The sequence below is a fragment of the Nerophis ophidion genome, linkage group LG21, assembly GCF_033978795.1.
Source record: "Nerophis ophidion isolate RoL-2023_Sa linkage group LG21, RoL_Noph_v1.0, whole genome shotgun sequence".
NCBI classification, from domain to species: domain Eukaryota; kingdom Metazoa; phylum Chordata; class Actinopteri; order Syngnathiformes; family Syngnathidae; genus Nerophis; species Nerophis ophidion.
The window spans coordinates 25,972,372-26,044,460 of NC_084631.1; the positions used below are offsets into that span (position 1 = coordinate 25,972,372).

At 39.6% G+C, this 72,089-nt stretch overlaps 3 protein-coding genes and 1 long non-coding RNA gene across 7 annotated transcripts; 2 read left to right on the plus strand and 2 right to left on the minus strand.

Annotated features, from left to right (window-relative positions):
• Window positions 1-2,465: 2,465 nt before the first annotated feature.
• Window positions 2,466-8,265, plus strand: LOC133539958 (uncharacterized). 4 transcript variants are annotated; one of them, XM_061882361.1, is made up of 6 exons: window positions 2,466-2,911; window positions 2,997-3,062; window positions 3,216-3,287; window positions 3,346-3,396; window positions 3,475-3,645; window positions 3,888-8,265. In XM_061882361.1, the coding sequence occupies exons 1-6, from the start codon at window positions 2,905-2,907 to the stop codon at window positions 4,013-4,015; spliced, it is 495 nt and encodes a 164-aa protein (XP_061738345.1). In that variant the 5' UTR covers window positions 2,466-2,904; the 3' UTR covers window positions 4,016-8,265. The 4 variants fall into 4 exon arrangements, with proteins under 4 accessions (XP_061738345.1, XP_061738343.1, XP_061738346.1 ...); XM_061882359.1 differs by having other exon boundaries at window positions 2,468-2,911; XM_061882362.1 differs by having other exon boundaries at window positions 2,783-2,911; window positions 3,346-3,645.
• A 24,826-nt stretch (window positions 8,266-33,091) lies between these two features.
• LOC133539959 (uncharacterized) lies at window positions 33,092-35,548 on the plus strand. Its single transcript, XM_061882364.1, has 2 exons — window positions 33,092-34,442; window positions 34,553-35,548. The coding sequence occupies exons 1-2, from the start codon at window positions 33,566-33,568 to the stop codon at window positions 34,579-34,581; spliced, it is 906 nt and encodes a 301-aa protein (XP_061738348.1). The 5' UTR covers window positions 33,092-33,565; the 3' UTR covers window positions 34,582-35,548.
• A 3,716-nt stretch (window positions 35,549-39,264) lies between these two features.
• Window positions 39,265-44,425, minus strand: LOC133539960 (uncharacterized). The gene is made up of 2 exons (XM_061882365.1): window positions 41,405-44,425; window positions 39,265-39,924 (listed from the first exon to the last, which is right to left on the minus strand). Exons 1-2 carry the CDS (start codon window positions 42,202-42,204, stop codon window positions 39,891-39,893), a joined length of 834 nt encoding a protein of 277 aa, XP_061738349.1. The 5' UTR covers window positions 42,205-44,425; the 3' UTR covers window positions 39,265-39,890.
• An 11,676-nt stretch (window positions 44,426-56,101) lies between these two features.
• Window positions 56,102-57,676, minus strand: LOC133539468 (uncharacterized). The gene is made up of 2 exons (XR_009803392.1): window positions 57,567-57,676; window positions 56,102-57,194 (listed from the first exon to the last, which is right to left on the minus strand). It is a non-coding gene; the product is annotated as an uncharacterized LOC133539468 (long non-coding RNA).
• Window positions 57,677-72,089: the final 14,413 nt, after the last annotated feature.

Consider the following 72,089-nt stretch of genomic DNA (forward strand, 5'->3'; position numbering starts at 1 on the left):
TACAAACCTTACAAAATGTAGTTGTTCTAGTACAGGGGTCCTCAAGTACAAATCATGAAGGTCCACAAATGTTATTTTGAAACAGGCTGGGTCCGTTTATTATCGGTCAAGCTTATATGGTCGCAGGAGGTAGGTAGTAGTTTAACATTTTCTTAAAATGAAAAAAAATTAAATAAATATCCAATAATATACATGAAAGATTTTCTTTGAAACAAAAATAAATAGGAACTTAAATAAAACTTTCAGTTTTAACAAAAAATAAATACTTTTAAACACAACCCTCTTATCCCTAGTAAACAAATGACCTTAACAGATCTCATTCATGTGCAAATACAACTATGGTACAGTATATCCCCATTGTGTAAAACACAGCTGCTCAATGGGAGAATTGGGCCCTTGGGGTTGAAGCCAAAACTTTGAACTTTGGCACAAAAGGTGTGATGGCCAGGCGGAGACACTGATCCAGGTGTTCATTGGTCAGTCTGCTGCGGTACTTGTTCTTCACAATGTTCATTGTAGAGAAGGCAGACTCACAGCTGTATGTTGAGCCAAACATTGTGAGGATGTGACAGGCCATCTTATGCAGCAGAGGGAACTTGGAAGGAATGACCAGCTTTGACCAGAAGGTGATGGCGTCACACTGAGCCTCTTTCAGTGCGACACTTTCTTGGAGATCAATCAGCTCAGTCTGCAGTGAAGCAGCTCTGGCCCATGGGAAGACTTGTTTTGCTTCTGCAGAGAACGCACTCACATTTCTGATCAGGAATGGGTTTTCAATGAACAGCAGGACTTGTTTTCCCAAAATGAAGCCATCACAGCGAGTCTTGAAATTTGCAATGAGTTTTTCCAAGAATTCCAAATGGCACTGATGATCTCCCTCTCCTTTGGTCAGTTCCAGAAGTTTGGGGAAGTGGAGCAGTTCCTCCTGTAGATACACAGTTTAAATATATATTAGGAACAATGCTTAAAAATAGGTATGAATTATCAAGTGGAAGAAAATAGTGTGTGGTAGAAAATAATAATAACAAATTTGTTACCTGTATGTCACGTTTGAAAAGCTCGAGCTTCCTCTGGAAGGCACGGACTTCTGACATCAGCGCACACACTGTGTTCTTCTTCCCCTGTAGCTTGAGATTTAGGTCATTTAAATGGGAGGTTATATCAGCCAAAAATGCCACAGCTTCCATTTTCCCAGCATTTTGCAGAAATTCCAGGAACTGTTTTGCTTTTGCGCTATTTTGCTGGGACAGAAACACTTGCAGCTCTTCTCTAATGGCCCAAAACCGCTCCAGGACCCTGCCTTTGCTCAGCCATCTGACGTTGTTGTGCACGAGCAAATCATCAAAAGCAGCATCTACCTCTGTTAGGAATGTGAGAGAAGTTAAGTCCCTACCTTTAGTCAAAAGTGATTTATGACCCCCCATAAAACAATGATTTATGACCCTCAAGGTCAAAGGTCAATGATTTATGAGGGGTCAAGTTCAAAGGTTAATGATTTATGAGGGGGTCAAGGTTAAAGGTCAAGGTTAAAGGTCAGGTTCAAATGTCAGGTTCAAATATCAAGGTCAAGTGGGTGTGGCTTACCCGGAAGAGGGTGGAGTTAAGACCTGCGGTGGGAGTGGTTAAACCAGGAAGAGGGTGGAGTTTTAAACAGAAAGAGGGCAGAGTTAAGACCTGCGGTGGGAGTGGTTAAACCAGGAAGAGGGTGGAGTTAAGACCTGACAGGGAACAGAGGAGGGTTCAGTTTTTTTAAGAAAGCAATGTCATCTGAGCAGCATGTGACCATATATTTGATAGTTTAAATGTTTACGATCGTTTGAAACAACTTCCAGATTTCGATGTATTGATGGCTGGGAATGTTACGTGTGGAGATGTGGACACGCACGCACTTCACACACACACACACACACACACACACACACACACACACACACACACACACACACACACACACACACACACACGAGGGGTACAAAAGGGCAGTGTAAGGCTTAGTCATTATTTGGAGCTTTATACGTTGGCGTAAAGACTTTGTTCGATTCGGTCATGATTAGTGAAACGCCTGTTTCGATTTATAAAAATAATAAAACTTACATTGACGCTCCGCAAAAAAGTCGAGTGTTTCTAAATCGTATTCAGATGCCGCCGACCGAATCTTTGCGTGAGAAATGGGATTTGGAAGGGGAGGGATCTTTTGGATTTGTATTCAGATACGAAATGGGGGATATCTGCTTATTTCAGCTAAAAGAAAGAAGAGACGGAAGCCCTTTCTCGATATTTTCATCGTTATCTATCGTGGATTGGGAAGTTTTTGGTGGACACGCACACACACGCACACACACGCACACACACACACACACACACACACACACACACGCACGCACGCACGCACGCACGCACGCACGCACGCACGCACGCACGCACGCACACACGCACACACGCACACACGCACACACGCACACACACACACACACACACACACACACACACACACACACACACACACACACATTCGTACGCACTGAAACAACTTCCGTACCTCACGAAAACATATTTAAACAGATGGAAAAAACTATCGCAGAACACAGTGTCACGTAGCAACTGGTCTTTACGGTCGTTTGAAACAACAGGTCAGTTTGGGGGACAAAAGGAGGGTTCAGTTTTTACTGACTTCCCATCTGACAGTTTAAATGTTTATGACCGTTTGAATCAACAGGTCAGTTTGGGGTACAAAGGAGGGTTCAGTTTTTATGGGAGCTTGAGAATTTCGTATGAATAGAAACTGGCCACCCATTTGACCGTTTAAATGTTTACGACCGTCTGAAACAACTTCCATACCTCACGAAAACATATTTAAACAGATGGAGAACTAGAGCAGAACACAGTGTAACCGCGATTTGCAAAATGAAAGGTAATTTCTTTTTTTTTTTTTTTCATTCCTTGTAACACGTCTGTTTAATGTTACTATAATAAGTATTTATTCGAACTAAAAACAGTCGAACATCGAGTTGAAATTCACCCACCACCAAGGGATCTCCTAACAGAGTCTCCAATCCTTTTGTGTAAGTACCGATTTTTTTTTTTTTTTACTGTATTCATTTCATTACCTCCGTTTTTACCACATTATTAGACAATGGTTTAACTCCGTTTAAGCATTTAAACGTTAAAAGCATTGCACGTGTACGACGATGTAATACCTTTTTTTTTTTTAACAGCCGATGACGACGAAGTGAAAGACGAAGAACTTTGTTTGATCGATCTTACAAAGTTGGAAGATGATTATCGAGGTGTGTTTAAACCTTCGAATTATTTAATATTGTGTGTATTCATTATTTTGTTTTATAGAGGATTCGCCGGAAGAGACCAACGCGATCCCTTTAACCCAATCGCAGTCTGGTGAGTCAAATAATTCTCATTTTTACAAGAAAAAAAACATGCGGTATACGATACATATATACATATATTTACTTACAGATTTTCCGTTTACATCTCTTGCTCACTGGTCTCCCTTAACGCTGGAGGGTCCGTCAACGGCCATTCCAGGCAGAGGAGAAGGCTTGATTGCGCCAAAGACTCCAGACATCGAATCCTTGCTCCGTGGGGAAATCATCGAAAACGACGGTGAATGTCCAACAGGCACCCGCTGTAAGTTTTTCTCGTTTTCTGTAAGCTTTTTAAGATTCTCAGGAGCTTTAAAGAGCTCCTCTCATTCCAATGTCTTTCGCTCAAATGAATTTCGCGCCTAAGGGGAATGGGCGGGGACTGATTCCGGAGGTGGGCGGTTGTTTCCGGCTATGCTTGCATGAGTGGAGATGACAGCGCCACATGTGGTTAAAGCCGGTATATATTAATTTTTTTTTTTTTTTTTTTTTTTTTTTTTTCCACAGGCAACAAACGCAGGAGGAAGCGTAGATGCGCCCGCCAGCTCGACAAACATGATAGAAACAGAAGAAGGCTGAAACAGTACTATCGTATACTGGCTCGCACTCTCATGAAGATGGCAGACATGATTTGATACATACTGGTTTGTTATATCTGTTCCATTCGAATTATTTTTTCTTTTTTTTCTTTAGAGAAATATAATGGGTGTAGTTCCATCTGAATTAGATGTAGTTATTGAAGAAGATGAAGACGTTTGTAATCATCATTTAGATCCAAACAACCAGATAGAATGGGAACCAAACAATGATCCGTCTTTGCAAGATGATATTAATGTGTTAAATTCAAACACAAACACACAAGCCTCTACACAGCATCACGATGTGTTGGGAGGGGCGACACCCTCGGGGGAATGTTTGGATTTTTCGGAGGTGGTGGGGGTCATGCAGAACCAACCGTCAACGGCTGACCAATCAATTTCAAATGAGACCCAGAGGGGTGATGGGGTAAATGTCTTGAGGAGGGAAACATTCAACAATATACAACTATCCAGCGTTTTAACTTTTCCTCAAAACAACGATGTAACAGATTACGCCACATTTTACCGCGGAGTCTTGGGGAGCCTTAAAAAGCTGACACAGATGGTAACTAAGGAAGCTAGACCCGGCGATATCATTCAATTGGAGTTATCCGGTGAAAGTGCAAATCAACACACTTCATTTACATTTCGAAACGATGCCGGGGCTGTGATGAATGCTTTTCAAGATGTGTTAGATCTGTTGGTACAATCAAACGTTGAAATATTGAACGATGAAGAAATACAGGTGATGGTCCAGGTGATACATAACCCTCGAGGTGGTGTAAGAAGAAAAATCGAAACCCTTTTGGAACATGAAATCCGCAGAAAAAAAGCTCGTTATCTTTACAATCCATTAAACTCGAATAATCAACTATGTTTTGCCATTAGCCTAGCAAGTCTGTTACATCCTGAATTTACAGATAGCCAGGCTGTGGCGGAGGCTGAAAAAATACAGAGAAAAGCGGGCTTAGACGAACAGACTTCCGTCACTTTCAGTCATATTCGTGAATTTGAAAAAGTGGTACGTCGTAAAATTGTCATACTGTACAGAGAAGAGGGCCAACGACCCCTCTCACGGTTCGAGACGGATTACCCCAAATCAGAAAATCCGTTGTATCTGTATTTATCTCAGAATCATTACAGCGGTATCATTAACATTAAAGGTTTTTTGTCAAAACCGCACGTTTGTCACTACTGTTACCAAGGGTACGACAAACCCGACAGACACAAATGCGACGGCTATTGCTTGGTCTGTACACAAAACGGGTGTGTAAAAATAGAGGGGAAAACTGTGCTTTGCAGGGATTGCAACATGTGGTGTCGTTCTCCTGCATGTCTCCTCAGACACAGGGTAAAACACCGGGTTATGGAAAAACTCGTCAGCAACTGCGATCGGCGAAAGAAATGCCTTAAATGCAACCTATTTTACGATGTACCTGTGGCTACAGGTATCGCTAAACACACGTGCCCTAAGTTAAAATGTCAAATATGTAAAGAAGAGCTACCTCGCAGTGACTCAGAGACACCTGAAACACGACATCTTTGCTATATACAACCCCAACCACGTGAAGTAAACCACAATGATAATATCATATTCTATGATTTTGAGACGTTTGTCGATGACAATCACACTCACATTCCCTTTCTAGTCTGTACCAAGACGCTGCAAGGAGAAGAGTGGTGTGCTTTTGGACTGGATTGTGTTACAGTTTTCCTCAATCATTTCAGGAAACCTCGTTATCTTAAATCTACATTTATAGCCCACAATTCGAGAGGATTTGACGGTTACTTGATTCTGAGAGGCATGGTACGGCTGGGTATAGCACCCTTAATTATCATGCAGGGGAGTAAAGTTCTCTGTTTTAAAGACCCTGATTTTTTGCAAAAATACATTGACTCGCTTTCCTTCCTTACCATGCCGCTTAGCGCTATGCCAAAAGCGTTAGGACTCGGTGATTGCTGGTCCAAGGGGTATTTTCCTCACAAATTTAGTTCGGAGGAACATTTAAATTATGTCGGAAAATACCCCGCAATCAGCAATTACGGTGTAGAACGCATGACACCTGTTGAACGCACCAAGTTTGAGACGTGGTATCAAAATGAGAAAAGCGAGGTCTTTGATTTTCAAAAACAAGCGGTACACTACTGTAAAAACGACGTCAATGTTCTTCGTGAGGGTTGCATCAAATTTAGAGCCGAGTTTACGAGCGAGACGGGTGTTGACCCCTTCTCCCGTATCACCATAGCCTCGGCCTGCATGAAGGTGTTTGTGACTAATTTCCTCGAGCCGCGTTCTCTAGCCATACCTTCCCCGGATAACTACCGAGGGTTGTGTAAAAAATACTCACACACCAGCATCCAATGGTTAGAATGGGAGTCGCATCGTCGTGGTATTTTCATTCAGCATGCTTTAAACAAAGGCGAAAAACAGATGGGGGCATACTTTGTGGATGGGTTTGCTATAATCGGTGGCAAACCATTCGTCTGGGAATTTCAGGGGTGTTTTTATCACGGATGCCCGACGTGTTTCGAACCCGGTGCTGTATGCCCTTTGACAAACACACCGTTCGAGGAGTTGCACAAGGCTACCGAGAAAAAAATGAAAGCGTTAAAGCGTGACCACAAGGTCAACATCATCGTCATCAGAGAGCACGAGTGGAATGAAATGAAAAAATCAAACCCTAGGGTAATAGACTTTCTCAAAACACGCAATTACCCCGCACCTCTCATGCCTCGAGACGCTCTTTATGGAGGTAGGACAAGCGCCTTTTGCTTGAGGCACACGGCGGGTGAGAACCAGCGTGTATTGTATGAGGATGTCACCTCTCTCTACCCGTACGTCAACAGCGCATTTCCTTACCCCCTGGGTCATCCTGTCATCATCCACACGGATTTTGACGATGTTGGAAACTATTTCGGTCTGGTCAGAGCCGTTGTTCACCCTCCTCGAGGTCTCTATTTCCCTGTGCTACCCTACAGAACGGTCAAGGGTAAACTAGTGTTTACACTTTGCCGCACATGCGCAGAAAACAATAACCAGCAGGAACCCTGCGAACATGATGAGGAAGGAAGGGCATTGACGGGAGTCTGGGTCACGCTCGAATTCAACAAAGCTTTACAGTTGGGATACAGAGTCGGTAAGATTACGGAGGTGTGGCACTTTGAAGAACGGAGCGAAACCGTTTTTACGGGTTATGTTCAAACTTTCCTAAAGGGTAAGCAAGAAGCTTCAGGGTATCCCAAAGAAGCCGTCGATGCAGAAAGCAGGGAAAAGTACATTCGTGAATATCGTGAAAATCAGGGAATACAGCTGGATGCTGAAAAAATCGAACCCAACCCTGCCAAGAGACAAATGTCAAAACTCTGTTTAAACAGCCTTTGGGGAAAGTTTGCGGAGAGGTGCAATAGAACTCAGACCACCTTGGTGAGAAAAAGTGAAGTATTTTTCGACTTTGTATTTTCAGGAAAATATCAGGTTGAATATTTTTCCTTTCTCAACGAGCAAATTGCTATGGTGCAATGGCAATACAGTAAAAACAGCGTGGTGCTTCCCGGTAACACAAATAATGTATTTGTCGCTGCTTTTACCACCGCTTACGCACGTTTGAAAATGTACGGTTACCTAGAGGGGTTGCAAGAGAGAGTTCTTTACACAGACACCGATAGTTTAATCTACACGGTAAACGAGGGGGAAGTTTCTCTGGAGACGGGGTCCTATCTAGGCGATTTGACGGATGAGTTGGGAGGAGACAGCATTCACGAATTCGTCTCCGCCGGTCCAAAGAGTTATGCCTACCATACCCTGCAGGGTAAAAAAACTGTGCTGCGTGCCAAAGGAATCACTCAAACCCGCGAGTGTTGTGAGAGGGTCAACTTTGACAGCGTTAAAGATTTGGTGGAGGGCTATCTGGAGGAAGACAAAACAGGTGCGATCTACACCCCTCATCACCAAATTGTTCGTGATAAAAGGGGGTTCCTTTTAAATAACTCGTCTTTCGAAAAAAAGTTTCGAGTGGTGTATGACAAAAGACGTCTCTTTCCCGACGGGAAAACTTTACCTTTCGGGTATTAGAGAGGAAATGGAAAAAATGGAACGAGTAGACTTTGATCCCAGATTTCATACACCTTTTTCATGCCTGGTTGTAGGACCTAGTGGTTGCGGAAAGACTTTTTTTGTAAAATGTGTATTGGAAAATTGTGAACACGTCATGAATTCTATACCCGACAACATTGTGTGGATTTATACATCTTTCCAACCCATGTATGCTGAATTAAAAAAGATGAATAAAAAAATAAAATTTGTTGAAGGACTGCCTGATTCCTTTGAAGATGAAAACTTGTTTCCGGACGATCAGACCCATTTGGTGATTTTGGACGATGTTATTTTTCAAGCCTCAAATCACCCCGAAGTGGTTAAAATTTTCACGCAGTATAGACATCATAGAAATATGAGCGTTATGATGCTGACCCAGAATGTTTTTCATCAGGGAAAATTTTCACGCACCATTAGCTTAAACTGTAATTATATGATACTGTTTAAGAATCCGCGGGACAGATTGCAGATTAACGTGTTGGCACAGCAAATGTTCCCCGCACAAAAAAGTTTTTTCTTGGAAAGTTTTGCGGATGCTACTTTGGATGCTCATGGCTATTTATTGGTCGACCTGACACCTTTCTGTCCAGAACAATACAGAGTGAGGTCGGGCGTGCTTCCGCACCAGTGGCCCGTTGTCTACGTGCCAAAAACATAATGTCAAAGCGTGTAAAGAGGAACGGTCCCATGTTAAAAGCTCTGTACCATGCCACACCACAAAAACGTCGAGATATTCTGAGTCACGGCTCACCAGACTTTATCCAGACGCTGTGTGAAATTGCTTTAAACATTCTGAAGGGTAATGTGCCCTTATCACCGTCTCAATTTGCTCAGCTTAAAAAACAAAAGAAAATCATCCGACTGCTGGCTGATAAAAGGACTGGACTGAAACGCAAACGCCAGACTCTGATGAAACAGTCGGGCGGTTTTCTTCTACCCTTACTGGCCACCGTCGTACCGTTTATAGGGAATCTTATCGGTGGATTGAGCGGAAAAGGTTGAAGATGAAAAAGGCTCAAAAATTGTTTCTCCTATCCCCCCAACAATTAAATCGTCTGACTCGCCCGGAGCCGACCATCAGAGACTCGGCGGAGGATGATCTAGATGTTAAAATGAGAGCCGTCTTAAACGAACCCGGAATGAATCCTCATGAAAGAATAAAAATATACGATACCCTGCTGCAGAGATATCTCGGCCTGTTGAAGCAGGGGCAACGGGAGGAGAAAAGGATGACTCTGACTTTACACAAGGATTTGCGGGGTGAACCATGGAATGACTCTGAGGATAAACCGGAGGATAAACCAGAGGATAAACCGATGGATAAACCGGAGGATAAACCTCGGAATACTGGCGGGGGGTCAAAGGATGTCACGATGATCGAAGTTCTGAAAATCCTCCCCCGACGCGACCGTAACAACGCCGAGTACATTATGAAAAAATTATCCGAGAATGATAAGGGGTGGACCTCTAAAGGAGAGTTTGTTCAAAACGGTACACCGGTGCAGGGATCTCATATGATCGATTTACTGAAACACCTGATGCAACGGTCCAAAAATCCACAGACCCGCACCCCTGAGGGTTGGAGAAAATTTTTAACAGCGTTGACGGAGCTAAATGTCCCCACATCGACCATTCATAACCCCAGAGCACGAGATCAATACAGACGTCTGAAAGCGGATGGAGAGTTTGAATCAGAATGGGTGGAAAAAGAAACATTTCTATCCCCCGAGAGGAAAAGAAGAGGTAGAAAAGTGACATTGTCCCCACATTGGTTAAACCTTGAATGAATGATGACAAAACTCTTGTTTCAATAAAATGTTTTTTTATTCATCAAACGCAGTGTGTACAGCATTTTCATTTCAACGGTTCAAAAAAGTTTCTAAACAACAGACGTCTTGTACGCCACAACGACTACTATTATTCTTATTCGTGCTAGTACAACATTGAATTTTTTTAACCAGGGTATATGCTTCAAGATCATTTTTTACTACATCATCTGTGTATAAAGACAAAACTTGTTCAAAAGACAGTCCGCAAAATCGATGGTGCAGATAATAAACGCAGTGTTGACCGCACACTGTGGACAAAGGGTGTTGAAGCTGTAGGTTGTGGTACAATATACGGTCAGAACGATTTTCCAAAAAGTTCAAGATGCTCCGAGGGTAGTAATCAAAATCGGGAGAAAATCCATAAGAATCAAAAAAAGTGGCGGTCCCATCTTCCTCCAGAGTCATCGATAACCAGTGCTCCCCCGGTCGATGTCCTTCGTGGGTGTTGACGATAAAGTAGGAGGGTGGGGTAAAGGAGCGAGTCAGTGAGGGGAGTTGGTCGGAGGCCCATACACCACAGAAAACATTCCCCAACACTCGTCGCAGAAGCTTCTCCAGTTGATGGTTATTCATCTCCGTCGTCAATAATAATCCACCAGCACTTGTCGTTTGGAATCAATTTCCAAAATAGAATCGTAACATGCGTAAACCACAAGAGTGACCGTGTTGGGTAAGGGTACTCTGAATCTCATTTCCAACCTCAAAGTGCCATTAGAAACCCGAGACAATGCGTCGCTGTCCTCTCCCGGATTGAGATTGAACACAAACAGCGAATAACCCCGTTCAAAATCTTGTCTGTTGATGCACAGAGGTAAATCTTTCATATGCCTCCCTGTAGCGGTAAACATGTTGTAAAACTCTCTGACCGAAGCCCCCTGGTTAAATTGCGGTTGGAAAGCTTTGGAGGGAATTTGTTTTCCCGCGTGACAGAGGGTGATGTATTCAGCGTTAAAATGCTGGAAATTAAAGGGTGAGAGATCTCTTCTTCCTGTGAAAGCTTCATGATTTACCATACCCAAAACAATGTATTTAGGCATCGTGCCCAAAAACAAATTTTCTTGTGTGCATACTCTGGAATTTTCAGGGATAGAGTAGGTTTTCACGCTGACCCGTGACAAAGGGTAGAGTGCGTTTCCTTTGAGTAAGGCCGAGGCGTGCCCCAATCGTACGGCCGGCGAAACGGTGACCTTTTTTGTGAAGAGAGAGGCACCCAGCACTTTCAGACGGAAAGTACCGTCCGCAGCCCCTGTGAGACAAAAGGCGTCGCTGGCACGCGTGAGTTTGATCCTCAGATCCACCGAGTTGAGAAGGAGTCTCTCGCTGAAAAGAATGTCTGCGTGGAGGGGTCCTAGTAGCTGAACCTCTTTAGATTCAGCCGTGTAACCGGCTCTGATGTTGAGTCCTTTGTTTGGTCCGTTCGCTGTTTCTATAGAGTCTATTGAGCCGCCGGTGTCTTTGTGGAATAACCCGGCTGAGAATTGACTTCTGAGTGTGGCTTCAGAATAGTTTAGTAGCGTTTCAATTATCGCCCTGTATGGGTGTGTGGCGCTGGATTGAGAAATCAGTCTTTCCCCGAGCATAATGTCGCATTGGCTGAAGATGGTGTTTAGAGGATAATTGATGAGACCCACATTGGCGTCGTTTGGGATATTTGATCCATCGGCGCGGGTAATTTTAACCCGCAGGTAAAGTAATGTGTCATTCAGATCCAAGTACTTTTCACCTTCTCCCGGGATGAAAAATTCAATAGGACCCCCGTCAGTGATGGCGGATAGCGGTAGGACTTCTGTGTAGGATTTATCATCGATAGACATCTGAGTCATAGGAGCTGAAAATAAATCCAGCTCGGCCATCGTGCATTCGGCCGAATTTTGATGTAAAAGAGCCATCTTTTTTCTTTTTTTTTTAAAATATATCGTGTGAGGGAACGACGGTCCTTCTCTTTGAAAACCTTTTACCGACTGATTTTCTTCTCCCCAGATGACGGCGTTTTTTACCACTCGTTGAGAGACGTCGTCCCGGGGGTCTCTTTCGGGGTTGTCTAGCCAGGACCATTATTCCTCCTGATCCGTCTTGTACCCCACTACCCATTTTTCCAACGGCATGACTGAATACGTCGGAAGCGATATTTTTTGCCGCTGTTTTAAGATGAGGTTTGACCAGGGCAAAACCTCTTTTCACCAGAGGTGATACAAAACGAAACAACCTGGAAAACACGGAGCCTATCCCACGCCCGTACATCACAGGTGAACCTGTGAAACCGGGGAGGGAACCCCCCACCTGGCTTTCGTAATAACCCACTAAACGTAGAGGGTCGTGCATGGGTTGACTCATTCTCATTGTTGTTGGTTTTACTTTCTAACGGGTCTAAAGTGGAGCTTCGCGATGGTCTTTCCAAAGGTGAAGTCGACGTGTTTGTTCTGATCAGATTTAATCTCCACCCTGATGTTTTCAATGTGATTTTTCGAGACGGGTAAATAGTAGGCGGGGTTAAAACACTTGGTGACAATCTCACCGTAAGCTCCCTCTACACTCACGATTCTCAAAAGAGGAGCATAAGCGTCGCCTACTATCTGAGGTCGCACCACGTCACTGTAACAGTAGAGATGGTAGAAACCGGCGTTTATATCCGCGGGATAGGGGGCCGACCCCCGGTCAAAGTTGATCCACTTTCCAGGTTTCACTCCCATGATGTAAGCCAGGGAAGGGGAAAAACGAAAATGAGTTTGACCCCCTGATTGATAGGAGATTCGCTTTTTAACATCGTCAAAGGCTATCCTCACATCGTTGTCAATTTTTTGTAAAGATTCATTCAGTTCATTTATGAATCGTGTAATGTTCTCATAACATCCCCCTCTCAATTCTTGACGGTAAACTATCCCCATTCCAGGATTGCTTTCAGGTCCCACCGGTGGAGGTCTCTTTAGCCATTCATAAAATGCTCCGTTAGAAACATTATACCATGAGCGAGGGTATGAAATCTCTGTTAAGGCCACCTCCCATGAGCCTGCTAAATCTATATGTTGACTTAAATCTATCTGGTAATGGGAACTTTTGTTTTCTTTAAATACGTTGAGGCTGGCGTTGGAGGGTAAGGTGAGGTAAAAACCCTCGTTGCAGGAATGATCCATAATGCTCGATGATCTTTAGACTGTGAGGCTCATCAAAGGCATCAGATTGTTTTATACATTTGTAAGGAGGTCAGCGTCCACCCAACTGTTGAATTTTTCGGGCCAGTTTTTCCAGTGCACTAGAACTTGTTTTTTGCCACCGACCGTACGTCGTTTTAGAATTTCCTCCACATGATAGCGCTTGTCCTCGCTCTCTTTTACTTTCTGCAACTCGGCTTCGTAAAAAGAACCCTCTATTATTTCACCGTCAAAATCTTTCAGTCTGTATGCCGGGGGAGATCGATGGAGACGTCGTGTTATTGTAAACACCTCGTCTGTAAAACTCTGTTCATATTTTTTATCAAACACTCCTCTCACTTTGGATATTCTCACCATATCTCCCGTGGCAAATTTGTATTTGCGTTTGAATGCTGTGAATGAGCCGTAGAGATTCTCAAACACTTGAGGGGTATTTTCCAAAGTCACATCCACCGGTTTCATTTTAATACTGCTGTGATATCCGTGATTGTAGCTTTTTACCAAGTCTTGTAAGACGTCTAGGTAGCGCCTGGTGTTGTTGGCTGTAAAATATCTCCACATTCTCCCTTTCAGAGTACGATTAAATCTTTCAACCACCGAAGCTTTGAGATCGCTGGCCGTAGAAAAATGTACAATATTGTGTTTCTTCATCAGAGCTTGAAAACTCTTGTTAAAAAATTCTTTTCCCGCGTCGGTTTGGAGTTTGCGAGGAATCTGACTTTCCCCCAACACCGATTGAAACGATTCAACCACCTCCACGGACGTCTTTCTCCTCAAAACCCTCACATAGGCCTTCTTGGAAAATACATCTATGACCGTTAATAAATAATTATAACCGTCGTTATATTCAGCCAAGGCTTGCATGTCACAGAGGTCGGCTTGAAACTGGGTTAAAGGTCGCGGGACAAAGACTCTGTTTCTTGGAAAATGAATGCGAACCGGTTTATGGAGTGTATAGGCGTCCTGTCCCGTTAAATATTCTTGAACTTTTTCTTTTGTGACACGTTGCCCCGTTTCATCCTGCACAGCTCGACGGAGTCGATCTACCCCTCCAAAACTACCCGGGTGTGCGGGTGTATGGTATGCTTTTTCCATAGCTTTCTCCATTGTGGAAAGACAAAGAGAAATGAACTCGTGTTGCTTGGTACACATTTCTTTTATTCATTCATGGAAACAACACAATGAATCTAAAACAGTTTGTTTTTATTCATTCATGGACACCACACAGCGAATCTAAAACAATTTTTTTCTATAAACTATAAACTATAATCAAGGTTTGATGTAAAACAGGTATACCGTAGGTGAATTTAATCGCTTCGTGCAGTTTTTGTAGTTCAAACAAAACGTTGACGGGGATGTCGCATCGTAGACGATACATCGACATATCAACAAACAGAGCATATAAAATGAACACGTGATAAGGAGAAGGTTGAAAAGACTTTTCTTTAGACCATTCCTTCAAAATTGATTCAAAAATGTCAAAGTCAAAAGCATGAGAGACAACGGATTTCCAGGTAGCTTCCCAGGTAGGCTTAGAGCGGGCATAATCAAGAATAATTTGTAGTTTTTGAGGTTTGTCTCGTTTTAGAACATACGCTTCCATCGCGTCAATCAACGGGTAAATAACAGCGTGGTTCTCGATGGAGTTTACAAGTTTTCTCCAATAATTACCCATCTTTTTTGTAATTATTCCAACACTCTGTCACCATATCCAGATGTCTCAAAATCGTTTCATCACCCCGTACCAACTCGTTGTACACGTCATCTATGGCCCACCAGACATTTCTCTCTGATTTCAGCTGAGACAGCAGAGAGTCGGCGTAGGATTCGACCCTTGAATCCTCAGCCTCGATGCGACGAAGCATCAGCAAGCGTTGAATGGCTTGAATGAATTTAGACGTACGCAGAGTCTTGATGAGTCCGTCGTAGTTGTACAGGAGAAAGTCCTCTTCATAGGGTTCCAGGCACGGGTGGTTTCTCTGGCTCGGATGGTTCACCCGACAACCGTAACATTCGCTCTGCCTGAACTGGCGGATGGCCTCGTTGAGGAGATGAAACACGGCCGTTTTCACCGTGCTGGTGAAAAGCAACCACTTCCCCCCATCGGTTTCATCATCGATGTGCAACGGGGGGTCCAAGAGTGACAGGGATGGTGACGGGGGTGGTGGCGGGGACGGCGGAGGTGTTATGATGATCAGGTCATTCTCCTTTTCCTCCTCCTTCCTATCGTCATCTGGCAAAGACTGCGTAGCGTTGTCGGTTTTCACCCCCCATCTGCAGAAACATCTGCCGAAGCGACACGTCTCATCGTCGCTCACCACCTCCGATCCAGCCGTCGTTTCAGGAGGGTTAAAGATCTCGGCCATGTTTGCTTCATCAGTCGTGTTTACGGATGGTTTGAAATCGTCCTGTGGTATAAGACGGGTCTTTACGCGTCTGATGGTCTTGTTTGCCATTTTCTTGTTTGAGATCCGTGCGTTCAAAAAAGGGAGCCAATATGGTCTGGTCGAAAAAAAAATTGCAGGGTGGGGGTTGTTTTTATAGGGAGGGTCGAAAAAAAAGTCTCGACCAATCAAACTAACGCTATGATTTTCAAAGGGTATTGGACGAGTCGGTGGAGGGGGTGTTTCCTTGAAGGTTATTGGTTGAAACTGAAGCGGGGGAGGTCCTTTCGTCCTCCGTCGGGGGTGTGGTCTCAAAGGACAACTTTCTTCTCGTCGTCAGCATGCTTTTCCATTGTCGACTGCTTCGGAACAAGTCGTTTATTTTCTCCTTCATCGACGCCATTCGCTCTCGCCATGCCACGATGGGTACGACCACCAACGGTGTAAACACCCCGCATTCATCGTTGAAAGACTCCAGGGAAAAGACATCGGGCTCGGTCCACTGAGCCGTATAGGTACCGGTGATTTTTGGAGCACGGAGACTGGCACGTAAAAACCAACGACCCGAGGCTGAAGATTTCGTCTCCCAGGTAGCGCTGAACAGAATTCTTCTCTCATTCAACTCATCCATCGTCGGGTAAGTAAACAAGCTTCCTTTTACGCGTTTATCCACCGGTGAAGGATCACGCCACAGGAAATCGGGCATTGCCAGTCTTAAAACTTCCCAATCCACGGTAGATAACGATGAAAATATCGAGAAAGGGCTTCCGTCTCTTCTTTCTTTTAGCTGAAATAAGCAGATATCCCCCATTTCGTATCTGAATACAAATCCAAAAGATCCCTCCCCTTCCAAATCCCATTTCTCACGCAAAGATTCGGTCGGCGGCATCTGAATACGATTTAGAAACACTCGACTTTTTTGCGGAGCGTCAATGTAAGTTTTATTATTTTTATAAATCGAAACAGGCGTTTCACTAATCATGACCGAATCGAACAAAGTCTTTACGCCAACGTATAAAGCTCCAAATAATGACTAAGCCTTACACTGCCCTTTTGTACCCCTCGTGTGTGTGTGTGTGTGTGTGTGTGTGTGTGTGTGTGTGTGTGTGTGTGTGTGTGTGTGTGTGTGTGTGTGTGTGTGTGAAGTGCGTGCGTGTCCACATCTCCACACGTAACATTCCCAGCCATCAATACATCGAAATCTGGAAGTTGTTTCAAACGATCGTAAACATTTAAACTATCAAATATATGGTCACATGCTGCTCAGATGACATTGCTTTCTTAAAAAAACTGAACCCTCCTCTGTTCCCTGTCAGGTCTTAACTCCACCCTCTTCCTGGTTTAACCACTCCCACCGCAGGTCTTAACTCTGCCCTCTTTCTGTTTAAAACTCCACCCTCTTCCTGGTTTAACCACTCCCACCGCAGGTCTTAACTCCACCCTCTTCCGGGTAAGCCACACCCACTTGACCTTGATATTTGAACCTGACATTTGAACCTGACCTTTAACCTTGACCTTTAACCTTGACCCCCTCATAAATCATTAACCTTTGAACTTGACCCCTCATAAATCATTGACCTTTGACCTTGAGGGTCATAAATCATTGTTTTATGGGGGGTCATAAATCACTTTTGACTAAAGGTAGGGACTTAACTTCTCTAATGTGCGCAGCAAGCGCTGCTGCAGTGCAGATGATGCTCTCAAGAAGTTTATGAGTTTCATCATTGTTGTCATGATTTCAGAGTACACTTCTCCAAGACTTGCACAAAGAACAGACTGGTGGATTATGCAGTGATAAGATATCAGGCCAGGGTGGTGTTCTCTCAGACGCGGAACCAGTCCCTTCTCTCTCCCCAACATGGCTGGCGCTCCATCAGTAGCAATGGACACAACTTTCTTCAGATCTATCCCTTTTTCATTCAGCATTTCTGATATTGCTTTATAGATGTCTTCTTCCCTTGTTTGTCCACTGAGGTTTGCCAGGCCCAAAACATCTTCAATAATCTCCCCCTTTTCCTCATCATAATACCTCACAAAACCAACAACTGGGCATTTTCAGTGGTGTCAGTGGACTCATCCACTGCTAGGGATATGCACTCCACGTTTTTTATTCCATCACAAAGCTGCTTGGACAAATCACCAGCCAGTATTTCAGTACGTCTGGTAGCTGTGGCATCAGAGAGTGGGATTTGATTTATTTTAGCTTTCATTTCCTCCTTTTCTTTGCCTTCAAACATGGCACCCAACACTTCAGTCAAGCATTCTTTAATAATTTCTGCATCAGAGAATGGCTTCTTGTGTTTACCCAAAATCCATGCCACTCTGAGTGAGCACTCTGTTGCTATTTGTCTTTGTGTCATAGATTTAACAAAAATCTTGCTTGATGTTTCATATGACTTTTTCAGCCTTGTGATTTCTTTTTTTCTCAGCTCTGAATCATGAGGAAATATCTCTTCAAATTTGCGGTGCTCTTTTAGATAGTGACGTTTCAGATGTTCACTTTTCACCAGAGCAACAGTACTGTTGCATATTAGACACATTGGTCTGGTACTTGCAGTAGGTAGGATGAAAACATATTGCTCTGTCCATTCTTCCTTGAAACGTCGGTTTTCTCTGTCCACCTTTCTTTTACCAGCCTGAGCCAACTTGGAGCATGCCATTGTGATTTGATTCACATTCAGTGACTGACGAGTGAATAGTTAGCGAAGTAGAGATACGAGGCAACTGTGTGCATGCAGCGAAAGGTTCCATGCGCCTGTGGCACGAACTCTGTATGACCCAGGTGGTAACAGCCTATCAGCGCATCGTTGTGATAGAGATGACAACCCATTCCTCGGAATCAGCCAATCAGAATGGCGCTCTCGCTCTCACTGCGTCTCTCTCTCTCTCTCTCTCTCTCTCTCTCTCTCTCTCTCTCTCTCTCTCTCTCTCTCTCTCTCTCTGAGAGAGAGAGTGCGAGTCAGACGTGCGAGTGAGACACGGAGAAGTGTAAACAAACGTGGAGATATTTGACTAAAACAACAAAGAACGTTGACTTGCGCTAGCGATAACGCAAAGATAAATACAATTATTATATTTTTTATAATAATTATGATTATTATTATTTTTTTTTTTCTATAATTCTTGTTGGGTCCGAACGGACACGTCGCTGGGTCCGGACATGGACCGCCGTCCGCCTGTTGAATATTTATCTTTGTTGGTTGTACTAGAATCTAGTACAACCAACAAAGATACATATTTCTAGAAATTATTAGCCATTTTTCATGTGTAGTTTAGAAGTTATGTTTGAACACATTTGTATTGCTTTTTTCACATTATCTCAGGATTCTAAGAACTTTAGTGTCATATTGAGTAAAAAAACTGCTTTTTGCATTTGCAAGATTTAAAAAGCATTTGTTTCGAGTAAAACTCCCAAAGATGCATTATTTCAGGCATTATAAGCCATTTTTCATGTGTGGTTTAGAAGTTATGTTTAAATAACCTTCATATTGAGTGTTACAGTATACAGTCAAATTGGGCAAAACCTATTTATTGTATTTGAAAACCATAGAAAAACAACTGTTTCTAGTAAAACTCAAATGGATTCAATATCAAAGGCATTTTTAGACATTTTGCACGTTTGGATTAGGAATTATGTTGGAATACATGTTTATTGCTTTTTTCACATTATCTCAGGATTCTAAGTACATTACTGTCAAATCGGGTAAAAAATTACTTTTTGTTTTTGCAAACCTTACCAAATATTTTTTTTCCAGTAAAATTCACAAATATACATTTCATCAGGCATTATTAGACATTTTGCATGTGTATTTTTGGAGTTATGTTTATAAACCTTTCATATTTAGTATGACAGTTATACTGTCATATTGAATAAAAACTCATTTTTGTCATTTTGAACCTTTCCAAAATACCTGATTTTGTTAAAACTCACAAAAATTAAATACTTCAGGCTATATTAAACAGATTTGATGTTTGGTATTAGAGTTATGTTTATAAACCTTTCATATTAAGATGACAGTTATACTGTAATATTGAATAAAAAAAAACTAACTTGTGTGTGGAGGTTTCCTGCGTCTCGCCCGGCTTCTTCTGACCACAGTATCACACAGCTCAGAATACAGGTTTGACACAGCATTTAATACATCTTTTACTTTACACAATTGTCCGTCTGTTCAGCTTCTCAGGTTTGACACAGTCTTTAGTACATCTTTTACTTTACACAATTGTCCGTCTGTCCAGCTTTTCAGCTGTCCCTTGTTCGTCTCTGTGCGTCTGTCCTGTGTCCTCCTGCGTCCTCGTGCCTCTCTCTCTTTCATGGTCTCCAGCGCTGCTAATAAAGGGAACAGGTGATTAGATCACTCGTTCCAGCTGAGGTATCCACTCACCTGTTGGCTGCTTCATGGCTGGCCCCTGCACACACCCCGCCCGCAGGGGACGCGCGGAACACGCCCCTCTCCACATGCCTCCACCGCCAGACACAGGCCGGGCACCCGTCTGCTGTTAATTAGTAAAAAAAAAAACTCTGCCAAAGAACAGGTTATGCGCCCAGATCGTCGCTTAAAAGCTGTTGTGCACGGACTCTGTGTGAGGATAAACGGTATTGTGGGAACTGACAATGGAGGATAAGATGTTTATTGACAGACTGAGCGGACCAGAGAACTGGGCAACATGGAAGTTTCTGATGGAACACTTGCTAAAGGCTAAAGGACTAATGGGCATGCTAATGGAGACGGAGACGCTAGCCGCAGATGCAGCACAGGTGGAATTCACAAGATGGAGAGAGAAAGCGTTCTCTGTGTTAGTGCTAAATGTAAGTACACCCCAGTTATACCTGATAACAAACTGTCAAACTCCCAAAGAGGCGTGAACCGCGCTGAAAGCCCATTTTGAGAGGGATACTTTGGCTAATAAACTGTTCCTTAAGAAAATATATTTTAGATGTGAAATGACGGAAGGAGAGGTTTTAACTGAGCATTTAAAACAAACGAAGGAGCTAACTGATCAGCTATCAGCTATTGGATCTGTAATTGAAGAGGAAGACCAAATTGTAACATTGTTGGGTAGCTTGCCACCAAGTTATGCTACTATTGTCACTGCACTAAAAACAAAGATTGACAACCTGACACTGAAGTTTGTTCAGCAAGCATTAATAAATGAAGAGCAAAGCAAGTGAATGCTAATGATTCCAGTGGTGCTACGTCAGGTGGTGCATCCGCCATGTCATCAAAATTTCCGGTAAATGTGCAGAATAGCTCCAAGACAGTGGGAGCAGCAGATAAATTGTGTGGAGATGTTACAAATTTGGTAGAGAACGCCATATCAAATGCGAATGTCCAACTTTGAATAATAAACCACGAAAGAAAATCCACAAGGCTCTAAGCACATGATGTGTGAGGATGAAGATGATTCCTCTGAAAGTGCCTTAGTGATCAGGGATGCAAACAGTGACAGACCACAACAGGCTGAGTGGTTAATTGATTCTGGAGCATCAAAACACATGACGTGTGATAAAGACATTATTCAAGAATACCAGCAGTTCACAAAATCACAGTCTGTGAAACTGGGTGACGGCAGGGTAGTTGACGCCCTAGGAATTGGAAATGTCAACCTGAAAATGACTTTCAAATTAAGTGATGTAAAAAATGTCACAATGTATGATGTGCTGTATGTTCCAAAGCTGTCTGGGAATTTATTCTCAGTGGGAGCTGCTACCAAGAAAGGGAATACAGTGAAGTTCAGAAAGTCTCGTTGCTACATATGTGGAAAAAGTGGAACACTTCAAGGAATGGGAACACAAAGAGCTGATGGACTATATCAGCTGGATATTGAAGGAAGTGAAACTGTATGTCACAGTGCTTCTGTAGCGGCCAGCCTGTGGCACCAGCACCTTGGTCACACTACCAAGCTTAAAGAACTCAAAGATTTGGTGAACGGAGTGAACATTTCTGCATAAAAAGATATTCCCTTCTGTGAAGGATGTGTGGAAGGCAAGTTGGCTAAGAAGCCATTCAAGTCGATTGGAGGAATCCGTTCCGAACGCAAGATGCAGCTGATTCACAGTGTGGTCTGTGGTCCCATGCAGACTGAATCTATAGGTGGAGCAAAATATTTTGTGACTTTTATTGATGATTACACAAGATGCTGTAAGGTATACTTCTTGAAACAGAAAAATGAGGTGCTAAGCAAATTCAAGGAATTTGAGAGAACATTCTCAAATGAGTCTGGTCTAAGCATCACCAGGCTGAGGACAGATAATGGTGGTGAGTACACATCAAAGGAGTTTCAAGAATATTTTAAGTCTCAAGGCATCCACCATGAAATGACTGTACCTCCCTCACCACAGCAAAATGGTGTTGCAGAAAGAAAAAACAGGACATTAGTTGAAGCAGCTAGAAGCATGCTGTCACATGCAAAGTTGTCAAAAATGTTCTGGGCAGAGGCTGTAGCCACTGCAGCTTACATAGAGAACAGGCTGCCCACAGCTGTTCTAAAGGAAGAGACACCCTATGAGAAATGGTGTGGAAAGAAACCTGACATGAGTCACATGAAGGTGTTTGGCTGTATTGCTTATGCACATATCCCAGATGAAGAAAGAAGGAAACTGGACAAAAAGGCTGTGAAGCTATGTTTTGTGGGATATGCAAACAATGCCAAGGGATATCTCCTGTATGATGAAGAGAAGAGGAGGATTCTAATCCGCCGTGATGTCATCTTTGATGAATCAAACTTCAGCTGGAAGCAGGAAATGAAAGTACCCTGTTCGGAGAATGAGATAACCATACAAGCAGATGAGAATGAAACACGACATGATGAAGTCACAGTTGACAGCACTGTCAGAACAAGTGGCAGAATCAGAAAGGCTCCAAAGAGATTTGGATATGATGAGTTTGTCGATATAGTGACTGTTGATCATCATGCTAATATGTGTCGTGTGACAGAGCCAATCACACTGAAAGAAGCATTGGTGAGTCCTAATGCAAAAGAATGGCAGGAGGCGGCTGACTTGGAATTCGAGTCACTGCTGGAAAATGAGACGTGGGACTTGGTAAATTTACCAAGAGAAAGAAAGGCAGTAGGATCGAGATGGGTGTTTAGAGTCAAGCATCATAGTGATTGAAGAGTGGAAAGATACAAGTGCAGGCTCGCTGCCTGATCAAAGCAAGTTAAAAAGGTGTGTGAAATGTGAAATAAAGTTTGTGAAAACAATGTAAAAAACAAAAAAGAAATTGTTGTTGTTATTTGACATATTGTGAAGGAGAGCACGGCTCTGTGATATTATTTAAAGGGACCTTATGTTATTGAAAAACTAAGTGGGAGTGTTGTAATGCAGTAGTTTTTCCAAAAGATGGCAGTGTTGTAATGTTTATATTTTCATCCCACTTTGTATGTGCACTTGCTGCTCTGCTGTTAGTTAATAAAAAAAAAAAAAACTCTGCCAAAGAACATATGTTTCGAGTAAAACTCCCAAAGGTGCAATGTTTCAGGCATTATTAGCTATTTTTTAATGTTTGGTTTAGAAGTTATGTTTAAATAACCTTCATATTGAGTGTTACAGTATACAGTCAAATTGGGTAAAACCTATTTTTTGTATTTGCAAACCATGGAAAAACCCCTTTTTCTAGTAAAACTCACATGGATTCAATGTCACAGGCATTTTGAGACATTTTGCACCTTTGCATTAGGAATTATGTTGGAATACATTTTTATTGCTTTTTTCGCATTATCTCAGGATTCTAAGTACATTACTGTCAAATTGGGTAAAAAATTACTTTTTGTTTTTGTAAACCGTACCAAATGTTTTTTTCCAGTAAAACTCACAAAGATAAATTTTTTCAGGCATTATTAGATATTTTGCATGTGTATTTTTGGAGTTATAGTTCAAAAACTGTCATATTGTATGTTTGTATACTGTCATAGTGAGTAAAACCTCATTTTTGTAATTGTGAACCTTTCCAAAATACCTGATTTTGGTAAAACTCACAAAAATTCAATACTACAGGCTTTATTAAACAGATTTGATGTTTGGTTTTGGAGTTATGTTTATAAACCTTTCATATTAATATGACAGTTACACTGTTATATTGAATACAAATACTAACTTGTGTCTTTGCAAACCTTACAAAAGATACTTTTTGTAGTACAACTAACAAAGATAAACATATTTAGGCATTAGTAGCCATTTTGCATGTGTTGTTTAGAAATTATGTTTGAATACATTTTTATTGCTTTTTTCGCAATATCTCAGGATTCTAAGAACATTATTTTCATATTGAGTAAAAAACTACTTTTTGCATTTGCAAGATTTAAAAAGCATATATTTCGAGTAAAACTCCCAAAGTTGCATTATTTCAGGCATTATTAGCCATTTTTCATGTGTGGTTTAGAAGTTATGTTCAAATAACCTTCATATTGAGTGTTACCGTATACAGTCAAATTGGTAAAACCTATTTATTGTATTAGCAAACCATAGAAAAACAACTGTTTCTAATAAAACTCACATGGATTCAATATCACTGGCCTTTTTAGACATTTTGCACCTTTGGATTAGGAATTATGTTGGATTACATTTGCATTGCTTTTTTCGCATTATCTCAGGAATCTAAATACATTACTGTCAACTTGGGTAAAAAAAAAAAAACTTTTATTTTTTTTCCGTTGTCATGAAAAAGGGATGTTTTTGTGGTTGGTGCACTAATTGTATGTGTATATTGTGTTTTTTATGTTGATTTCATAATAATAATAACATTTTTTATATATATATATTTTTTAATTCTTCTGCGGCCCAGTACCAATCGGGCCACGGCCCGGTGGTTGGGGACCACTGTTGTAAGGTTTGCAGAGACACAAGTTAGTTTTTTTATTCAATATAACAGTATAACTGTCATCTTAATATGAAAGCTTTGTAAACATAACTCCAAAACCAGACATAAAATCTGTCTAATAAAGCCTGTAATATTGTATTATTGAGTTTTACCAGAATCAGTTCACAATTACAAAAATAAGGTTTTACTCACTATGACAGTATAAGGTCACACTCAATATGACAGTTTTTCAAACATAACTCCAAAAATACACATGCAAAATGTCTAATAATCCATCCATCCATCCATTTTCTACCGCTTATTCCCTTTCGGGGTAATGCTTGAAGAAATGTTTCTTTGTGAGTTTTAATGGAAAAAAAAAACATTTGGTAAGGTTAGCAAAAACAAAAAGTATTTTTTTTTTACCCAATTTGACAGTTATGTACTTAGAATCCTGATATAATGTGAAAAATGCAATAAAAATGAATTCCAACATAATTCCTAATCCAAACGTGCAAAATGTCTAAAAATGCCTGTGATATTGAATCCATGTAAGTTTAATTAGAAACAGTTGTTTTTCTATGGTTTGCAAATACAAAAATTATGTCGCGGAGGCAAAAATTCGGACATGGGTGGAGTTCGGGGAAGCCATGGAAAACGACTTCTGGACGGCTTCAAAGCAATTCTGGACCACCATCCGCCGCCTCAGGAAGGAGAAAAAGTGCACAGAGGATGGTGCTCTGCAGTCGAGGTCAGCAGAGCACCATTGAGGAAAAATCTACTTTTTGCATTTGCAAGATTTCAAAAAGCATATGTTTCGTGTGAAACTCCCAAAGATGCAATATTTCAGGCATTATTAGCCATTTTTCATGTGTGGTGTAGAAGTTATGTTTAAAATGTGTCATATTGAGTGTTACATTACACAGTCATATTAAGTAAAACCAAATTTTTGTATTTGCAAACCATAGATAAACAACTGTTTATAATAAAACTTTTTTTTTTTTTTTTGTCCTGTCCAGCTTCTCAGGCAAATCATATAGTTGATGTAGGTGCCCATATCGGCTGTTCAGATTTACTTTACAAAAGAGAAGTGTAGGATACTTCTCTTGTTGCCTTATTTGAATTTGACTTTATTAAATGTATTTATATTATCATTTGGTGCAGTCGGGCCGGAGCAGCAGGGGATAGAAAGAGAAAAAAAGGAAGACAGAGGGGAAAATTGTGGGGATAAGAGGGGGATTAGACAGAGAGACAAAAACAACAACAGCAAATACAACAATAACAAAAACAACAATAGAACAACATCAGCACAAACAATATGTACAAATATGATCGTAAAAGTGATAGCAAATAAGCAGTTAGTGAAATAAATAATATAGTAATGACAATGAGCATTTTTACACTAAAACTGGAGCAATACAAATACCAATAGAAAAAGCGCTATTGATCATGAACAAAACCAATGGTTTACCTCAATTATCAACAATACAGTTGTTCAAATGCAACAATACGTATACATAATGATAGCTAGAAAGATAATAAAAATAAATGAATAAATAAAATATATATAAAAAAAAAGAAGGAATACCGAAAGATGAAAGGGAAGAGAGAGAAGCAACCTATATTAATCTTGTAGATTGTTATAGTAACAATGGGTTAAGCTCTGTCAATATGCCTTGTGTTATCCAGTTTACCCTAGGGCAACAACGTTGATATATGTTTGATGAAACATGATAATGTGCATGAGTGTATGTATGTTATGTACTTGTATAGGAACAAAATGCGTATATGAATGTTTGTACAGTGAATGTATATGTACAGAATGTGTATGTTTGTTTGTACAGTGAATTTATATGTACAATATGTGTATGTTTGTACCGTGAATGTGCGCGTGGATGGACGGACTTGGAGTATGTAGGTATGTAATGTATTTGTGTATGTATGTGGGTGCGTAGGTACCAATGTATGGACGTTTGTATGTATGAATATCTCAGGATTCTAAGTACATTACTGTCAAATTGGGTAAAAAAAATACTTTTTGTTCTTGCAAACCTTACCAAATTTTTTTTTCCTGTAAAACTCACAAAGATACATTCCTTCAGGCATTATTAGACATTTTGCATGTGTTTTTTTGGAGTTATGTTTCAAAAACTCCCAAAAAAACCATGCAAAATGTTTAATTTTTTTTTTTTTTTTTTTGGGGTTATGTTTCAAAAACTGGCTTCACGGTGGCAGAGGGGTTAGTGCGCCTGCCACACAATAAGAAGTTCCTGCAGTCCTGGGTTCAAATCCAGGCTCGGGATCTTTCTGTGAGGAGTTTGCATGTTCTCCCCGTGAATGCGTGGGTTCCCTCCGGGTACTCCGGGTTCCTCCCACTTCCAAAGACATGCACCTGGGGGTAGGTTGATTGGTAACACTAAATTGGCCCTTAGTGTGTGAATGTTGTCTGTCTATCTATGTTGGCCCTGCGATGAGATGGCGACTTGTCCAGGGTGTACCCCGCCTTCCGCCCGATTGTAGCTGAGATAGGCGCCAGCGCCCCCCACGACCACAAAAGGGAATAAGCGGTAGGAAATGGATGGATGGATGGATGTTTCAAAAACTGTCATATTGAGTGTGACCGTATACTGTCATGGTGAGTAAAACCAAATTTCTGCATTTTTGAACCTTTCCAAAATACCTGATTCTGGTAAAACTCACAGAATTTCAATATTACAGGCTACATTAGACAGATTGTATGTTTGATTTTGGAGTTATGTTAATAAAACTTTCATATTTAGTATGATAATTATACCTTACAAAATATCATTTTACTAATACAACTAACAAAGATAAATATATCTAGGATTTACTAGCCATTTTGCATGTGTAATTTGGAAGTATGTTTGAATACATTTTTATTGCTTTTTTCGCATTATCTCAGGATTATATGAAAATTTTTGATATATTGATTAAAAAACTATTTTTTGCATTTGCAAGATTTAAAAAAGCATATGTTTCGAGTAAATTTACCAAAGATGCAATATTTCAGGCATTATTAGCTATTTTTCTTTTCTGTTTTAGAAGTTACATTTAAAAAAAACTGTCATATTGAGTGTTACAGTATACAGTCATATTGAGTAAAACCTATTTTTTGTATTTGCAAACCATTAAAAAATGACTGTTTATAGTAAAACTCAAAAGGATTCAATACCACAGATTTTTTTTTGACAATTTGCACGTTTGGATTAGGAATTATGTTTTTATTGCTTTTTTTGCTAAATATTAGGATTGTAAGTACATTCCTGTCAAATTGAGTAAAACATTACTTTTTGTTTTTTGCAAATTTTACTAATTTTTTTTTTCCAGTAAAAATCACAAAGATACATTTCTTCAGGCATTATTAGACATTTTGCATGTGTATTTTTGGAGCTATGTTTCAAAAACTGTCATATTGAGTGTGACCGTATACTGTCATAGTAAGTAAAACCTAATTTTTGTATTTGTGAACCTTTCCAAAATACCTGATTCTGGTAAAACTCACAAAATTCAGTATTACAGGCTTTATTAGACAGATTTTATGTTTGGTTTTGGAGTTATGTTAATAAACCTTTCGTCTTTAGTATGAAAGTTATACTGTTTTATTGAATAAAAACGAACGTGTGTCTTTGCAAACCTTACAGAATATATTTTTTCTAGTAAAACTAACAAAGATGAATATCTCTAGGCATTATTATCCATTTTGGATGTGTTCTTCAGAAGTTATGTTTGAATAAATTTGTATTGCTTTTTCTGCAATATCTCAGGATTCTAAGAACATTATTGTCATATTGGCGAAAAAACTACTTTTTCCATTTGCAAAATTTTAAAAAGCATATGTTTCGAGTAAAATTCCCAAAGATGCATTATTTCAGGTATTATTAAGTTGAAGTTAAAGTACCAATGATTGTCACACACACACTAGGTGTGGAAAAATGTGTCCTTTGCCTTCGACCCATCCCCTTGATCCCCCCCTGGGAGGTGAGGGGAGCAGTGGGCAGCAGTGGTGCCGTGCTTATGGTGATTTAACCCCCAATTCCAACCCTTGATGGTAAGTGCCAAGCAGGGAGGTAATGGGTCCCATTTTTATATAGTCTTTGGCAGGGGCGCCGAAAAGGAGACGGATTCTAGGGGCCCATGATGGAGGGAGGCCCAGAGAGGCCCCTAATGATGATGAATTTATATGAAATTATGTGTTGGGGGCCCTGTAAAGATTATTTTCATGGGGCCCAAAATCCCTAGAGGCGCCCCTGGGGTTTGAACTCACAACCTACCGTTTTACCTGATTCTGGTAAAACTCACAACAATTCAATATAACAGGCTTCATTAGACAGATTTTACGTTCGGTTTTGGAGATATGTTTATAAACCTTTCATATTTGGTATGACAGTTATACTGTTATATTGAATAAAAAAAACTAACATGTGTCTTTGCAAACCTTACAAAATATATTTTTTTAGTATAGGAGAGGAGTTGCTATCCTCATCTCAAAAAAGGTCAATTTTGAAAAAGTACTGGAAATTGGTGATAAGGAGGGTAGATTTATTTTAGTAAAGGGAAAGATAGATGGGAACCCAATTACCTTATTGAATGTTTATGCACCACCTGGGAGTGATATTAACTTCTTCCAAAAAATCACCAATTTTATGGTAACGGAAACCAAAGGTTTTTTTGATTTGTGGTGGGGATTTATATATCTATTTACAGCCAAATTTGGACTCATCTAGCATAAAAATACATGACGTTAAACCCCTTTATAAGAAAGTAAACACACTTTTTGAGGAAGTAGACTTAATTGACATATGGCAAGACCTTTTCCCAGACAGAAGGGACTATACTTTTTTCTCAGCTCCGCACAGTCTTTATACAAGAATAGACTATTTTTCTAACATTTGGTAAGGATAAAGATAAAATATGTACCTGTAAAATTGGGACGATAGATCTAAGTGACCATGCACCTATATACCTAACTATTGACTTTAATTTGAGGGCAAAAAATAATACATGGAAATTAAACTCAAGTCTGCTGAATGATCTACCCTTTAAAACACAAATTAAATCGAAATTAGTCTCTTCTTAGAGTTCAATGACACAGGAGAGGTTTCGCCTCCCATGTTATGGGACACATTGAAGGCTGTTTTAAGAGGGAAAATTATAGCAGTATCTTCATTTAAGAAAAAAAAATGAGAATAAAAAATCAGATGACTTAAAAAAAGACTAAAAGAATTAGAAAGAAGACACAAACTAGATTTGGCAAAAGATACATTAAGGGAAATAAGAAATATTAGTTTGGCCACACAAGAAATAAAAAAAATCTAATGTTTTTGAAACAGAGACACTATGAAAGTGGCTCTAAGTCTATGAAAATATTGGCCTGGAAACAAACAAAAAAAGATAGCGGAAAACACAATTCATAAAATCAGGGTTCCAAGAACAAAAGAGATAAAAACTAAACCAAATGAAATCCAGGAAGCCTTCGAACATTTTTATAAAACTTTATACTCCGAGGTATCTAGTAGGAGCATAACTCAAATCGACAGCTTCCTGAATTCCCTGAATTTACCTATTTTAGATGAAAAACAAAATAAAACAATGTCTGCAGATATAACTGAAAATGAATTAAAAGTTGCCATTAGTAGGCTTAAATTAAGTAAATCGCCAGGATCAGACGGTTACACGGCAGAGTGGTATAAGGAATTTAAAAATAAATTAATACCTGTTTTACTCCCCACATTGAATTGGGTCTTAAAAAAGGCTCAAACGCCACCTAGTTGGAGGGAGGCAATTATTTCAGCTATACCAAAAGAAGAAAGGATAGAATCGAATGTGGATCTTACAGGTTCTCAATGTAGATTATAAACTATTTACTTGTATTATGGCCAAACGATTAGAAGATTTCTTACCTATGTTAATACATAATGATCAAACAGGTTTTATAGATCAACGCCAAACACAAGACAATATAAGAAAGACACTACATATTATGGATCATATACAAAGAAAAAACATCGAAGCAGTTGTTATAAGTGTGGATGCTGAAAAGGCCTTCGATTCGGTCAATTGGAATTTTCTTTACAGAGTTCTATACAAATTTGGCTTTCAGGATCCAATCATTAAAACCATACAGGCATTATATAATAATCCTACTGCTAGGATTAAAGTCAATGAGTACTTATCAAACAGTTTTACCCTAAAAAGGGGCTCTAGACAGGGATGTGCACGGTCACCATTACGCTTTGCATTATATCTGGAACCATTAGCTCAGTCTATCAGACAAAACGAAGACATTAAGGGAATTAGGATTAAAGGAAGAGAGTATAAATTGGCCTGCTATGCGAACGACATTTTGGTCTACCTTGGACACCCAACATACTCGCTCCCTATGTTAATGCAATCACTTGAATTGTATGGTCAATTATCAGGATATAAAATTAATATAAGTAAAACCCATCTACTCTCATATAATTATAACCCACCAGGGGAAATCAGAAGTAGTTACCCTCTGAAATGGCAAACAGAGTCTTTTAAATATTTGGGCGGGCATTCATTTGTCAAAAGATCTAACAAAATTATCAGAATACAATTATCTACCCATACATAAAAAATAAAAGATGATACAGCAAGATGGAACTTAATTCCTTTTTTTTAGCCTTAGTTCTAGAATTGATTCCATTAAAATTAATGTACTGCCAAGACTGCTATACCTGTTCCAAAACCTTCCAATAGAGATTAACCAAAACCAATTCAATGAATGGGACAAAAAGGAGGATGGGGTTTACCTTGCCTCTGATATTATTATTTTGCAGCCCAGATGAGAGCAGTGATATGCTGGTGCAACCCGTCATATGTTGCTCAATGGAAAATTATTGAAAAAGAAATGGCCTCCATCCCCATACAAGCAATCCTGGCAGATAGCAATTTACAAGCCCACATAAATAACATTGATAATCCATGGGTGAAATGGACCCTCAAAGTATGGAAAAAGATTATAAAAGGAACACAAACTCAAGAGCAATATTGCAGTTCTTAAGTGGTGTGCCTATGATACAAAGTTTGCATCTAATAAATTAGACTCAAGATTTAAGGACTGGATATCTAAGGGCATAACAGCTTTATGTAGTGTAATGGAAAATGAAAAATGCTTAGTTTTCAAAAACTATGAAAAGGACATATATATTACAAAACCAAGATTTTCATCGATATCTGCAGTTGCGACATTTTGTTAATATGAAGGTGAAAAGCGTTACAAAGACGAATATATGTTTGATTGAATTGTTTACAAAAGCTTACAATTCAGAAATTATTGATAAAACTGTTTCATGATTGTTTAAGTGTTTGTTGAATATGAAATTATACTCAACCTCATATATCAAAACAAAATGGGAGAAGGAAGGGGGGATAACTATATCGGAGGAAGAATGGACAATAATATGGAAATATCAATGGACTTGTACCAGCTCACCCAAGTGGAGGGAGTTTGGCTGGAAAAGTTTGATCAGATTTTTCATTACACCTTCTCAGAAGTCTCACTATGATAACTCCCCTGCCTGCTGGAGAAATTGTGGGAATTCAAACGCAAACCACTACCATGTTTTCTGGGACTGCTCTACCATAAAGGACTATTGGAAAGAGATACACCAAGCTTTACAGGATATTTTTAAACGAGAAATACCCCTTGAAAGTAAATCTTTGTTTTTTGGATTTGCTCCTCAAGATTGGCTGAGGAAAGATAAATACTTAATGAATAACCTACTGGTGGCTTGTAAAAAGACCATCACTAGGAAATGGATATCCCAGGAGAGCCCAATTTAGAAGCAATGGATGGAAACCACAATGGACATATATCAAATGGAGAAGATAACTGCCTTTATTAATTATAAATTGGAGAAATTTGCCTCATACTGGGAAAACTGGGTCAATTATGTCATGCCCCATAAGCCTGACTTTAATCTCTGGAATTAGTGTACTGTTTAAAAAAAAAAAAAAGATTACTCCCTATATGTGTATATATACATATAAATAAATAAATACAATTTAATGACTGTCAAATTGAGCGAGGCAGTATACTGTCACAGTGAGTAAAACCTAAATTTGGGATATGCAAACCTTACAAAAACTGATTCTAGTAAAAGGCATTTTTTAGACATAATTTATGTTAGGTTTTAGAGTTATGTTTATATAAGTTTCATACACAGCATGACATTTATACTGTCATATTGAGTAAAACAAATAAAATAACTTGTACTTTTGCAAACCTTACAACATTTATTTTTTGTAGTAAAACTCACAATGATACATTTCTCCAGGCATTATTAGCCATTTCGCATGTGTTGTTTAGGAGTTATGTTTAAATAACTGTCATATTGAGTGTGGCAGTATACTGTCAGAGTGAGTACAACATAGTATTTGTATTTGCAACCCTTACACAAACAACTCATTCTAGTAAAACTGAAATCAATACAATATTACAGGCATTTTTAGACATAATGCATGTTTGGTTTTTGAGTTATGTTTATATAACTTTCAGTTTTGCTATCATACTGAGTAAAAAAACGAATTTGTGTCCTTGCAAACATTACAAAATATTTGTGTGGAGAGACGGAGCCGCGGGCCGACGGCAGGGCGGGGCTCACGTTGACCCGGCTCAAGATGGCGGCCAGGAGGCGGAGTATGCAGCGTAACAAGGAGGAGGGGCGTGCCTGGAGCAACGCCACCACAATCAAAGTCAGGTGCGAAACACACTGTTAAGATTGTATATATCCACGCTCTTACTCAGTGACTGTTATAGAAGTAGGATGTTGTAGCGCATGTTATCCCCTTTAGGGCGCTCTGGAACTGTGTAGTGTTTAACACAGAAGCAGTTGTGTGTTCAACAGAAGAAGAGAATAAAAGTCTCCTCGGTGAGAGGACGTTGATGTTCAAGACTCGTTGAAAGTGTCGTTCATGTGCACGCATAAAGAACTCTGTTAAGCTCAAACACCTTAACAGGTTATGGGCCCAGCAACCCAAATAACGCCAGGAACTGCAGCAACCCCAGGAACCGCAGTAATTCCAGGAACCGCAGTGATTCCAACCAACTCAAGCAAACAAGGCAAGGTAGCGTTGAGTCGACGCACGGACACAGAAGCCAAGGAAGTTTGCAGGTGTGGACTTGAGCTAACAGAGGAGAACTACTTGACCAAGGATAAAGGTAATGCAAACGTGAAGTATTACACGGAGCATTAAAGGGACTTTAGCCAATGAAGTAGCGTGTACACTCGAAGAAGAAGTAACCGCGGCAAAGTTTGAGCTAATTAGCATAGCACAGTGCTAAAGTGCGGAGCTTAAACAAAAATGGCGACTCGTACTACTGGAGCAGTATCCCCGCAACTGTACTTCGATGGATCCGAAAGCAAGTATGACCTTTGGGAAGCAAGGTTTTTGGGACACTTACATATTTTAAAGTTGAAAGACACTGTTCTAAATGAACCAGTTGGAGAAGAGCAAGCAGCAGCGGACAGAATAAAGAATCCAGACTGCTATGCAGAGCTCATAAGGTTGATCGATGATAAAAGCCTGTCTTTAATTAGACATGATGCTACATACGATGGAAGGAAAGCACTGAAAATGCTGAGGGAGCACTATTCAGGAAAAAGCAAGCCACGAATAATCAACCTGTACACGTCCTTGACAAAACTACGGAAAGTAGATAGAGAGTCGACTACGGACTACATTATCAGAGCAGAAAACCTGATTACAGCACTTCGTGATGCCGGTGAGACTCTCAGTGATAGTCTGATCATAGCCATGATTCTTGGAGGACTTCCTGACGCTTACAAGCCATTAGCTGTACATGTAACACAAAACGAAGACAATGTGACATTTACAGATTTCAAAAGGAGATTACGTATTTACGAAGAGTCAGAGAAAATTAGTACTGCTGAGCCAACAGACAATGTGATGAAAATGTTCACAAAACAGGATAGAAATATCCAGAAGACGTACACCAGCAGCACTCAAAGTAGAAGTGGAGATGAAGATCTGACATGTTTCAAATGTGGATTAAAAGGACACAGAGCAAGAAATTGTATCCGAAAAGTGTGGTGCAACTTTTGTAAGAGCAACACACACCAAGAAACCATATGCAAAAAGAAAGATAAACGAGACAATGTCAAAAAGGTTACTGATGAACATTCCAGTGATTACCTCTTCAAAGCAGCACAAGAAGAAAGTGAGTCAGCAACCAAAATAAAGATGAAAGGCATTATGGTGGATGCAGGAGCGACATCCCACATTGTAAATGATGTGAATAACTTTACAAGCTTTGACAACACTTTTCAGCCAGAGACTCATTCAGTGGAACTAGCTGATGGGACAAGATGCAGTGGAATGGCCCAAGGAAGAGGAACAGCTACGATACATCTAATGGATAGCAATGGACGACAGCACAGGGCACAACTACAAAACGCTCTGTACATGCCCTCCTATCCCCACAACATCTTTTCAGTGGCGAGAGCAGCCGACGGAGGAGCAACCATAACTTTCAAGAAAGGACAGAGCCACATGATCACTAAAGATGGTAACAGATTTAAAATACACGAACATGAGAAGCTGTATTATCTACCAACTGTTGATGCGAATGAAGATCAGTGTAAAGTTTGTCATGACGTACAAACATGGCACGAGATTCTAGGACACTGCAACTATGACGATGTAATCAAACTCCAAACTGTGGTCAAAGGTATGGTAATTAAGGGAAATGTTAAGCCGGATCAGATGTGTGACATATGTACAAAAGGCAAGTTTACCCAAACGAGAAATAGGGAGCTAGATGCTAAAGCAAATAAACCCCTGGAGTTAATCCATACAGACCTAGCAGGACCAATGAAAACTGAGAGCATAGAAGGACACTAATACGCACAATGTTTCACAGATGACTATTCAGGTGCTGTATTAGTATATTTCCTTAAGTCAAAAAGTGATACAGTTACTGCAACAGAAAAGTTCTTAGCAGATGTAGCACCCTTTGGAGATGTAAAGTGTATACGTTCAGACAACGGCACTGAGTTTACAAACAGAGAGTTCCAAATGTTACTAACAAAGAACAAAATAAGACATGAGACGTCAGCGCCTTATTCGCCACACCAAAATGGCACAGCAGAGAGAGGATGGCGAACACTGTTTGACATGGCTAGATGCTTACTGATAGAAAGCAAACTACCAAACTATTTGTGGAACTATGCCATTCAAACAGCAGCTCATGTTAGGAACAGGTGTTACAATAGACGGATAAAGAAAACAGCATATGAGTTACTTTCAGGAAAAGTACCAAATGTGTCACAAATGCAAAAATTTGGGTCTACATGTTTTAGTTACAAACAAGAAAAGGAAAACTAGACTCCAAAAGTGAACAGGGCATTTTCATAGGATATGATAAAAACAGCCCAGCATTCCTTGTATATTATCCAGAAATGGAAAAAGTCCAAAAGATCAGATTGGTGAAATTCGCAACCAAAACAAGTGTAGAGAGAGAGACACAAACTTTAGAGCCATACGCAAGACATGACATTGAAACAGAGACAATGCAGTCTGTGACAGTGACCAGAAGGATGAGGACAGAGTTCAACCTGAAAACAAAACTGAGGATTTAAATGAGCAGGAAGATGTGGAACAATCAGCGAAAATGCCGAAACAGAAATCAGAAAGAATCATTCAGAGTAAAACAAAAGCCATCTTATTTACAAGATTATGAGACTGATGATTCATTGGACAGATTACAAACATGCGTTGATTTCTGTTATCGAGCAGTTTGTGACATTCCAGAAACTTATCAAGAAGCCGTGTATCATCCGAGTCAATGCACTGGAAAAACGCCATGAATGAGGAGATGAAGTCACTAGTGGAAAATGACACATTCCAGTTGACTGACTTACCACCAGGTAAGCGAGCTTTAAAAGCTAAGTGGGTTTATGCACTCAAAACAGACATAGATAGATCTAATAAATTTAAGGCAAGATTTGTTGCTAAAGGATACGACCAGAGAGCAGGAACTGATTACGACGAGACGTTTTCACCGACAGCTGACATGTTAAGTGTAAGAATTCTCATGCAGAAGGCGGCACAGGAGGACATAATCTTACATCAGATGGGACGTGAAGACCGCGTATCTACACGCACCCATCGACTACGAAATCTATTTAGAACAACCACAAGGTTACGAGAAAAACTCTAAAAAAACTCTAACACTGGTGAAAAACTGGTATGTAAACTAAACAAATCATTGTATGGACTCAAACAGTCGGGCAGAAACTGGAATACAGTGCTACACACTCATTTATGTGAAAATGACTTTGTGCAAAATGATGCAGATCATTGTGTATATACAAGAGAAAAATATGGTCAAAAGGTAATTCTTATTATTTGGGTAGATTACCTTATTTTAGCTACCTCAAGTGAAAAATCAATGCAGGATGTAAAAAGAATGTTAACTCAGAGATTCAAAATGAAGGATTTGGGAACCCTAAAACATTTCTTAGGAATAGACTTTGAACAAACACATGGACTAGTCAAAATGTCACAAGACAGATATCTGAAAAAGGTTTTACAAAGGTTTGATATGGAAAATTGTAAACCAAGAGAAACTCCTTGTGAACCAAAACTTGATTATGCAGAAAATGTTGAAAAGTTGAAACAACCAAGACAGTACAGAGAAGCAGTGGGAAGTTTAATTTACTTATCAACATGCACTCGACCTGACATAAGCTTTGTTGTGAGTAAACTATCTCAACACTTTAATGAACCTACTATGGAACATTGGAATACAGTGAAACATGTATTCAGATACCTAAAAGGTACATCAGAACAAGGACTTAACTTCAAGAAGAATGTAACTGAAAGACTCGGTCCGACAGTTTACTGTGATGCAAGTTGGGCATCAAATGAAACAGACAGACGTAGCACATCAGGCTATTGTGCAACTTTGTGTGGAGACAGTTCATTCATTTCATGGAAGACAAGAAAACAACCAACAGTAGCTCTTTCTACTTGTGAAGCAGATTACATTTCTTTAGCTTCAGCTATACAGGAGTGTCTTTACATTGAACAGCTACTAAAAGGACTTGATAACTATCAATATGTTAAAACAAAAGTGTACGAAGACAATCAGGGTACGATTGCACTCACTAAAAATCCTGTTAACAGACAAAGATGCAAACACATTGATGTGAAATACCACTTCATAAGAGACATTGTTGCTACTGGTAGGGTAATACTGGAATATTGTCCTACAGAACAAATGGTTGCTGATATTCTGACAAAACCAGCTACTAAACAGAAGTTGAAATGTTTCTCACAGAATATGTTTGGCATGTTGGGATGAAGACTTGAAGGATAAATCCTGGATGATGGAAAATGTTCTTAAAATATTGTTTAACACAGTGAGCTAATAGCGAGTGGAATGAGAGAGAGAGAGAGAGAGAGAGAGAGAGAGAGAGAGAGAGAGAGAGAGAGAGAGAGAGAGAGAGAGAGAGAGAGAGAGAGAGAGAGAGAGAGAGAGAGAGAGAGAGAGAGAGAGAGAGAGAGAGAGAGAGAGAGAGAGAGAGAGAGAGAGAGAGAGAGAGAGAGAGAGAACAACACGAACGAACAATGAGCACCAGGGGAAAACGACGTCACCGGCAGCCGAAAAGCCAGCCGAGACGAGTAGCAGAGGAAGAGGCGCTGGAAAGCGGCGCGATCGATATTGACTCAGAAGCTTTATTTAAAAAAAAAAAAAAAAAAAGTCAAACCGGCTCTTTGTGATGTCCTACCTAAATGGTCCATGCAACCCACGCTGTGATGGCTGGTGTCGTTCACAATTTGTTTCCATTAAAATCGCATGAATATAATTATACAGGCATTATCAGCCATTTTGCATGCGTGGTTTACGAGTTAAATAACTTATTGAGTGTGGCAGTGTCCTGTCATAGTGAGTAAAACCTAATTGCTTTAAATGCAAACCTTGCAAAATCAACTAATTCTAGTAAAACTAAAAAAAAAAATACAACCTTACAGGCATTTTTAAACATAATGCATGTTTGGTTTTGGGGTTATGTTTATATATCTTTCAGATTTAGTATGACAGTTTTACTGTCGTATTGTGTCCTTACATCCATCCATCCATCTTTTTCGCTTACCCGAGGTCGGGTTGCGGGGGCAGCAGCCTAAGCAGGGAAGCCCAGACTTCCCTGCCACTTTGTCCGTCTCCTCCCCGGGGATTCCGAGGCGTTCCCAGGCCAGCCGGGAGAGATAGTCTTCCCGACGTGTCCTGGGTCTTCCCTGTGGCCTCTTAACTATGTTTATATAACTTTCAGATTTAGTGTGACACTAATGCTATCATATTGAGTAAAAAAAACTAACCATCCATCCATTTTCTACCGTTTATTCGGGTACAGACAACATTCACACTCACATTCACACACTAGGCTTCATGATGGGAGAGGGGTTAGTTAGTGCGTCTGCTTCACAATACGAAGGTCCTGAGTAGTGAGTCCTGAGTAGTCTTTCTGTTTGGAGTTTGCATGTCCTCCCCGTGAATGCGTGGGTTCCCTCAAGGTACTCCGGCTTCCTCCCACTTCCAAAGACATGCACCTGGGGATAGGTTGACAGGCAACACTAAATTGGCCCTAGTGTGTGAATGTGAGTGTGAATGTTGTCTGTCTATCTGTGTTGGCCCTGCGATGAAGTGGCGACTTGTCCAGGGTGTACACCACCTTCCGCCCGATTGAAGCTGAGATAGGCACCAGCGCCACCACGCGACCCCAAAGGGAATAAGCGGTAGAAATGGATGGATGGATGGATTTACACACTTGGCCTTGCAAACATTACAAAATATTTGTTTCCATTAAAACTCACATAGATACATTTATCCATGCATTTTTCATGTGTGGTTTAGGAGTTAGGTTTAAAAAACTGTCATATTGAGTGTTGTAGTACAGTGAGTAAAACATAATTTTTGTATATGCAAACCTTACAAAAAAAACTGTGGAAGACTATTGCTTCCGGGTTCTCTGACAAACTTCTTCAGGTTCAACAATGTTTTATTTTTCAATAAATCTTAATGCTTTCCAGCAATTTGTTTCTCCTTTAGCCCAAAGTCTTTCTGTTTTCCAGCCTAAATATATGTCTGTCGCTCTCTCCCGCTGCCTCCCGACTGCTTCCTTTTACAGAGCGACAAACACTTTCAGCTGTGTCATCCAATCACCTGTCGCCAACCTCGAGGCCTTCCCTGCCACACCCCGCTTCCCTGCAGGTGCGCAGGCCACGCCCACCATATACCTCCACCGCCAGACTCAGGCCGGGACGCCGTCCGGCCGCGCTTACTACCCCCCACCCCGGGGAGGGAGTAGGACACGAAATTGCCCACGGCCATCTGTGCACCCGTTTTGTGGATCACTCTGAAGTTGTAGGGTTGCAAGGCTAGATACCAACGGGTGATCCGCGCGTTGGCATCCTTCATGCGGTGGAACCACTGGAGGGGTTTGTGGTCCGAGCAGAAGCTGACTGAGCGCCCCAGGAGGTAGTATCGGAGGTCCCCGACCGCCCACCTGATGGCGAGGCACTCCCTCTCCACTGTGCTGTACCTGGCCTCCCTTTCAGACAGTTTACGGCTGATGTAGAGGATGGGACGGTTGACGCCCTCCACCTACTGGGACAAAACAGCTCCCAGACGCGTCAGCCTGCAGACAAAACGGGAGGGAAAAATCAGGCATGTGTAGGACCGGCTCCTCGCAGAGGGCCTTCTTAACCCTCTCAAATGCCTGCTGGCACTGCTCCGTCCACTGGACCAGATCCGGGGCACCCTTTCGGGTGAGGTCAGTTATTGGGCTGGTCAGGTCCGCAAACGGAGGGATAAACCTCCAGTAGTAACACGCCACACCCAAAAACTGCCTCACCTCTTTTTTTGTCTTAGGGTTTGGGCAGGCCGCAATTGCCGCTGTTTTATCTACCTACCCTCCTCCAAAGTGGTACCCCAAATACTGTACTTTCCTCCGGCCAACCGCACACTTCGCCGGGTTGGCGGACTCAAGCACTGCCCCCACCCGCTGCATGTGTTGTTCCCAGCCGCTACTCTGGATGATGACATCATCCAGGTAGGTGGTCGCGTATGCAGCGTGGGGTCGCAGCACCCAGTCCATGAGGCGCTGGAACGTGGCAGGCGCACCGAACAAGCCAAACGGAAGTGTGACAAATTGATACAAACCTTCCGGAGTGGAAAAGGCCGTTTTTTCCTTGGACTTTGGTGACAAGGGAATCTGCCAGTAGCCCTTGGTCAAATCCAGTGTCGTGAAAAAACGAGCGGTGCCCAGCTGATCCAGGAGCTCGTCGACCCGAGGCGTGGCGTACGCGCCAAACCGTGATATTTAATTCACAATTTTCTTAGCTTGGTTCCCTTGTTATACGTGCGCTGTTGTCGTTCCTGGGCACGGAGCAAATTCTCACGTGACAAGTGCGCCACAATGTGGAGTTTGGCTCGCATATCCATAACGTACTGCACTTAATTTTTGCTGGAGCTTGGACCCACCTCCAACTTTCTTTAATTACGTCCAACGCTCCGCGTGGTTTCCTGCCATATGACAGCTCGAAAGGCGTAAAGCCAGTGTACCTCCCGCATCATAATGGAGCAGTGAGGGAATACCCGCGCTGTTCCCGGGCGCATCGGCTGACCGTCGATGTAATCTACTTTGTCCCAGGCCGCACGCAAAGTTTCGTCTCGAGACTGCTCGTGGGGAAAATCCTCCGTAGGATGCCAATTGGGGTGCGGGGAGGTTTCCCGCGAAGCTCCCGCCGGTTCCCGCTCGTCAGTGTCGGATGGCCCGCCTCGCCACTGAGAACTGCGCAGATACTCCCCTCTCCTACGGTCCGTGAATGCACCCCTAAGCATTATGTCAGTAAATGACTAAACCCCGGCCAATTTGTGCCCAAAATTACAGGGTGCGAGAGGTGCGTACTTACAGCTACCTCAACCCTATGCTTCTGGCCCTCATACCAAATTTCAACTGGCACCATAGGATACTCGTGCACATCCCCATGAACACACTTGATTTTTAGCCGTGTTGCATGCCTCAAAGCCCCGGGTCGAACAAGGTTCTTGTGGATCATGGTCTGCCCGCAGCCCGAATCCACCATCGCCTGTTATGTACTCCCTTGTATCATTACCTTGATACCGTACGTCTCACCCGGGTCGGGGGAGGGCACTGAAGGGCCGGCCACCGCGGCCACGTGCCCCACCTCCACCTGCTGAGGTCCCTCCAGCACGCCTGCCCAAGCGTTTGAGGGGCCGTCTGCGTGGGAGATGTTCTGGGGACAGCCGTCAGGACCTGCGGGGAAAGAACAGACGGGGAATCATGCGATTTAAGGCGGGGAATGTGCAGCGCGCTCTCCTTTTCATGTCGTGTGCTCCATCCGTGCGGCATTGGTGCAGGTTGCCCCTCGGCCAACCTGCACCAATGCCGAGCCAGGTGATCCTCAGCGAGGGTCACCGCAGCTGCCAGGTTATGTGGCCGGTGGTACCGGAACCAGTCAGCCGTCTTCTTAGGAATCGCTTCCAGGAGCTGCTCCCGGATGATCTGGTCCAGCAGTTGGCCCTCTCCCTCTCCTGGCTGCAACCAGCGGGTCGCTGCCTCTTGGAGCCGCTGGGAAAAGGCGAATGGCCGGTCCTCCATCCACAGACGCATGAACCGTAGCCGGCGTCGGTATTCTGCAGCGGTGCCTCCCGTCTGTTCCAGCACCGCCCTCCTCAGGTCAGTGAAACGCACCCTGGATGCCGCCGGCAGGCTGAGCGCCGCACGCTGCGCCTCCCCCATCAGGAGCGGCAAGAGCCGCACGCCCCACTCTTCCTCCGGCCACACGCATGCTCTCGCCGTGGCCGAAAAAATGTCCTGGAAGGCATGAGGGTCCTCTTCATCCCCCATGCGGTGCATGGCGACGGCCGTTAGCCCTGGCCGTGCCCTGCCCATCTGGTCCGCCAACGCCCGCAGGACTTGGCACTGTTGGCGGCTGTTTGCTGCCACCTCGACGAGCACACTCGTAAAATTTGCCGGGGGGGGTTGTCTACCCCTGCCTCCGGTGGTCCTGCCAGATTGAGTGCCAAGTTGTGGAAGACTATTGCTTCCGGATTCTCTGGACCACCAGGTCTAGACATGACAGGGTTCTTCAGGTTCAACAATATTTTACTTTTCAATAAATCTTAATGCTTTCCTGCAATTTGTCTCTCCTTTAGCCCAAAGTCTTCTTCTTCTTCTTCTTTTGTTTTTATGGCGGTTGGCAAGCAACCTTCTGGTGTGCATTACCGCCACCTACTGTAATGGAGTGTGGACCGAGGTGGATCCCTACTCTGTATTCTTTTACTTAACCCAGTGTTTTTTAAATATGTGTATATTGCTTTATATCCTATGTTTTCTGAATGCAATCCTAATATATCTCCCACTTCTAACCTAATATTTTCTTTTGCTAACTTATTTTCCAGTATTTCTCTTTCTCTATTATATTTCCTACATTGTATTAAGACATGGTCAACATTTTCTATCTGGTGGCAAAAATCACACAGCCCTGTAGTATGTTTGCCTATCAATTTTAGTGAACTATTTAGATATGTATGCCCTAATCTCATTCTAGTCATAATGTCTTCTTCCTTCCTATTTCTACCCCCTCCTCTCATTACACCTACTTTCCTCTGGACTTTGTAAAACTCTCTACCTTTTGTTTCCTTATTCCAATTATCCTGCCACTTTTTATTGTGTTCTATCTTAATTATGCTCTTCACTTCTTCTTTACTGTGCTTAATCTCCATGTTTACTTCTGTTTTAGTGGTTGCTTGTTTTGCGTATCTATCAGCTAACTCATTTCCCTCAACTCCTACATGAGCAGGAACCCAGAGAAATGTTACCACACCTCCCACTTTATTTATTCTGTAGATTGCCTGAACTATTTCATAAACTATATCTAGTCTTGTTTCTGATGTTATGTTTTTTATGCTCGTCAATGCACTGCTGGAGTCCGAGCACACGACTACTTTCCTAGCTTTGTTTTCCTCTATCCAGTTAACTGCCATATAAATTGCTACCAATTCCCCCGTAAAAACAGATAGTTTATCACTAATTCTTTTATTCAACACTATATTTCTCTGTGGGATAACTGCAGCAGCTCCTACTTTACTATTTATAGTTTTTGATGCATCTGTGTATATCATAATATTATCAAAAAACATTTCCTCAATCCGTTGTTCTATTTGGTAACTATTTAAATGTCTATTCTTCAGTAACTGCATGTCTACCTTTGGGTTTTCATACATCCATGGTGGTATTGCAGGAATTGGTACTGTAGGGCTCACTTTAATATTGTCAATTTGTGTTTTTTTACATATATCTCCTATTATCCACCCAAAACTATTCATTTTTTTCTTCCCTTTTTCTTGGCAATTTATTAGCACTTGACGGGTTGGATGTCCTTGCTTGGATCCTTTTAAGTTTGCCCAATAAACTGCTGAGAGTTGATCTCTCCTCATGTCCAAAGGTTTTTCATTCATTTCTACTTGTAATGCTGCCACTGGAGTAGATTTAGTAGCTCCACAACATAATCTTAACGCCTGCGACTGGATCCGGTCTATTTTCTCAAGTAGAGTTTTTGAAGCAGATCGATAAATAATGCATCCGTAGTCGATAACAGACCGAATTAAAGTGATATATATTGTTTTCAATGTTAACCTATCAGCCCCCCAATCTTTACCCCTCAAAGCCCTCATTATATTTAACACCTTTTTACTTTTCTCCATTATCTTGCTGATGTGGGTTGACCAGTTAATATTTTTATCAAACCATATTCCTAAATATTTAAAAACTTGTACCTCTTCTATGTTTTCTCCATAGAGTTTTATTTGGAGCTTGTTTTGTATTTTCCTCTTCGTAAAATGTATGACTTTTGTCTTTCCAACAGAGAATCTTAAACCCCAAGCCGTCCCCCAGTCTTGAACATTATTTACCGCTTTTTGAATCTTCTTTTCTATATAATTTGTATTTCTACCTCTCTTCCACATCACTCCATCATCAGCAAACAATGCCACCTCCACTAACCCTTCCACTTCACTAAAAACTTCATTTATCATGATGGAAAATAGTACTGGACTTATTATACTCCCTTGTGGGGTCCCATTTTCCACTTTGTATTCTCTACTATATTCATTTTCTATCTTTACTAATAATGTTCTACTTGTTAAAAAGTCTTTTATCCATCTGTACATTCTTCCTCTAATCCCAATCCTATTTAGTTTCATCAGCAACCCCTGTTTCCACAACATATCATACGCTTTCTCTATGTCAAAAAATACCGCAATTATACTTTCTTTATTTATTTGTCCCTTTCTAATTTCCTCTTCCAGCTGCACTGCTGGGTCATTTGTGCTTCTTGCTTTGCGAAAACCACTTTGGTAGTTTTTTATAATTTCTTTTGACTCTAAATAATATATTAATCTTTCATTAATCATTTTTTCCATTACTTTGCCCAAATTTGAGGTCAATGCAATCGGCCTATAATTTCCTGCCTCTTCCGGATCTTTCCCTGGCTTGCATATTGGAATTATTACAGCTGTTTTCCACTCATCTGGTAATTTTCCTTCTTCATATATCCTATTATATAATTTCAAGACCACTTCTTTGCCGATGCTACCTAAATTTTTGATCATTTGATAACTCACCAGGTCTTTCCCTGCCGTCGTATTTTTAACTTTTTTTAAAATTCGAACCATTTCATCCAAAGAAAATGTCATATCCACAGTGTTGATAAAACTATTATCGTTGTCTTCCTTCATTTCCTCAATATTTACACTAATTGTTTCTTCTCTCTTTTGTTTTTCTACATGTTTCAAATTATCATTACTGTGCACTTTAACAAAGGTTTTTGCTAAAAGTTCTGCTTTTTCTTTATTTCCTACCACACTCCGCATTCCATCTTTCATCACATGATTTTTATGTTCTTTTCTGAGCCCTGACATTCTCTTGATCATTCCCCACACCTGGCTTAAAGGAGTAGTTCTATTTAGTGTTTCACAAAAAGTTCTCCAATGGTGTTTTCTTGTTTTTTTAATAACATACCTTACTCTAGCTTGATGCCTTTTATACTGGATCATGTCTTGGAAATTATGTGTTCTTCTCAATATTCTAAATGCTCTATTCCGTTCTTGTATTGCATCTGTGCACTCTTGTGTCCACCACGGCACTATCTTCCTTCTTCTCCCTATACTATTCCTTGGTATGCTCTGTTCGGCTGCTTCTATTATGCACTTTGTAATATATGTATTTAATTGTTCAATATCTTGATTTATATCTACTTCCTTTAAAGTTATGTCGGTAATTTCCCTAAATTTCTCCCAGTCACCATGATTATACTTCCATCTTCCTTCTATCCTAGTGCTTTCTGTCCTATGATTTATGTTTATGTGAATGACGATTGGATAGTGATCACTTCCCATTGTGCTGTATTTATTTACTTCCCACTCCACCTTTCCTGCTAACCCTTGTGACACTAGTGTTAAATCTATTGCTGTTTCTTTACCCGTGACGACATCTAACCTTGTTCCCGACCCATCATTCACACACACCAGTTCTTTTTCCTCCAAAAGTGCTTCCAATGTATCCCCATTCCAGTCATCCCTTTCACCCCACATTGTGCTATGTGCATTAAAGTCACCACACCAAATAATATTGCCACTCCAGTGCTCCATTATTGTTTCTAGTTGGTGAATTTCTAATTTCTTGCATGGATTATAGAAGTTTAGTACTTTGTATCTTTCTTTATTATTCCATACTTCTACTCCTACTATCTCTAGTTCTTGTTTTACTTTTAATATTGAATAATGCATATCTTCCTTAATAAATATGGCACATCCTCCTCCTTGCCCATCATTCCTATCTTTACGTATCGTTATATATCCTTTTATTATAAAGTTTAATTTTGGCTTCAGCCATGTTTCTTGAATACATATTATATGTGGTTTATTTTTCATATTATTAATATATCCCTTTAATTCCTGTCCGTTTGCTATCAGACTTCTGGCATTCCACTGAACAATTAACATGGCGTTGGATTGTGGTAACATGACTCGGTCTCGTCTACTCTCTGTAGCTCACCTTGCACCTGTTCCCAGGATAATTCTTTTAAATTTAAAAACTTTGCTGCTGCTTTGACAATTATTTTGATTTTCTCAGTCTTGTTTCTAGCCTGTTCTGTACAATTTATTACATAAGCCAGGAATACAACTAGTTTATCCATGGAAATTCCTGTATTTGCTGCCTCTTGTTTTTTATTTCTTGAACTATTTTCACTTCTGTCCTGTTCTGCACTTTCTTGATTTCTTATTTTAACTGCCTCTGCATAAGTAATATTTCGTTCAACTCTGATTTGCTGTACTTCTGTTGCCTGTTTTCTTATGATGCAGCCCCCATACGCTGCTGTGTGATTCCCGCCACAATTACAACACTTGACCTGTTCATTTTCTCCACATTGTCCATATTCATGCTCCCCTCCACACCTTCCACATCTCATTTTAGCATTACACACACTAGCTATGTGCCCATAGCGTTGGCACTTGAAACAACGTACTGGGGGTGGCACGTAAGCTCTAACATAGAAGCTTAGATACCCAATCATGATTCTCTCTGGTAGGACCTCCTCTGCAAATTGCACTAGCACGGATTCGCTCTCAGTCTTTTCACCGTTCCTAAATGCCATAAATCTTTTCATCGTAGTGACAGTTCCTCCTTTTATTTCTCTTTTCAGATCATCTAAATTTTCTCCTCTTGGGATTCCTGTCACGACTCCTCTTGCCCCCTTCCGTTCTCCCACTTCGATTTTTTCCTTTATTATTTTGTTGCACAGTTTTTGCAATCGCATTGCTTTGTTCTTTTGCTCTCCATTTTTGCATTTAATCAACAGCCGTCCGTCCCTGAGCACCTTCGCTATCTCCACCTCTCCAATGTCCTTCTTTAATCCCTTAACCAGAGTCATCAAACTAATGTCATTCATATCTTGGTTTGATTTAAATGTATAAATTATCTTATATTCATCCATCATAACCCTTTTCCTCTTATCAACCTCTTCATCGTCTTCATGCACTCTTTTAGTACTCGCCTTTCCTTCACTCCCTCCTCTCCCCTTCTTTCCTCTCTCCCCTCTAGTCCTATCCATTTCCATACTATCCTCATACATCCCGTCACTATCCCCTTCCATCTCGATCCAGTCACAAAACAGCTTATGCTCAACCGCCAAAACAGATTTAGATACTCTCGCCGCCGCCAAATTCACTCCAAATGTTTGGTAGTTCCGCGTCTCTCCTCGTCTGTCGCCGGAATTCCGCCCAAAGTCTTTCTGTTTTCCAGCCAAGATATGTCCTCCTCTCTCTCCCACCGCCTCCCGACTGCTGCCTTTTACAGAGCGACAGGTGATTAGACAAACACTTTCAGCTGTGTCATCAAATCACCTGTCGCCAAACTCGAGGCCGGCCCTGCCACACCCCACTTCCCTGCATGCGCGCAGGCCACGCCCACCACAAACTGATTCTGCAAAAACTCACACATATACAATATTACAGGCATTTTTAGACATAATGCTTGTTTATACAAGTTTCATACTTAGTATGACAGTTATATTGTGATATTGAGTAAAAACAAAAAATAACTTGTATCTTTACAAACCATATAAAATATATTTTTTGTAGTAAAACTCACAAAGATACATTTCTACCAGCTATTATTTAGCCATTTTGCATGTGTTGTTTAGGAGTTATGTTTAAATAACTGTCACATTGAGTGTAGCAGTATACTGCAAGAGTGAGTAAAACCTCATTTTTGTACTTACAAACCTTACAAAAACCACTGATTCTAAAACTCATATAGAACAATATTAAAGGCATTTTTTAGACATTATGCATGTTTGGTTTTGGAGTTATGTTTATAAAACTTTCAGATTTAGTATGACAGTTTTACTGTTATATTGAGTAAATATACTAATTTCTGTTCTTCCAAACATTATAAAATATTTGTTTCCATTGAAACCACAAAGATACATTCATTCAGGAATTATTATCCATTTTGCATGTTTGGTTCGGGAGTTAAGCTTAAATAACTGTCATTTTGAGTGTAGCAGTATACTGTCATAGTGAGTAAAACCTTTTTTTTTTTATTAAATGCAAACCTTACAAAAACAACTGACTCTACAGAAACTCACACAGATGCAATATTACAGGTATTTTTTTAGAAATAATGCATGTTTGCTTTTGGAGTTATGTTTCTATAAGTTTCATACATAGTATGGCAGTTATACCGTCAAATTGAGTAAAAAAGAATAATTTTTGTTTCGGCGAACCTTACCCAATGTTTTTTTCCAGTAAAACTCACAAAAATACATTTCTTCAGGCATTATTAGACATTTTGCATGTATTTTTGGAGTTATGTTTCAAAAACTCGGCTTCACGGTGGCAGAGGGGCTAGTGCGTCTGCCTCTCAATGCGAAGGTCCTGTGTAGTCAGGGTTCAATCCCGGGCTTGGGATCTTTCTTTGTGGAGTTTGCATGTCCTTCCCGTGAATGTGTGGGTTCCCTCCGGGTACTCCGGCTGCGATGAGGTGGCGACTTGTCTAGGGTGTACCACGCCTTCCGCCCGATTGTAGCTGAGATAGGCACCAGCGCCCCCCATGACCCCATAGGGAATAAGCGGTAGAAAATGGATGGAAGGATGGATGGAATTTGTGATTGCCGCTGTTCACATTCACTCACAATCACGCACGTGCCTACGTCCACACGGAAGCAATACAAATAACGCTTCTCAAAACAAAAGTAGCACAGTTGTAATGCACACTCGACATAGATACTTTTTAAAATGTATTTTGTCATTTATGATTGGCCTCACGTGGGCCGGACAGGGATGCACAAAGGGTCGGATGTGGCCCGCGGGCCGCAAAATGCCCAGGTCTGTCTTAGGGCATACTTGCCAACCCTCCCGATTTTCCCGGGAGACTCCCGAATTTCAGTGCACCTCCCGAAAATCTCACAGGGCAACCATTCTCCCGAATTTCTACCGATTTTCACCCGAGCAACAATATTGGGGGCGTGCCTTAAAGGCACTGCCTTTAGCGTCCTCTCTCACCTGAAAAGGAGACTATTATATATAACCCATAAAGTAGGCAGGCACGGAGCTATTTCGCAGTGTGTTTATTCCAGCCGGCATGTTAATACACTGACACACAACATCCAGATTCCCATCATGCATTGCTTCAAAACTACGGCAAGTAGTAATGTCCAAAAACATAACAGACACGAAGCAGAACGACGAATAGACATGTTGTCTATCTGTGTTAAACCTTGGATGAGGTGGCGACTTATCCAGGGTGTAAACCACCTTCCGCCCGATTGTAGCTGAGATAGGCACAAGCGCCCCCCGCGACCCCAAAGGGAATAAACGGTAGTATATGGATGGATGGGTGGATGGATGGATGGATGTTTCAAAAACTGTCATATTGAGTGTGACCGTATACTGTCATAGTGAGTAAAACCTAATTTTTGTATTTGTAAACCTTTCCAAAATACCTGATTTTGGTAAAACTCCCATTAATTAAATTTTACAGACTTTTGTAGACAGATTTTATGTTTGGTTTAGGAGTTATGCTTATAAAACTTTCATATTTAGTATGGCGATTATACTATTACATTGAATAAAAAAAACTAATTTGTGTCTTTGCAAACCTTACAAAAGATCATTTTTGTAGTACAACTAACAAAGATAAACATCTCTAGGCATTATTAGCCATTTTGCATGTGTTTTTTAGAAGTTATATTTGAATACATTTTTATTGTTTTTTTCGCATTATCTTAGGATTCTTAAAACATTGTTATTCATATTGAGTAATAATGTAGGAATTATGTTGAAATACATTTGTATTGCTTTTTTCGCAATATCTCAGGATTGTAGTACATTCTTGTCAAATTGAGATGCATTACTTTTTGTTTTTGCACACCTTCCCAAATGTTTTTTTTTTCCAGTAAAACTCACAAAAATAAATTTCTTCAGACATTACAAGACATTTTGCATGTGTATTTTTGGAGTTATGTTTCAAAAACTGTGATATTGAGTGTGACCGTATACTGTCATAGTGTGTAAAAATGTCTAATAATGCCTGAACAAAATCTTTCTTTGTGAGTTTTACTGGGGAAAAAAACATTTGGTAAGGTTTGCAAAAACAAAAATTAATGTTTTACACAATTTGACAGGAATGTACTTAAAATCCTGAGATATTGCAAAAAGAGCAATAAAAATGTATTTCAACATGATTCCTAATCCAAATGTGCAAAATGTCTAAAAATGCCTGTAATATTGAATCCTGTAATATTAAGTTTTACTAGAAACAGTTGCTTTTCTATGGTTTGCAAAAATTTGGTTTTACTCAATATGACTGTATACTGTCACACTCAATATGACGGTTATTTAAACATAACTTCTAAACCACTCATGAAAAATGGCTAATAATGCCTAAAATATTGCATCCTTGGGAGTTTTACTCGAAATATATGCTTTACAAAATCTTGCATGTTTAAAAAGTAGTGTTTTACTCAATATGACAATAATGTTCTTAGAATTCTGAGATAATGGGAAAAAAGCAATACAAATGTATTCAAAAATAACTTCTAAACAACACATACAAAATGGCTAATAATGCCTAGAGATATTTATCTTTGTTAGTTTTACTAGAAAATTATCTTTTGTAAGGTTTGCAAAGACACAAGTTAGTTTTTTTAATCAATATAACAGTATAACTGTCATACTGAATATGAAAGGTTTATAAACATAACTCCAAAACCAAACATAAAATCTGTCTAAAAAAACCCTGTAATATTTTAGTGTGAGTGTTACCATTATCAGGTATTTTGGAAGGGTTCAAAAATGTGTTTCAAAAACTGCCATAGTGAGTAAAACCTTTCCACAATACCTGATTCTGGTAAAACTCACATAAATTAAATATTACAGGCTTTTAGACACATTTTGTGTTTGGTTTTGGAGTTATGTTTAAAAAGCTTTCATATTCAGAATGACAATTATACTGTTATAATGAATAAAAAAACAAACTTGTGTCTTTGCAAACTTTACAAAGATCATTTTTCTAGTACAACTAACAAAGATAAAAATCTCTAGGCATTGTTAGCCATTTTGCATGTGTTGTTTAGAAGTTATGTTTTGAATAAAAAATGTTTGCTTTTTTTGCATTTTCTCAGGATTCAAAAAACATTATTGTCATATTGAGTGAAAAACACATTTTTGCATTTGCAAGATTAAAAAAGCATATGTTTTGAGTAAAACTCCCATAAATGCATTATTTCAGGCATTATTAGCCATTTTTCATGTGTGGTTTAGAAGTTATGTTTAAATAACTGTCAAATTGAGTTTGACAGTCATATGGAGTAAAACCTAACTTTTGTATTTGCAAACCCTAAAAAACAACTATTTCTAGTAAAACTAACATGAATTTAATATCACAGGCATTTTGAGACAATTTGCACATTTGGATTAGGAATTGTATTGAAATACATTTTTATTGCTTTTTTTTTTTGCAATATCTTAGGATTGTAAGTACATTCCTGTTAAGTTGTATAAAACATTACTTTTTGTTTTTGCAAACCTTACCGAATGTATTTTTTTCAAGTAAAACTCACAAAAAACATTTTTTCAGGCATTTTTAGACATTTTGCATGTGTATTTCTGGAGTTATGTTTTTAAAAACTTTCATATTGAGTATGACCGTATATTGTCATAGTGAGTAAAACCTAATTTTTGTATTTATGAACCCTTCCAAAATACATGATTATGGTAAAACTCACATAAATTCAATATTACAGATTTTTTTAGACAGATTTTATGTTTGGTTTTGGAATTATGTTTATAAACCTTTCATATTTAATATGAGAGTTATACTGTTATATTGAATAAAAAAAACGATCTTGCGTCTTTGCAAACCTTACAAAAGATAATTTTTCTAATAAAACTAACAAAGATAAATATCTCAATGCATTATTAGCCATTTTGTATGTGTTGTTTAGAAGTTATTTTTGAATACATTTGTATTGCTTTTATGCATTATCTCAGGATTGTAAGAACATTATTGTCATATTGAGTAAAAAAATACTTTTTGCATTCGCAAGATTTTAAAAAGCATATGTTTCGAGTAAAACTCCCAAAGATGCAATATTTCAGGCATTATTAGCCATTTTTCATGTGTGGTTTAGAAGTTATGTTTAAATAACTGTCATATTGAGTGTGACCGTGAGAGATAACAAGGAAGTACCCCCTGTCAAAATTGATTGATGGGAGTGGGACGTAACCCGGAAGTGGGTGGGACTCAACCTGGAGTGGGCAGGGCTTTACCCGGAAATGGGCGGGGGTTAAGCTGGGAGTGGGTGTGGTCACGACCGGAAGTGGGCTGTGCTTGGCCCGGAAATGGGTGAAGTTTAGCCAGGAAGTGGGTGGGGTTTTACCAGGAAATGGGCGTGTCTTAACCCGGAAGTGGGTGTGGTTAAGACCCTAAGAGGGTGTGGTTACGACCGTAAGAGGGAGTGGTTACTACCGGAAGAGGGAGTGGTTAATACCGGGAGAGGGTGGTGTTTAACCAGGAAATGGGAGGGGTTTAACCGGGAAGAGGGAGTGGTTTAACCCAGAAGAAGGTGGGGCTTTAAACCGGAAGAGGGAGTGGTTAAGACCAGAAGAGGGCGGGGTTTAACCCTGAAGGACCTAAGACCGGAAGAGGGAGTGGTTAAGAGGGAACAAAGGAGGGTTTAGTGTGACAGTCATCTGACAGTCATATGTTTGACCCGGGGTCAATTTTGGTTAAAGTAAAGACTTTGTTCGATTCAACCATGATTAGCGAAACGCCTGTATCCATCTATAAAAATAATAAAACTTGCTTTGATGCTCAGCAGAAAAGTAGAGTGTTTCTGAGCCGTATTCAGATTCCTCCGACCGAGTCTTTGCACACACACACACACACACACATACATACATACACACACACACACACACACACACACATACACACACACACAGACCATTACCTCCGTTTTACAACGTTATTGGTATATGTTTTTAGACGATGGTTTCACCCATTTAAGCATTTAAACGTTAAAATTTTTGCACATGTGTACGCCGATGTAATACTTTTTTTTTACTAGCTGACGCTGAAGTAAGAGATGAAGAATTATGCCTGATTGATCTTACAAAATTGGAAAATGACTCTCGGGGTGAGTTTAAACTATTGAATTGTTTAATATTATGCGTATTAATTATTTTGTTTTATAGAGTAAAGCTCCTAACGCCATCATTTTATCACAATCGCAGTCTGGTGAGTCAAATGATTCTCATTTTACGAGAAAAAAAAACATGCGATATACAATATATATATATACATATATATATATATATATATATATTTACTTACAGATTTTCCCTTTACACCTCCGGCTTGCTGGAGTCCCTTAACCAAGACGGCGCCGTCAACTGCCGCCGGAGAGAATCTTCCGTTCCAGCCTGAAGAGGAAGGCTTGCTTCAGCCTAAGAACCCAGACATCGAATCCTTGCTACCGCCGAAGAGTCCCGAGATTGAAGGCTTGCAACGGGACAATATCATGGAAAACGACGGCGAATGTCCTACATGCACCCGCTGTAAGTTTTTCTTGCTTTCTGTAAGGTTTTTAAGATTCTCCGGAGCTTTAAGGAGCTCCTCTCACTCGTCTGTCTTCCGCTCAAATGAAATTCGCGCTGAAGGGGAGTATGTGGGGACTGATTCCGGAGGTGGGGGGTTCTGGTGTGTGTTATGGAGTGTGGACCGAGATGGATCCCTACTCTATATTCTTTTATTTAACCTAGTGTTTTTTAAACATGTGTATATTGCTTTATATCCTACATGTTCTGAATTCAATCCTAATATACCTTCCACTACTAACCTTATATTTTCATTCGCCAACTTAGGGAAATACTGGTAAGTATTTCCCTTTCTCTATTGTATTTCCTACAATTTATTAAAACATGACCAACACTTTCTATCTGATGGCAAGAATCACACAGTCCTGTAGTATGTTTCCTTATCAATTTCAATGAACTATTTAGATATGTACATCCTAATCTCATTCTAGTAATATTGTCTTCTTCCTTCCTATTTCTACCCCCTCCACTCATTACACCTACTCTCTTCTGGATTTTGCAATACTCTTTACCTTTTGTTTCCTTATTCCAATTATCGTTCCACTTTTTATTGTGTTCTATCTTAATTATGTTCTTCACTTCTTCTTTATTGTGCTTAATCTCCATGTGTACTTCTGTTTTTGTGCTTGCTTGTTTTGCATATCTATCAGCTAATTCATTCCTCACAACTCCAACATTAGCAGGAACCCAAAGAAATGTTACCACACCTCCCGCTTTATTTATACTGTAGATTGCCTGAACTATTTCATAAACTAAATCGTGTCTTGTTTCTGATGTTATGTTTTTTATGCTCATCAATGCACTGCTGCAATCCATGCGTTATTTTCCTCTATCCAGTTAACTGCCCTATAATTTGCTACCAATACCCCTGTAAAAACAGATAGTATTAAATAAAATAATCAGTGATAAACTATGTTTCCTTGTGGGATAACTGCTGCAGCTCCTACCTTACTATTTATAGTTTTTGATGCATCTGTATACGTCATGATGTTATCTAAAAACGCTTCCTCAATCCATTTTTCTATCCGGTAACTATTTAAATTTTTATTCTTTAGTAGTTGCATGGTTACCTTTGGGTTGTCATACATCCATGGTGGTGTTGCAGGAATTGGTACTGTAGGGCTAACTTTAATATTGTCAATTTGAGCTTTATTACATATGTCTCCTTTAATTTACCCGAAACTATTAATTTTTTTTCTTCTCTTTTTCTTGGCAGTTTAGTAGCACTTGAATCTATGTCCTCCATTTGTACTTTTCATAAAGGTCTTTGAGCTGCTCTTTGTCTGATCCCTCACCCAGGAACTGTTTGTCTTGAGAGACCCTACCAGGGGGACTAGAACCCCCAGGACAACATAGCTCCTAGGATCATTGGGATACGCATACTCCTCTACCACGATAAGGTGGCAGCTCAGAAAGGAGGTTATAAACACATAACTCCAAAACCAAACATGCAATATGTCTAAACATGGCTGCAATATTTTAACTATGTGAGTTTTACTAGAAAGAGTTGTTTTTGTAAAGTTTGCAAATAAAAAAATTAGGTTTTACTCACTATGACAGTATACTGTCACACTCAATATGACAGTTATTTAAACATAACTCCTAAACAACCCATGAAAAATGGCTTGTAATGCGTGAAAAAATATATTTTGTTGAGTTTTTCTAGAAATATATATATTTTGTAAGGTTTGCAAAGACTTGTGTCTTAGTTTTTTTTTACTCAATATGACCGTGAATGCGTGGGTTCCCTCCAGGTACTCCGGCTTCCTCCCACTTCCAAAGACATGCACCTGGGGATAGGTTGATTGGCAACACTAAATTGGCCCTAGTGTGTGAATGTGAGTGTGAATGTTGTCTGTCTATCTGTGTTGGCCCTGCGATGAAGTGGCGACTTGTCCAGGGTGTACCCTGCCTTCCGCCCGATTGTAGCTGAGATAGGCGCCAGCGCCCCCCGCGACCCCGAAAGGGAATAAGCGGTAGAAAATGGATGGATGGATGACAGTTTACAACCCCCGTTTCCATAGGAGTTGGGAAATTGTTTTAGATGTAAATATAAACGGAATAAAATGATTTGCAAATCCTTTTCAACCCATATTCAGTTGAATGTACTACAAAGACAAGATATCTGATGTTTAAACTCATAAACTTTATTTTTTTCGCAAATAATAATTAACTTAGAATTTCATGGCTGCAACACGTGCCAAAGTAATGGGAAAGGGCATGTTCACCACTGTGTTTATCACCTTTTCTTTTAACAACACTCAAGAAACCTTTGGGAACTAAGGAGACACATTTTAAAAGTTTTTCAGGTAGAATTCTTTCCCATTCTTGTTTTATGTACAGTTTAAGTTAAGTCCGTGGTCTCCGTTGTGGTATTTTAGGCTTCATGATGTGGCACACATTTTCAATGGGAGACAGGTCTGGACTGCAGGCAAGCCAGTCTAGTACTCGCATTATTTTACTATGAAGCCACGCTGTTATAACAGGTGAATTGGCATTGTCTTGCTGAAATAAGCAAGGATGTCCATGATAATGTTGCTTGGATGGCAACATATGTTGCTCCAAAACCTGTATGTACCTTTCAGCATTAATGGTGCTTTCACAGATGTGTAAGTTACCTATGCCTTGGGCACTGATACACCCCCATTCCATCACAGATGCTGGCTTTTCAACTTTGCACCTAGAACAGTCCTGATGGTTCTTTTCCTCTTTGGTTCGGAGGACACGACATTCACCGTTTCTAAAAAACAATTTGAAATGTGGACTCGTCAGACCTCAGAACACTTTTCCTCTTTGCATCAGTCCATCTTAGCTGAGCTCGGGCCCAGTTTAGCCCGCTGCGTTTCTGGGTCTCGTTGATAAATGGCTTTGGCTTTGCGTAGTAGAGTTTTGAGTTGCACTTACATATGTAGCGACCAACTGTAGTTACTGACAGTGGTTTTATAAATGTGTTCCTGAGCCCATGTGGTGATATCCTTTACACACTGATGTTGCTTTTTGATGCAGTACCGCCTGAGGAAACGAAGGTCCATCGCTTACGTGCAGTGATTTCTCCAGATTCTCTGAACCTTTTGATGGTATTACGGACCTACAGTAGCCTGCCTTCCTTAAGCACACTTGTACACGAAGGCAGTAAGTTCAACACCTTCCGCTCATCAAAACTCTGAACACCAGGTTGACTGATGGAGGCGAGGTTTATTGACATTTGAAAGGGTGAAACTGTAGGACACAAACATTGTAAATGTAAATGCATGAATTAAATGAATTTAATAATGTCATATCACAGACCACAGATTATCAAGTATTCCATTTGAATTAAATCTAAGTTAACTTTGTCACACACCACTGTATGTGTTGTTATATTTGCTAAATACCAGTGACAGATGAGATGTCTACTTTTTACCGGTAAATTCTCTTAAGTAACAGTACAACAAACGTCCACTAGATGGAAACAGATGACAACAAATGAAAGTTACTAAGCTGGCATGGACAAGTGATGTAAGCAAAGATCGTCTAACATCATAAAACACACACATTTCACAGCTAAATATGATTCATTGTGTACTATAAACATTAAAGATAGGTACATACCAACGATGCCACGAACAGCATAAGATGTAATAGTTATTTGCTGAGAAACACAAGGAGAGAAGTGGAGTGGTGTTGTGCGCACCAGTTATAAATGCTTCCGGAGTCTAGACACGTGACCTACCCATGCGTTTCTTAAAGGTACATCTCACTTATTAGAACCAATTGAAATGACTTGGCAATAATCCATCCATCCATTTCTACCGCTTATTCCCTTTTGGGGTCGCGGGGGACTTGGCAATAAACACACACTAAATAGAGTAATCTTAATAACTGAGGCAGAACAGGACCGTAGATGGTGAAATTACTAAATTCCTTGCAATAGCTCGTTGAGAAATGTTCTTAAACTGTTTGACAATTTGATCACGCATTTGTTCACAAAGTGGTGACTGTTTTCCAATCCTTGTTTGTGAATGACTGTGCACTTCACAGAGGCTGTTTCTATACCCAATCATGGCACCCACCTGTTCCCAATCAGCCTGCACACCTGTGGGATGTTCCAAATAAGTGTTTGATGAGAATTTCTGAACTTTATCAGTATTTATTGCCACCTTTCCCAACTTCTTTGTCATGTGTTGCTGGCATCAAATTCTAAAGTTAATGATTATTTGCAACAACAAAAAAAGTGTTTATCAATTTGAACATAAAATATGTTGTTTTTGTAGCATATTCAACTGAATATGGGTTGAAAATGATTTGTAAATCATTGTATTCCGTTTATATTTACATCTAACACAATTTACCAACTCATATGGAAACGGAGTATGTAATTGTCATACTAAATATGAAAATTATATAAACATAACTCCAAATCCAAACATGCCGTCTCTCTAAAATGCATGTAATATTGTATCTATGTGAGTTTTACTAGAATCCGGTGTTTTGGTAAGGTTTGAAAATACAAAAAATAGGTTTTATTCATAATGACAGTACAACTGCCACACTCAATATGACAGTTATTTAAACATAACTCCTAAACCACACATGAAAAAATGGCTTATAATGCCTAAAATAATGCATCCTTGTGAGTTCACTTGAAACATGACAGTAATGTTTTTATAATCCTGAGATAATGCAAAAGAAAAAGCAACACAAAAAAATTCTGACACAACTCCTAAACCAATCATGCAATTGTTGGTGAGTTTTCCATCCATCCATTTTCTACCGCTTATTCCCTTTTGGGGTCGCGGGGGGCGCTGGCGCCTATCTCAGCTACAATCGGGCGGAAGGTGGTGTACACCCTGGACAAGTCGCCACCTCATCGCAGGGCCAACACAGATAGACAGACAACATTCACACTCACATTCAAACACTAGTGCCAATTTAGTTTTGCCAATCAACCTATCCCCAAGTGCATGTCTTTGGAAGTGGGAGGAAGCCGGAGTACCCGGAGGGAACCCACGCATTCACGGGGAGAACATGCAAACTCCACACAGGAAGATTCCGAGCCTGGATTTGAACCCAGGAAGGAACTTCGTATTGTGAGGCAGACGCACTAACCCCTCTGCCACCGTGAAGCCCGTTGGTGAGTTTTACTAGAAAAAATATCTTTTGTAAAGTCTGCAAAGAACAAGTTCGTTTTTTTTTACTCAACATGACAGTTTATATAATATATACAGTATATAGTATGACAGTTATACTGTCATACTATATATGAAAGCTATACAAAACATAACTCCAAAACCAACCATGAATTATGACTAAAAATGTCTGTAAAATTGCATCCATGTGGGTTTTACCAGAATCAGTTGTTTTTTTAAGGTTTGCATTTACAAAAATTTGTTTTTACCCACTATGACAGAAAACTCTCACACTCAATATGACAGTTATTAAAACATAACTCCTAAACCACATGTGTAAAATGGCTAACATTGCCTGGAGAAATGTATCTTTGTGAGTTATATTGGAAGGTTTGCAAACACAAAAATGTGTTTTTAATCACTGTAATATTGGCACACTCAATATTACAGTTATTTAGACAAAACTCCTAAACCATGGGTGAAAAATCACAATTAATGTGTAAAGAAATGTATCTTTGTGAGTTTTACTAGAAACATTTTCTTTTGTAAGGTTTGAAAAGACACAAAATATTTTTTTTCACTCAATATGACAGTATAACTGCCACACTCAATATGACAGTTATTTAAACATAACTGCTAAACTACACGTTAAAAATGGCTGATAATGGCTGAAATAATGCACCCTTGTGAGTTTTACTCAAAACAAATGCTTTGTGAAAGCTTGCAAACACAAAAAATAGTTTTTTACTCAGTATATGACAGTAATATTCTTAGAATCCTTAAACGGTTACATTATCACCAAACCTATGCAAGCTTGATGTCGCAGAAAAAAGACCATGTATTTTTTTAACCGATTTCCGAACTCTAAATGGGTGAATTTTGGCGAATTAAACGCCTTTCTGTTTATCGGTCTCGTAGCGATGACGTCAGAACATGACGTCAGAACGTGACGTCACCGAGGTAATACACCCGCCATTTTCATTTTCAACACATTACAAACACCGGGACTCAGCTCTGTTATTTTCTGTTTTTTCGACTATTTTTTGGAACTTGCCTCGTCGGTGTGTTGTCGGAGGGTGTAACAACACTAACAGGGAGCGATTCAAGTTGCACCACTAGCCTGAAGATGCGATAGCCTCTGCCGCCAGACCCCCATTGAATGCGCCAGAGTGTCTCCACATTTTACCGGCGATGCTAAGGCAGACATGGCACAGAGATGTATGGATAACCTGCAGATGCATTTGCAACGATTAAGTCAACTAAATCACAAAGGTGAGTTTTGTTGATCTTGTTGACTTATGTGCTAATCAGACATATTTGGTCGCAGCATGACTGCCAGCTAATCGATGTTAACATGCTACGCTAATCGATGCTAACATGCTATTTACGCTAGCTGTATGTACATTTGAGACTGGATACCCACATTTAATGCGAAACAAACACTTACCAATCGACATATTTAAGTTACTCCAGTGTCACAAGATGCGAAAGTCCTGATCGTTTGGTCCGCACATTTTACCGGCGATGCTAATAAGGCAGCCATGCTATGGGCCACTTAATTAGGTACACCCATGCTATGGCCGAAAAGTGTCAATAGCTATTCGCTCAATAGCTTCAGTTTCTTCTTCAATTTCGTTTTCGCTATCTGCCTCCATACTCCGACCATCTGTTTCAATACATGCTTAATCTGTTGAATCACTTAAACCGCTGAAATCCGAGTCTGAATCCGAGCTAATGTCGCTATATCTTGCTGTGGTAACCGCCATGTTGTTTGTATTGGCAGCATTGTATGACGTCACAGGGAAATGGACAGTCGCATCGCAAATAGCGAAAATCAAGAAGTTTAAAGCTTTTTTAGGGATATTCCGGGAGGTGTAAAATTTTGAAAAAAAACTTTGAAAAATAAAACAAGCCACTGGGAACTGATTTTTATTGTTTTTAACCCTTTTGAAATTGTGATAATGTTCCCCTTTAAATAATGCTAAAAAAAAAATTAAAAAAAAATGTATTCCATTATGATTCCTAAAACACACATGCAAAATGTCTCAAAATGCCTGTAATATTGAATCTACAAGAGTTTTACTAGAATCAGTTGTTTTTGTAAGGTTTGTAAATACAAAACCTAAGTTTTACTCACTATGGCAGTATATTGTCACACTCAAAATAACAGTTATTTAAACATAACTCCTAAACTACACATGAAAATGGCTAATAATGGCTGAACTAATGCATCTTTGGGAGTTTTGCTCGAAACATATATGCTTTTTTAAATTTTACAAACGCAAAAAATAGTTTGATTTACTCAATATGACAATAATGTTCTTAGAATCCTGAGATATTGCGAAAAAAGCAATGAAAATATATTCAAACATAACTTCTAAACAACACATGCAAAACACCTAATAATGCTTATTAATATTTATCTTTGTTATTTTTACTAGAAAAATGTTCTTTTGTAAGGTTTGCAAAGACAGAAGTTAGTTTTTTTATTCAATATAACAGTTTAACTGTCATATTTAATATGAAAGGTATATAAACGTTACTCCAAAACCAAACATAAAATCTGTCTAAAAAAGCCTGTTACATTGAATTTATGTGAGTTATACCAGAATCAGGTATTTTGGAAATGTTCACAAATACAAAAATTAGGTATTACTCACTAAGACAATATATACGGTCACATTCATTATGACAGTTTTTGAAACAAAACTCCAAAAATACACATGCAAAATGGCTAATAATGCCTGAAGAAATGTATGTTTGTGACTTTTACTGGAAAAAAACATTTGGTAAGGTTTGCTAAAACAAAAATATATTTTTTATTCAATTTAAATCTGGCATAATGCGAAAAAAAGCAATAAAAATGTGTTCCAACATAATTCCTAATCCAAAAGTGCAAAATGTCTAAAAATGCCAGGATTGTGTACTATAGAGAGATTTTCTTATTTAAACGGGGATAGCAGGTCCATTCTATGTGTCATACTTGATCATTTTGCGATATTGCCATATTTTTGCTGAAAGGATTTAGTAGAGAACATCCACGATAAAGTTCGCAACTTTCGGTGCTAAGAGAAATGCCCTGCCTCTACCGGAAGTCGCAGACGATGACGTCACATGTTTGCTGGCTCCTCACATATTTACATTGTTTTTAATGGGAGCCTCCAACAAAAAGCGCTATTCGGACCGAGAAAACGACAATTTCCCCATTAATTTGAGTGAGGATAAAAGATTTGTGTTTGAGGATATTGATAGCGACGGACTAGAAAAAAAAAAAAAAAAGCTAAAAAAAAATAAGTTTATAAAAAAAACGCAATTGCTTTGGGACGGATTCCGATGTTTTGGGATACATTTACTAAGTTAGTTCTGGGAAATCCCTTATCTTTCTATTGTGTTGCTAGTGTTTTAGTGAGTTTAATATTACCTGATAGTCGGAAGGGTGTCTCCATGGGTGTCTTGACGCGCAGTGTCTCAGGGGAGTCGATGGCAGCTATGGACGGCACAAGCGCAGCTTTTCTCCGGTAAGAACTGACTTTTTAACCACAATTTTCTCACCGAAACCTGCTGGTTGACATATGGTCGGGATCCATGTTCTCTTGACCGCGCTCAGATCCATAGGAAAGTTTCACCTCCAGGAATTTTAAACAAGGAATCACCTAGTGTTTGTGTGGCTAAAGGCTCAAGCTTCCCAACTCCATCTTTCTTCTGTGACTTCTCCAATATTAATTGAACAAATTGCAAAAGATTCAGCAACACAGATGTCCAAAAAACTGTATAATTATGCCGTTAAAGCAGACGACTTTTAGCTGAGTGTGTGTGCAGCGCTCATACTTCCTAAAAACCTGTGAGGTCTTCCGTACACGTCATCATTACATGACGTTTCGAAGACGAAACTCCCGGGATATTTAAAATTGTAAATTAATAAACTAAAAAGGCCATATTGGCATGTGTTGCAATTTATCATTGATGTATAAACTATCAGACTGCGTGGTGGGTAGCAGTGGGTTTCAGTAGACCTTTAAATCCATGTGAGTTTTACTATAAATAGTTGTTTTTATATGGTTTGCAAATACAAAAAATTGGTTTTACTCAATATGACTGTTTACTGTAACACTCAATATGACATACATAACTCCTAAACCACACATGAAACATGGCTGGTAATGCAGCTTTGAGAGTTTTACTCGAAAAATATGTTTTTAATCTTGCAAATGCAAAAAGGGAGTTTTTTACTCAATATGTAGCTGAGATTGGCGCCAGCGCCCCCCGCGACCCTGAAAGGGAATAAGCGGTAGAAAATGGATGGATTGATGACAATAATGTTCTGAGAATCCTGAGATTATGCGAAAAAAAGAAATAACAATGTATTTCAAACATAACTTCTAAACAACATATGCAAAACGGCTAATAATGCCTACTTTGTTGGATTTACTAGAAAAATGATCTTTTGTGAGGTTTGCAAAGACACAAGTTAGTTTTTTGTATTTAATATAAAAGTATAACTGTCATACTAAATATGAAAGGTATATAAACATCACACGGGCTTCACAGTGGCAGAGGGGTTAGTGCGTCTGCCTCACAATACGAAGGTCCTGCAGTCCTGGGTTCAAATCCAGGTTCGGGATCTTTCTGTGTGGAGTTTGCATGTTCTCCCCAAGAATGTGTGGGTTCCCTCCGGGTACTCAGGCTTCCTCCCACTTCCAAAGACATGCACCTGGGGATAGGTTGATTGGCAACACTAAATTGGCCCTAGTGTGTGAATGTGAGTATGAATGTTGTCTGTCTATCTGTGTTGGCCCTGCGATGAGGGGCGACTTGTCCAGGGTGTACCCCGCTTTCCGCCCGATTGTAGCTGAGATAGGCGCCAGCGCCCCCCGCGAACCCAAAAGGGAATAAGCGGTAGAAAATGGATGGATGGATATAAACATCACCCCAAAACCAAATATAAAATCCGTCAAAAAAAAAGCCTGAAACATTGAATTTATGTGAGTTTTACCAGAATCAGGTATTTTGGAAAGGGTCACGAATACAAAAATTAGGTTTTACTCACTATGACAAAAACTCTCAATATGAGAGTTTTTGAAACACAACTCAAAACACACATGCAAAATGTCTAATAATGCCTGAAGAAATGTATTTTTGCGAGTTTTACTGGAAAAAAAAAACATTTGGTAAGGTTTGCAAAATCAAAAAGTAATGTTTTACTCAGTTTGACAGTAATGACCTTAGAATCCTGCGATAATGCGAAAAAGCAATAAAAATGTATTCCAACATAATTCCTAATCCAAACGTGCAAAAATGTCTAAAAAGGCCTGTGATATTGAATCCGTATGAGCTTTACTAGAAACAGTTGTTTTTCTATGGTTTGCATATTGGGTTTTACTCAATATGACTGTATTCTGTAACACTCAATATGACAGATATTTAAACCTAACCACACATGAAAAATGGCTAATAATGCCTGAAATAATGCATCTTTGTCGAGTTTTATTCGAAACATATGCTTTTTGAAACCTTGCAAATGCAAAAAGTAGTTTTTTACTCAATATTCCAATAATGTTCTTAGAATCCTGAGATAATGCGAAAAAAAAGCAATAAAAATGTATTCAAACATAAAAAGTACATGCAAAATTGCTAATAATGCTTGGATATGTTTATCTTTGTTAGTTTTACTAGAACAAGGATCTTTTGTAAAATTTGCAAAGACATTTTTTTTTCAATATAACTGTCATACTAAATATGAAAGGTATATAAACATAACTCCAAAGTCAAACAAAAAATCTGTCTAAAAAAGCCTGTAATATTGAATTTATGTGAATTTTACCAGAATCAGGTATTTTGGAAAGGTTTGCAAATACAAAAATTCGGTTTTACTCACAATGACAGTATACGGTCACACTCAATATGACAGTTTTTGAAACATAACTCCAAAAATACACATGCAAAACGTCTAATAATGCCTGAAGAAATGCATTTTTGTGAGTTTTACTGAAAAAAAACATTTGGTAAGGTTTGCAAAAACAAAAAGTAATTTTTTACTCAATTTGACAGTAATGTACTTAAAATCCTGAGATAATGCGAAAAAAGCAATACAAATGTATTCAAACATAGCTTCTAAACGACACATGCAAAATGGCTAATAATGCCTAGAGATATGCATCTTTGTTAGTTATACTAGAAACACGATCTTTTGAAAGGTTTGCAAATACACAAGTTATTTTTTTTAATTCAATATAACAGTGTTCCTGTCATACTAAACATGAAAGTTTTATGTTGTTTGCAAAGATTCAAGTTTTTTTTTATTCAATATTACAGTGTTACTATCATACTAAAATGAAAGTTATAAAAACATAAGTCAAAATCAAACATGCATTAAGTCCAAAAATCCCTGTAATATTGTATTTATTTTTGAGTTTTACTAGTATCAGTTGTTTTTGTAAGGTTTGCAAATACAAAAAAATACGTTTTCCTCTTTATTACAGTATACTCCCATAGCAAAAATGTGCTTGCTCTTCTGTTGCTTTATCTCGTATCTTGAGAACATTTTGAGCTTCTCATACCTGTCTAATTCTGTGATCAATTGTTTCTCTTTTATTGCTCTTAAGGGACCTTTAGGAGCAATAAATAAGCTAAAAAGAGACAAGACATCACTTAGACAAAGGAGGTTGGGTTGAGACAACCATTTGAGCAATATTTGAGAAGTGGGATACACTGAGGAGAGCTCATATCTGCATGCCACTGATCTCAATTATGTCTCATTTATTTTGAAGGACAATAAAAAAAGAAAGAAATGAGATGTATGAGCAATAAAAGAGATCTTATGTATGTCGTTTTCATGTCGTGATTATTTCTCTTAAATGTCTTATCATATCTCAAATTTGAGAGTCATGAGAACAAATTGAGAGTGCAATTTAAATATTCATTATCTGACTTAATTAGAAATAACACTAAATAATTACTGAAATATTGAAAGGTGTATCACTTTATTTGGCTACACAAAAATACAAAATATAATATATAAAAATAGATTAAATACAAAAATGTAAATGTAGTTAATTAGTACATACATAATGTACATATTGACATTCACAATACTTAACAACATAGAAAACAATATACAAACAAAAAATACAAAAATAAATTAATTTAACCTTAAGTACTCACTTTGTTATTATGAAAAAGTCAGGTGTATTTTTTTTAACTCCTTGTTGAGCAAACCATGTACCTTAGTTAAAAAAATCACTTGACTTCATCTCAGTAAGAGGGTGAGTTAATGACTAAATTTCCATTTTTGAAATATTCCAAGCAAAAACTGAAATACATTTAGAAAATTGTAACCGTGCTGTCTGGAACTGGTCTACATACAAAAAAATATCACACATTGAAAACCAGGGATACTTAACATTTTTTACCTTGGGGCATGGCCAACTTTTCCACTACAGAGGGGTCTGGGGCCAACTAAAATATAAACACTGAATTAGTCATCTTACGCTAAAGTGTATTACAACCGAGTACCATTGCGGGCCATATGGACGGACCACAGCTAAGAAACAGATATTTATTGGCAGCTTCCAGGGGGTACTCGCAGCCAAACAGTGGGCCCCAGCCCTATGATTAAGAAACACTGTTGTAAACAATATAACGGCCTCCTGCGATAACAATATAACATTTGGTACACAAATTATCATTGAAACATTTTGAAATTAGTTACAAAAGCTACGAATATACCTGATTATGTAAGCAGTAACATACTGCATCATTTCCAGTTGTATTATTTTTTTTATTTGGAAACAACTTTGCACTGTGAAGGGATATTAGCCGCTAGCTTGATTGTGAGGTTGCATCAGTGCCAAATTTGCTTGACACAGCACAGCTCAATATGCATTGTCACAGTATAATGTGGTACTAAAAGCTACATCATAGGGCATTTTTTATAATATATACTGCGCAAACCTAGACCAAAATATTTAACATGTTTACCAAGGAAACATCCTACCCCAGAATGAACTTGACAGGTACAAGGGCCTACTTAAAACTGGCTCTGGCCTGACATATGTTTACCAAAGCTTTCTTGAGCTTGGCCTCTTCAATATTGTCCCAATCAGGAAGGGTACGGCATCTCAGGACATATGCTGCAAGGCAAGAACATAATAATACGCCATTCGTAATTTTTCCACATCAGTTTCTACTGGTATCAAATCTATGCAATGCAATGCAATAACAATAACAATGCAAATCAAATGTAATGGTTTTTAATGCCATTTTTTTGGTACTTAAAAAAATGTAATGCCCATGTGCGACTGCATATAGTTTTGTTTTTTTTATATAGTCAAAAGCTTACAATTATCTGTATACACACAGTTGTAAGCATTAGACAAATTAATTAGTTGAAAAGTTTACATTAACTATTACTATCTAGTGTATTAGTATTGGCTTACAAAGCTGTCTAATTGGAGAATGTATTTTTATTTATTTATTTATTTTTGTGGAGTAGCATCTGGTGTTTTGACTGTGTGCATGGCCGTAGACAATCGCTAATTAAAAGGTTCCGACTATCAAAAATATTCAAGGAGAACTGCACTTAAACCTTCTACATAAACATCCAATTCTGCATCAGATGATCAATATAATATACCGATTAGCCATTTATTTAGTTGTGTCTGTTTGAAACATGCTGTAAGTATGTATATATTCCCTGAAAATATGACTTATAATGGCCACAAACTGGAGGATACCATTTTTAATCAGGATACAACTTGTTTTAAAATAGTTAAAAGGTTTTATGGAATAATAAATGAACATCATACTAGGATTGAAAATTATGCATGTGTTTGGAAATGAATGATCGATTTAAACATTTTAGAAAAATGCAGAACAATATTGGTAAAAATGCCAATAAGATGCATTTAAAAAAAGCTGCGGCAATTAAACATATTGAATTTATTGTATTTTACACCCTATCTGTTGTTTAAAATGTTTACAGTAAATAACAAGTATGTATCAAGTATCCGGCAGCTGAAGGAAGTTGTATTTATTTATTGTGGGAATGTCAGAGAATAAAAGAGTTGTGGTCTGCTGTGAAAATTGCCTTGTTTGTCCTTCCTAGGCTAGGGTAGATCACTTGAGACAGTTGTGTCACAACAGTTGCTAATGTTAGGCAAGTTAGCTCATATGTGTTGAAGTGGAGATGATTGAAATAAACTACTCCGTGTATGAAAAAAGCTCAGCTTCTCCATTATCCTGACATGGTGTCACAGTTAAGGACTACACGCCTACAGTTACCAAAGAATGGAAAAGTTTATGCCCCCAGAGCAGTTTCATTTTGCTTTATTGAAGCAGTGCTTGTGTCGTGTTCCCACTTTACAATACCTCTTGTATGCAGTTTGACAGCCGCAGCTAAAAAAAGAAACACACAGACAGACTAACAATTTCGATGACCGTAACCTTCTTAAGTTAATTTTCATTTACCGTTTGACATATTGATTGTCGGCCATGTCCTACAATCGTATTTCATTTTTTAAATGCCTCTGGGCAATGCAATTAATGCTTTTTATTGCCGTTTAAGGCCTTCATTTACGAAAAATCATTAATACACACAACCACACTTCAAGTTGATGGACAAAACACTATATTGCTCATCATAACGCTAGTTTTTAGTCAATCACAAATTGTAATTATGTAACATTCAGTTAGGCTTCCAGTGTGCTGTAATCGATAAGGGATCAACATTTCTCATATTGAACTTCTATTAAATTATTGTTACTCAATTTTGGCCTGAAAACACCCTCAATTTGGGAAAATTTACTTAGGATTCCTTTTTTCCTGTCAACGATGCGCTTTCGTGTTCCTGCAGGTTTGTTTCCAGGGCGACCAAAAGGGACAGCATTTTGACACTCCTCTACTGTAAAAAAGAGGTCAAAAAGTGCGTGGAAGAAACACATACATTAGGGCTTTGAAGCATGTCTCATGGCAGCAAGACGGAACAATGATATGAATACGCCGCTCTCAGGAAAGAGCTCTTGCTGGCCCGGTTGTTGAGGAGGGCCGTAGCTGTATTTGTCTCCAACGAGGTCGCAGAGAGTTGGAAGTATTCTGACTTGGCCCGGATCTGAAAGGGAAAAAAATAGCACAAACAATACCAGAATGGGAAAATAATGTGTTCAACGCCCAATCACAAGTTTAAGTAAACAAAACATTTACATCATGAATGAATTAGCATTAGAAACGTACCTATTTTCAAGAGGACTTCTTCGATTCGTTGCTTTTCTCGCAGGATTTTTTCAAACTCCTCCCTACATCCATCACATGGCGTCCATGATTTTTCTGCCTGTGGTTGATAATAGATAGTGTCCTCAACAGATGGGTTGCCTGCATCTCTCCTGTCTGGTGCCAGGAAATCTGCATTTTTATTGTCAGGTGGAGTCACCTGGCAAGCTATTGTGAAGGACCAGAGGTGTTGTGGACATTTGGTGATGGGCCAGCGTTGTTGACGTCGTGCGGGGAAGGGCAGGGTGTACAGCCTCCATAGAGTGATCGACCTTAGGTGGTGAGGCCGTTTGTTGATGGGCAGGATGCATGGTCTTCGTAGGGAAATGGACAATTAATGTTGAGACCATATGGCAGGGGTGTCCAAACTTTTTCCACTGAGAGCCGCACACTGAAAAATCAAAGCAAGCGGGTGCCATTTTCATATTTTTATTTTAAAAACCAATACAATATATGTATAAAAAATATACATTTAGGCCTCCACACAGTTATGATCCCGTGGACCCCAAAGGGTTTAGTCAAAATAATTATAAAAAATGTGTCATTATTCAGTATTATTATTTTTTTTAAATCTCTAGATCAACATTAGGGGAAAAAAATGGAAAAAAAACAAGAAATATGCAATATTTTCATCCAATAACTTCATCCAATAAGTATTTGAGATTATATAATAATTGGAGCCTTAATTTTGGATTTTGATTCATTATTATTTTTTGAGCAATGACACTTAAAAACAAATCACACTAAAATAAATGGGGATCCAAAAGTGTCCTACTCATTAAAGTGTTAAAAAATAAATAATAGATTTTTTTTACTGTTTACTTTTAGCACAATAATCTCGAAATAAACTTCAGATACATCTGTCAATTTTAGGTTTTATTGTTGTTTATGTTTTTTGTTTGTCTGTTTTAGGCCTTTCTTTAAAAAAAAAAACAGCTCAGTTTTTTATACGGCAAAACACAAAATAGTCAACATTTTCACCAAAAAATATCTCAAATTGGAATATTTAATGTGAAGTAATTGAAGCCTTGAATAGGTCAATAATTCAAAATGACATTGATTTTGATTCATTTTTTTTTTTTTTAAAGAAAAAAACAGCCTGCATAGCAGCTTTGTGTTATTAAAGCATTGCAACATTTTCTTGTTACATTTCACTTGTTTGCGCTTTTATACCACTTTTTATGTTTTTTATTTTTTTCAATTGTATTTTTAAAATGTGTCGTGGGGCCGTTAAAGAATGACCTGGAGCCCGAAATGGCCCCCGGGACACACTTTTTTTCTCAATGGAATTGATCACCTAGTGATCTACTTCTCTGAAGTATCAAATATGGATTTCATGCAATAAGATGCAAATTAATTACTTTGAAAAAATTCATACAATGTGATTTTACGGATTTTTGTTTTGGATTCTATCACTTACAATTGAAGTGTGCCTATAATGATATTATTAAAAAAAAATAATAAAAATATAAGTAACAGACCTCGAACTACATAAATCAAAAACAGTTGTTTTTCTCACTACGATAGAGTGAAACCATCCTTGCCCAGCCATACATTCCTGGTTTGGGAGTATAAATATTTGGGGTTTTGGCACCAGCTGCTAGACTAGATCTGACCAATCTAAGTCTATGAGCACGAATTGATGAATCATACTCGAATAAGAGGCGAAAGGTCTTCTAAGACAAACTAAAAGTCCAGCTGCGATCGATTGAATTCCCTGAAATGACACACTAACCTTCACTAACATTCAGAGACATTTCACATAAAGCGCCATGGCATTAATTTATTGACATTTCACTGGTGATTCCTCACTTTCTTTTGCCCTGTCCCTTCCCCCGGACACCGACCCAGATGCAGGTCCCGACCACGCTGGCGAGAACCATTATGGAGGTGAGTGCGAGTCCAGCCAGCTCGAAGTAAACAGCTTGCCCTCGGACTGCAAGGACACCTGATGGCGAGGCACTCTCTCTCCACTGTGCTATACCTGGCCTCCCTTTCGGACAGCTTACGGCTGATGTAGAGGATTGGTCAGTCGACGCCCTCCACCTGATGTGACTAAACCGCTCCCAGACCTCTGCCCGAGGCGCCAGCCTGCAGACAAAACGGGGGAGAAAAATCAGGCATGTGTAGGACCGGCTCCTCGCAGAGGGCCTTCTTAACCGTCTCAAACCCCTGCTGGCACTACTCCATCTACTGGACCAGATCTGGGGCACCCGTTCGGGTGAGGTCAGTTATTGGGCTGGTCAGGTCCGCAAACCGTGGGATAACCTTCGGTAGTAACCCGCCAGACCCAAAAACTGCCTCACCTCTTTTTTCATCTTGGGGGTTGGGCAGGCCGCAATTGCCACTGTTTTATCCACCTGCGGCCGCACCAGCCCTCCTCCCAAGTGGTACCCCAAATACTGTACTTCCCTCCGGCCAACTGCACACTTCACCGGGTTGGCGGTGAGCCCTGCCTGCCTCAGGGACTCGAGCACTGCCCCCACCCACTGCATGTGTTGTTCCCAGCCGCTACTCTGGATGATGACATGATCCAGGTAGGCGGCCGGGTATGCAGCGTGGGGTCGCAGCACCCGGTCCATGAGGCGCTGGAACGTGGCGGGCGCACCGAACAAGCCAAGCAGAAGTGTTACAAATTGGTTTGAACCTTCCGGAGTTGAAAAGGCCGTTTTTTCCTTGGACTCTGGTGACAAGGGAATCTGCCAGTAGCCCTTAGTCAAATCCAGTGTCGTGAAAAAACGAG

What these genes read in the sequence shown, in the direction of transcription:
- LOC133539958 (XM_061882359.1), top strand. Translation starts at nt 4,083, where the DNA reads ATGGGTGTAGTTCCATCTGAATTAGATGTAGTTATTGAAGAAGATGAA.
- LOC133539959 (XM_061882364.1), top strand. Translation starts at nt 33,566, where the DNA reads ATGGCGACTCGTACTACTGGAGCAGTATCCCCGCAACTGTACTTCGAT. An exon ending in CAAAGCAGCACAAGAAGAAA is followed by an intron (nt 34,443 to 34,552) that starts GTGAGTCAGCAA and finishes AACACTTTTCAG; the next exon opens with CCAGAGACTCATTCAGTGGA.
- LOC133539960 (XM_061882365.1), bottom strand. Translation starts at nt 42,204, where the DNA reads ATGGGCAGGGCACGGCCAGGGCTAACGGCCGTCGCCATGCACCGCATG. An exon ending in GTGAGACGTACGGTATCAAG is followed by an intron (nt 39,925 to 41,404) that starts GTAATGATACAA and finishes TTTTGTCTGCAG; the next exon opens with GCTGACGCGTCTGGGAGCTG.